Genomic DNA, 72,089 nt, shown 5'->3' with positions numbered 1-72,089 from the left:
CACATCAAAATACCTGTACTGGGAAAACCATAAAATACTGATGAAAGAGATTGAAGATGACACAAACAGATGAAAAGATAGACCATGTTCATGAATTTGAAGAATTAATATTATTTAAATGAACTTACTCCCCAAGGCAATCTACAGATTTTGTACAATGTCTATCAAAACACCAATGTCATTTTTCATAGAACTAGAACAAATAATCCTAAAATTTATATGGAACCACAAAAGACCCCAACTTGCCAAAGTAATCTTGAGAAAAAAGAACAAAGTTGGAGTATCATGTTCTCTGACTTCAGGCTACACTACAAAGCTATAGTAATCAAAACAGCATGGTACTGGCACAAAAAGAGATATATAGATCAATGAAGCAGAATAGAGAGCCCAGAAATAAACCCATGTACTTATGGTCAATTAATCCATGATAAAGGAGGAAAGAATATACAATGGAGAAAAGGCAGTCTTTTCAATAAGTGGTGCTGGGGAAATTGGACAGATAATGTAAAAGAATGAAATTAGTCACACCATATACAAAAATAAACTCAAAATGAATTAATGACCTATACATAAGACCTGAAACCATAAAACTCCTAGAGGGAAACAAAGGCAGAACGCTCTTTGACATAAACTGTAGCATTTTTGTTTTTGATTTGTCTCCTAAGGCAAAGGAAACAAAAGCAAAAATAAACAAATTGGACCTAATTAAACTTAAAAGTTATGCACAGCAAAGGAAACCATTGATAACATGAAAAGATAACCTACTGAATGAGGGAAAATATTTGCAAATGATATGACCAATAAGGGATTATTATCCAAAATATATTAACATACATAAATATATTAACAGCTCATACAACTCAATATCAAACAAGCAAACAACCTGATTAAAAAATGGGCAGAAGACCTGAATAACATTTATCCAAAGAAGACATACAGATGGCCAACAGGCACATGAAAAGGTGCCCGACATTGCAAATCATCAGAGCAATGCAAATCAAAACCACAATGAGATATCACCTCACACCTGTCAGAATGGTTGTCATCAAAAAACAAAACAAAACAAAACACAAATAACTAATGCTTGCAAGAATGTGGAGAAAAGGGAGTCCCTGTACACTGCTGATGGAAATGTAAATTTGTGCAGCCACTGTGGAAAACAATATAAAGTTCCCTCAAAGAAACTAAACATAGAACTATCATATGATTCAGCAATTCCACTCCTGGGTACATATTTGAAGAAAATGAACACACTATTTTGAAAAGATACATGAACCCCAATGTTCATAGCAGCATTATTTACAATAGCAAAGATATGGAAGCAACCCTAGTGTCCATCAACAGATGAATGGATAAAGAAGGTGTGGTATATATATACAATGGAAAACTACTCGGCCATAAAAATGAATGAAATTTTACCATTTGCAACAACATGGATGGACTTATTTTATGCTTCCTAAAATATGTCAGACAGAGAAAGACAAATACTGTATGTTATCACTTATATACGGTACCAAAAAAATTAAACAAAATAGGGAATATGACAAAAAAGAATCTAGCTTACACATATAGAGAACAAACTAGTGGTTACCAGTCATGAGAGGGAAGTGGGGAGGGACAAGGAAGGGATAGGAGCTCAAGAGCTACAAACTACTACATATAAAATAAATAAGCTACAAGGATATATAATACATTCACAGCACAGTGAATATAGTCAATATTTTACAATAACTATAAATGGAGTATAATCTATAAAATTTTGAATCACTATGTGGTACACCTGAAACTGATATAATATTATAAATCAATTATACTTCAATTTTAAAAAGATCTTAAAAATTACATCTAATGAGTATAAATATAATCATTGTTGATTTTAAAAATCAAAAGGATGACGTTTAAAAATCATATACAGATAGTGGAAGTGAAATAGCCAAGTTAAAGTGATTGGCACTATTATTTGAAGTTTATAAGAACCAATTCTTTTATAAAACAACAATGATTCTTTAATTTAGTTAAATATGTATGTTTATATTTTCATGCCTTAAAATATTTTTTGTAAACAATAATTTATCTAACCCATAAGACCAACAGAGGAAATTTAGAAAGTTTAAAATAATAAGATTAGAGATATGATATGCAGCAATTTTTGAACCCAAATTTGCCAAACTAATAAATTTGTCCAAGGTTTCATGTAAAATAGGAGTATTATTCATGCAATTTTCAGTACAATTTATAAACTTCTGCATTTACAGACCAAATTTTAGAGCCGATTTAACCTATGTTTAATAGTACTAACTTTTAAAAGTTTTTTCTCTGCTTTTTGATTTATCTAGTTATGGAATGAACTTGACATTGTTATGGGCTCTCTCTTGGCCACTTTTGTTAGAGAAAGGCTTATCTTGAAACACCAGCACTCTTCAAACCTTGGAAGCTTACTTTGTTACACACCTTACTTTTTATTTTTGTTTTTCATTTTTGTACTCTGACCTATTTTTAATTGGTGCTTCTTAAATCTCTATTGGCCCAAAATACAACAAACTAGTGAATATAAAAAAAAGTAAACAGGGCTTCCCTGGTGGCGCAGTGGTTGAGAGTCTGCCTGCCGATGCAGGGGACACGGGTTCGTGCCCCAGTCCGGGAAGGTCCCGCATGTCACGGAGCGGCTGCACCTGTGAGCCATGGCCACTGAGCCTGCATGTCCGGAGCCTGTGCTCCACAATGGGAGAGGCCACAACAGTGAGAGGCCTGTGTACCGCAAAAAAACAAAAAAACAAAAACAAAACAAAAAAAAGGAAACATACTCACAGACATGGAGAACAAATTAGAGGTTGGGTTCGGAAAGGGAAAGGGGGAGGGGCAACATAGGGGGCGGGGAATAAGAAGTACAAACTATTATGTATAAAATAAGCTACAAGATATATTGTACAACACAGGGGATATACCCAATATTTTATAACGATTAATGGAGTATAACCTTAAAAATTGTGAATCACTATATTATATACCTGTACCTTATATAATATTGTATATCAACTATACTTCAATTTAAAACCAGCAATTTCTAAGAAAAAGGAATCTCCATAGACAAATGAGTCAAAGGAACTTCATGTACCTCTTGCCTGGAAAGGAGGGGAGGGAGACGCCTCATCTGAGTGCATGAGCCAGGTTCTCTGTCCCTTCCTGCACTTGACAGCTTAACTGTCCAGTGTGTCTCTGTCATTTTCTGTGTGTCAGCGGGTCCCATTACCGGAGAGAGATGGCTGGACACCTGCAGAAGTGGCCTTGACATTGCAGACCTAGTGGGATAGTAATTGCTAACCCGGAGTTTAAAACCACCGTGGTGAGACAGTATTCCTTCACTCTGTATGGTATCTGTCTGTAATCTGTCTGCTTTCTCTGGCTCAGTTTACCTCCTCTGATAATTTCATTTCTCCCTTGATGGATGAAGGGCTTACTTCCTTAGAGAGCTGTTAATACAGCTTCCTTGTTTAGACAAGATCGGGTGTGTTCAGGATGGTGCAGCCCTAGACCAGCTTCTTTATTTAAAGGAATGTGTCTGTGTTCTGCTCTTGCTATCAAAGAATTTGTTCCTGAGTTTCCTAAGGCTTTGGGAATTCAATTTGTTATTTTCTTGGAGATAATGTGTTCTTATCTGATTAGTGTACTTACTTTCTGAGTTACTTTGACCATTACCTCCTGTTATATGGCTCCAGATATTTCCTTTAAGGTGTTAATTGGACTACTCTACCATTATTTGGAACTGTTGTGATTTTTAGTTATACTTCTCTACCCTATCGCCATCAACTTCTCAGTTTATAGTCTGCCAGTTGCAGACCAAATAGTGACAGAGCTTGGTATTGTTTAGGAATAAGTGTAAATATGTTGCCAATTACATCTTCAATTATAGCTTGTAATTGAGCAAACTTGATACATTTCCCCAACCTTTGGTTGACTGTGGTCTCAGTGGTGGGTGGAGAGCAGGCGCCTTCCAGGCAACCCCGTGGGGTATCAGCCCAGCACTTCCATCAATAAGCCAGGCCAGAGAGGGCCCAGGTGCCCAGTGGGCCCTCCCCTCTCCCTCTACGAGCTCTGTGAGACAGCAGCAAGGCCCCTTTCAGGGAGGACGTGGCTTCACACAGGAATGCAGTGGCCCAGGTTCTGGTTTGGCCTGCTCTATGATGTACCTCTTAATTTTGTATGAGTAAAGAGCCTGGCTCCCGCCAAGTCTGGACTGGGGTATATCTAGCCCATTGCACTAGCATTTGTCAGTGTTTTGGATAGTTTCAAGTTATCGTCTCAGGTTGTTCTAACACCCAATAATGTTGTCAGAGCAAATGTGCGCACATGTAAGAAATTGGTGTCTATTTAGATTCAGAGCGGGACAGATTCTTAGTCCTAAAGCCTATTTGCTGATGTGAAACCCAGACAAGAAAACATGGTTATCAAGCATAGTGTCTTCCAGCTCAAGGGAAGGGACTGGTGGGGGTGAAGGGCTTGCTTAGATCATTCAAAGGCCATCTTGCTGTTGTGAGGTTCAAGTTTCCTGGATCTTCCCATAACAGAGGGCTGGCCAGAGGTTAGATATATATCTCCAACATCTGAATGTACTGTTGGCTTTGTGTGGTCTTCTTGTCAGAGCGGAAGAGCCCTCATTTTTATTTTTATTGTATAACATCTGGTAACAAACCCCTTCTTCTGATGATGTCTGAAATTTTTATTTCTGTTTTGGTTGTTTGAATTTTGGGGGGTGGGGGGCCATGTCGGATCTTAGTTGCGGCACTCGGGATCTTCGTTGCAGCTTGCAGGATCTTTCGTTGCAGCGTAGGCTCTCTTTGTTCCAGCTCGAGGGCCTCTCTCTAGTTGAGGCCCACAGGCTCAGTAATTGCGGTGTGCAAACTTATTGCCCTGCAGCATGTGGGATCTTAGTTCCCTGATCAGAGATTGAACCTGTGTCCCCTGCATTGGAAAGCAGATTCTTTACCACTGGACCACCAGGTAAGTCCCACTTGTTTGGATTTTTTTCCTTCAGTCCCTTTCCATTCTTTTTCTTCCAGGTATGTAATAAGTGAAAGAGGTTTTTTTTTTTTTTTTTTTTTTGATGACCAGTGGATCTCCAGAGTTTCCCAAGAAAGAGAGAAAATGAATAAGAAGGAACTACTATATACCTATCTATATACCTATTAGAATGATTGAAATAAAAAATACTGGCACCACTAAGTGCTGGTGAGTATACAGAGCAACTGGAGCCCTCAGACATTGCTAGGGATGCAGAATGGTGCAGCTGCTATGGAAAAGGGTTTGACAGTTTCTGGTATAGTTAAACACATACTTCCCACTCCTGGCTGGCAACCTCAATCCTGGTTTTTTACCCTAGAAAAATAAACACTTCTTTTCACACCAGAACTTTCACAGAGCTTTACCTGTAATAGTCAAAAACTGGAAACAACCCAAGTGTCTTTCAGTAAGTGAATGGATAAACAGACTGTGGTACAAACATACCACGGAATTGTGCTCAGCGATGAGAAGAAACGCATGACTGATACACACAGGACTGGGATCAATCTCAAAGGCATTACGCTGAGTGAAGGTAGCCTGTCTCAAGAGGTTAACTATGGTGTGATTCCACTTGTAAGACATCCTTGAAAAGACAAAAACTATAGTGATGGCTTGACTTGGAGTAGAATTTGTTTCTTTCACTCTGCTAACTCAGTATGTTACTTAAGATTTGACTAAATTCTTTATTCATTTAATTCTGATCTGGTATAAGTTCCTCATTTTTCTGATGAGTGATGGGTCATGAGCAGTATTTTCAGGTTTTGCAGAAGCTATTTTGCTCGATCATAATGTTCCTCCTTGTGTGTTCTGGGGAGCTGGGAGGTCGTGTGTAAGAGTCCTCCAGGGTCGGCTCCCAGGGGTGGGCAGTTGCAGCCTCAGCTTGATTTCTGCCACGCACCTCTGCTTATCCATATTAGTCACAGCTCCCACTAACACCGAAACCATGTCCTTTGATTTGGGATTTGGGTTTTTTTGTTTTTTGTATTTTTCTTTACAGATTTGACCAGGCCTCCATTGAGTTTTGACCTGGATTTATTTCTAATCTCTTGTGTAATGCCTTTTCTACACTAGACCATGAGTCAGTTTTTCATAGTCCCCTTAGGTTGGAGGTTTTCCTCTTAAGTATTGCTTTAATTTCAGAGAACATTTCTCCAGTGTGAGCTGGTTAACTTCATGGAGAGTCATCCCATATTCATTGCCAACTGGATACTACCAGCCAAGTTGTCCCAGAGGTTCCAGCACAGGCGGTGCCAAATGTAACTACTCCAAGCACTTCGTTTATTGAGTCAGTTTAAAACACACAGGGAGAAGCAAGGGGGAAGATAGAGGGTTAGTTAACGGACTCGGGGTAAGGAGCAAACAAGTTGGGAAGGCCATACTCTGAATCCTGCTGACACAGTGTTCATGTTGCCTGTCTCTGTGGTGTCAGTGTCCCTGTTGTGATGCTAGAGGACTGGAATCGAGAGTTGAGCAAGGAGGTGCAATCAGAGAAGGTGGCTGTGGCCAGTGGGACAAGGATGTCTGGCCCCATTACTGTTTGCCAGTTAGTTTGCTGAGCAGCTACAGGTTTTAGCTGCATTTCTTAGACTGAGGACACAGAGCTATAAAGCTGTAAAACCTCATGAATCTTTCATGCCTCAGGGCCTCATGGATATTTATAGTCATGAATTTTAGGTTTCTCTGAGTTTTTCCATTCCTTCTCTATCTGTGTTTAGCACACACAGACTCTGCTTGGGAACTTCTTCTCGTTATCTACATATCCTAGGAAGTTTGCCAATATCTTCCACTCTACTTGCTTACTACCTACTTAACTATACTTACGTCTTACATCTATACTTACTTGTCTATCTTACAGCTTTCCTCCTCTCCATTTACTTTCTTGTCTTCTATAGCATCATTGAATATTAACAAACAATACAAAAGTGCACATTGCACTACATTACCCCCAGCCCCACCTGTTGAGACATGGGGCAGGGGTTAGGGAGTCAACGTCCATGTTCGTGTTATCTCGGGTTTTCCTCTGTTACAGTATTCTGATCACTGTTAGGGCTATTAGCAAATATGGCTTTCCATCTGCAGCCCAATAGGCTTGCCAGTGCTGGGCTCCAGAATGAGACCTACTTACCTGTCAGTACTGGACAACTGGTTGGCTGTTATAACTATTTGCCTCCCCATCTTTGGGGGGACCTGGTCCACTAACACTCAAGGAACTTAGAAGCAGAGAAAGCACACTTCTCAGATAGGTAGATCCTAAAGGGAGACAGAAAAGGAAGGGGCTAAGCCACAAACCCTTAGTTTCTTCTCCCCAAATGACCATTAGATGACTTTCCTCCTCTTCCCTGGGGCAAAGGAAAGAGTGGGGAGGTGAGAGAGGCCGGGTGTGTCATCCCAGTGAGCTCCCTCCACATAGAGACCAGAGGAGTGATGATGGGAAGTGTTTGCTTCCAACTTCTGGCCCTTAAGTCACCACAGAGTCTTATCAAATCATATTATTCCACTGAGGTATTTTATTGATTGCTATTTCTGTTCAAGTATTTCATTTATTGCCTTAAAATAGCATTCAAGTCCTATTTTGACATTTAAAATAGCTCCAGCTTTCTTCTTAAGAATAAGAGCTTTCAACATCACTAATCATTAGAGAAATGCAAATCAAAACTACAATGAGGTATCACCTCACACCAGTCAGAATGGCCATCATCAAAAAATCTACAAACAGAGCTTCCCTGGTGGCGCAGTGGTTGAGAGTCCGCCTGCCGATGCAGGGGACACGGTTTCATGCCCCGGTCCGGGAAGATCCCACATGCTGCAGAGCGGCTGGGCCCATGAGCCATGGCCGCTGAGCCTGCACGTCCGGAGCCTGTGCTCCACAACAGGAGAGGCCACAACAGTGAGAGCCCCGCGTACTGCAAAAAAAAAACAAACTACAAACAATAAATACTGGAGAGGGTGTGGAGAACAGGGAACCCTCTTGCACTGTTGGTGGGAATGTAAATTGATACAGCCACTATGCAGAACAGCATGGAGGTTCCTCAAAAAACTAAAAATAGAACTACCATATGACCCAGCAATCCCACTACTGGGCATATACCCTGAGAAAACCATAATTCAAAAAGAGTCATGTACCACAGTGTTCATTGCAGTTCTATTTACAATAGCCAGGACATGGAAGCAACCTAAGTGTCCATCGACAGATGAATGTATAAAGAAGGTATGTCACATATATACAAGGGAATATTACTCCACCATAAAAAGGAACAAAATTGAGTTATTTGTAGTGAGGTGGATGGACCTAGAGTCTGTCATACAGAGTGAAGTAAGTCAGAAAGAGAAAAACAAATACCGTATGCTAACACATATATATGGAATCTAAAAAAAAAAAAAGATTCTGAAGAACCTAGGGGCAGGACAGCAATAAAGATGCTGATGTAGAGAAAGGACTTGTGGACCCGGGGAGGGGGAAGGGTAAGCTGGGCCAAAGTGAGAGAGTGGCATGGACATATATACACTACCAAATGTAAAATAGATAGCTAGTGGGAAGCAGCTGCATAGCACAAGGAGATCAGCTCGGTGCTTTGTGACCACCTAGAGGGGTAGGATAGGGAAGGTGGGAGGGAGACGCAAGAGGGAGGACATATGGGGATGTGTATATATGTATAGCTGATTCACTGTGATATAAAGCAGAAACCAACACACCATTGTAAAGCAACTATACTCCAATAAAGATGTTTTAAAAAAAAAAAGAATAAGAGCTTTAAATAGCCTTATCTCTCTAAGTGTACCATGTACTGAGTTCTCCCCTCTGGCCCTGTGCCTCTTCGAGTGTTTGTAGGCACTGGTTCTTCATATGGCATATTATTTCTGGCCAATGTCTTGAGATGGTAAAACAGAATTTACTTGCTCTTCTCCCCCTAAGTTTCTTAAAAATTTGTTCCTTAAGCAGTGCATCTACACAAGAAATAAAGTTAATACGATCAAGAATGAAATTTAAGTTCAAGGAAAAGGAAATAGATTTAAAATCAACTGTGAATAATACATGTGTATATGTGTATATTCACTTAAAAATAATTGGTATTAAGTACATAAATTGTTTAGTCATACCATTTTGTAAATGGAAAGTACCTTAGGGGCTGTCTTGTCTAAGCTCTTCATTCTTTTTTTTTTTTTTTTTGCTGTACCTCGCTGCTTGCAGGATCTCAGTTCCCCCGACGAGGGATCGAACCTGTGCCACCTGAAGTGGAAGCACGGAGTCCCAACTGCTGGACCACCAAGGAATTGCCTAAGTCCTTCAGTTTATAAGGAAGGAAACTGAAATCTAAAGAATCTGATTCTTGTCAATCAGAATAAATTTGAGAAGCAGTATGTGGTTCTGACTCTTTCCAATTTACCAAAATATTTACTCTGACAATATGGAGTTGGCTCCAGCATCACAAAACAAGGCGTGAATAAGCAAAAATCTCAAAAGAATTAATGCTAGTGATATAGACACTTATTTTCAAAGAAAGTTATTATTTAGACTTTTTATTGTAAAAAATTTCAGAAAAGCAGAGAGAGTAATATAATACACCGATCACTTAGTTTTAATACTTGTTAACTGTAACAGTCAGAAAAGGTTACCTTATACTTTGGTAACAAACAACCACAGTGGGTTTACAGTGGCCTTTAAAGCACATTTTGCTATATGTTTAACATAGGTTGGTGGGAAGATCGGGGCTTTGTACTTCATTTAGGCATCACTTGGGGGCCCAGGTTGACAGAGGCTCCATAATGTTGTGATACCAGCATTAAAACAAGAGGTTTCTGGGTTTGCTCTGACACAGGCTAAGAGCAGTCTGGAGAGTCGATACAGGTGATTAAATGTTTGTCCCTGAAGTACCTCATTACTTCTGCACACTTTCCATCTGCCAGATCTAATAACTTGGCCACTAATATATTAGCTTCAAGAACGTGGGGGAGTGTAATTCTCCAGGCATTAGAAAGTAGGGGCAACCAGATATTGGTGAACATTAGTGCTGTCTGATTATGCTCTATTTGCTTTTCTAATTTGTTGGGAGCAGGTTGGAATATTTTAACGTAAGCTATAGACATAGCATTTACCCCTAAATATTCTACAGAATAAGGACATCTCCCCATTTTTTTTACAGTATTACAATGTGAATTATAGTCATTATGGCAAGTCACCTCTAAATACTTCAGTATGCATTTTTTTAAATTAAGCTTTCACTTTATAATCACATAATTATTATCATACCTAACAAAATTAATAACTCCCTAGTATCTCCAATATCAATTCATAGTTAAGTTTTCCAATTATCTCAAAACCTGCCTTTTTGGGTACACACTAGGATACAATTAAGGACTGTACGTTACATTATTATGTCTAGAATAATCTCTCTTAATAAGATATAGACCCCTCCTGTGCCCACCCCAACCCCTTTTCATACAACTTTAACTTTTTGAAGGGACAGTTATACTGTGTTCTGTGTACTGAATACAGTTGTACTGTAGAAGGTCCCACCTCCTGATTTCATCTGTTTGTTTCCTGTGGAGTCACTTCCCTTTCTCTTTTACCTGTATTTATCCATAAACCAGATGGTAAGTAGAAAGGCTTCATTAAACTCAGGTTAACCATTTTGGACAAGGACACCTCCCAAGTAATAGCATAAAGTTCATATTGTTCAACCAAAGGAGGAGCCACTCTCTGGCTGCCCACTCTCAGCGATGCTAACACAGATCACAGCCAGGTCCTTCCATTGAGTGTTGCATTGCGCCCTTTCCAAAAAGAAATCTGCACAGTGATGTTTTGGCACCATGTCAGTTCCCCACTAAGCCTCACAGGAAAACATTTTAAAATGCAATATTCATTTCCATTTCCAACTCTCCCAGGGAGTGACATTTCAAAGAAATACAGAGAAGCTGTATTTATTTATTTGCTGAAAATTAGGCAAGTCAAAGTAGAGAACTCGCTGTTTGAAAGTCTCAAGTCAGCAAGGGGAAAGATCTAAATTCTGTTTAAAATGCCTCTCTGTCCAGTGTTCTCATGTGGTTGTGCTCTGGCTTTTGTGACACCCAGGCCTCTTGGCTTTGCTCCTCCCTCTCTGGCCTCTCCTTCTAGTATTATTTACAGACTTCCTGCTGATGCTGAGTGGGCACCTCAGGGTGCTGCCCTAGGTGCTGTCTCTTTGTTCCTGACATACCCTCTTGGGAAGACATTATCCACATCCATGGCTTTAACTGCAGCCTTTGCACTGCTAAGTCACACATTTCAGTGTATTAGTCAGGATTCTCTGGAGAAACAGAAACAGAACCAATAGGAAGAATATGTATGTATATGTATACACACATATACACACACATATGGAGGGAGATAGAGATTTATTATAAGAATTGACCCACACAATTATGGAGGCTGAGAAGTCCCAAGATAGGCTGTCTGCAAGTTGGAGACCCAGGAAAGCCAGTGGTATAAATTCCAGTCCGAGTCCAAAGGCCTGAGAATCAGAGAAGCTGATGGTATAATTCCCATTCTGAAGACAGTAGAACAACCCCAGCTCAGGTAGTCAGGCAGAGAGCAGATTCTCCCTTCCTCCTCCTTTTTGTTCTATTCAGGCCCTCAATGGATTGGCTGAGGCCCACCTGCATTGGGGAGGGCAATCAGTAAAAAGATCAGTGGTTTTCAGGGGTTAGGGGATAGGGAGCAATGAATAGGTAGAGCACAGAGGAGTTTTAGGGCATTGAAACTATTTTGTACGGTACTATAATGGCGGATACATGTCATTAGACATTAGTTCAAACCCATAGAATGTACAAAACCAAGAATGAGCCCTAAGGTAAACTATGGACTTTGGGTGATTATGATGTGTTCATATAGGCTCACTCATTGTAACAAATGTACCACTCTGATTGGGAATGTTGATAGTATAGGAACCTGTGCTGTGTGTGGTCAGAGGGTATATGGGAAAACTCTCTGTACTTTCTGCTAAATTTTGCTGTGATGTAGCTGCTCTAAAAATCTGCTCTAAAAAATAGTCTATTTTTAAAAACTAGAAAAAAAGTTAGCTCAACCCAATAATTTGAACAGCCCTTCTTAGCTTCTTGGATTACCATCTCCTCCTTTCCGCCAACATGGCATCCAGTGTGGGGAGAGATCTCCAGAAGTCATGGCAGAGGAAAGCGCTGAGGTTGGCCGTGGTAGTCCTCAGTCCCTCCTGGTGTTTGGAGTGGTGTTCTCTTCCAGAAACTGGCTGACCTTCTCTACTGTGCTTTATGTGGGTGCCCTTGTTGACCTCCTAAGTTCCTTCTTGGAAAAAAAGAAGGTATCAGGCACAAGATAGAACATAATCATGCCATGGAGCAGCCATACCTGGATGACTATGTGTTACGTCACTTCATCTAAAATATAACAAACTGAAGAGAAGGCTAAAAAAAACCCCAAACTGAAGAGAAAGCTGATCAGCATGTCAAAGGGATGTGGTAACATGCAGATGCATTTTCTTATCTTCTCAGCATCTTTCCTATCTAAAATCTAATGGAGAGCTGGTCAGTTTTTGTTTTAAATAAAAAATTTTGAGACAGAGGTCATCTATCTTATCTATGTCTTTTCCCCCACAAATAAAACATCTTTGCTGTTTATATATGAAGGTAAAAATTCTTACTTAATTCAATCAATCTTTTTTAAAACAATATAACATCATGAAGAATGTTTTATACATATTTGTTCAGATTGCTACCATTTATTCAGGGCATTCATTATTTTAACTTCTTAGGCACCCCACAAGAAAACCGAGACTTGGAAAGATGAAATAAGTAACCCAAAGACACATAAGTAAAAAGTGATGGAGCTAGAATTGTATCCCGGACCTGTTTGATTACCAAGGTTGTACTTTCCTCGAATACCCACCTTTCGATTATGATTTCTCCAGGCTGTCTCTCCCACCAGGCAGGTTATTACCTTCATTTGATATAGCTTGCATGGAGCTGTAACTCCAGAGAACCCATTTCTGCCTAACTTTGTAAAATGTATCTGTGATCATAACAGCAGTGACTGTTACACACTTATGATTCAGGGTACTTTGTTAAGTGTTTGATGTACCTCTCTCAGCAACCTATGGATATTTGTATTTTAATCCTCTTTTTTTTTTTTTTTTTTTTTTTTTGTTTTGTTTTGCGGTACGCGGGCCTCTCACCGCTGTGGCCTCTCCCGTTGCGGAGCACAGGCTCCGGACGCACAGGCTCCGGACGCACAGGCCCAGCGGCCACGGCTCACGGGCCCAGCCGCTCCGCGGCATGTGGGATCTTCCCGGACCGGGACATGAACCCGCGTCCCCCGCATTGGCAGGCAGACTCCCAACCACTGCGCCACCAGGGAAGCCCTTAATCCTCTTTTTTGATAGAGAAAAGGAAACTGGAAAAATTAAAGGGAAGAAACGTGCCCACGGTTCTATGGCTGGTGAATCCCAGAGCTGGTGCCTGAGCTCCTGAACTGTGTTGCTTCTGATCACTAAACATTTTCAGTGGTAGTTTTCCAGAGTACGGTACTGTCTCCTTCTCGCTTAGCGTGAGAGCCCTGTGCTTCTGTGCATGCATTTGGGATCTGTTCTCACCTTCTCTCCTCCGCCTTTATCCATTTACTTGCCATCTTGTTCCTTCTCTGGTTTTATACCCCATTTCTCTACATTTTGCTTCATTTGATCAGAACATGGAACTCAGTCATATATTTGGCCCTGTGAAATATTTCTCAAATAGGGTGTTATGGCCCATATTGTTTCTAAACCATATTTATTTTTTAAACTAAGTTTTATTTTTAATCATATGGTGCTTTGAGATTCTTCTTTCTAATTCTCTTTTTTTTTTTTTTTTTTTTTTTGTGGTACGCGGGCCTCTCACTGTTGTGGCCTCTCCCGTTGCGGAGTGCAGGCTCAGCGGCCATGGCTCATGGGCCCAGCCGCTCTGCAGCATGTGGGATCTTCCCGGACCGGGGCACGAACCCGTGTCCCCTGCATCGGCAGGCGGACTCTCAACCACTGCGCCACCGGGGAAGCCCTCTAATTCTCTTTTGAAAAATTTAAAATCTACAGAAAAGTTGAAAGAAGAGTACAACAAACACCTGAATAAATTTGAAAGAAAAGTACAACAAACACCTGAATATACCTTTTACCAGTTTGTTAACTGGTAAAAGGTATATTCACTAGTTGTTCGAATTTGTTTTTCAAAGTAAATTATAGACATCATGACACTTCACTGCTAAATGTTTAAACATGCATTCCTTAAGAATGAGGAAATTCTTTTGTCTCCATATATGTATCCAATATCACATGTCAAACCCAATTCCAAAAGATCATATATACTTAGAATTTCTGAGCATGTCATCCATAGCTTTTTCCTATTTAAAATTCACACATTGCACTTGGTGACGCCTCTTTAGTCTCTTTTAATTTAGAACGTTGACTTTTTTTTAAGGAGTCCAGTAGGCCAGTTGTCCTGTAGAATGTCTGGATTTCAGTTTTCACTGGTTATTTCCTCAGGGTGAAGTTCAGGCTGCGTATTTAGGCAAGCATCCTACGGCAGTGCTGTCATCTGGGTACTTGCTTTCAGGTCGCATTAGGAGGCTCATAATTTCACCCTGCCTCACTCTGCTGCTGCTGTTTGATCACTTGACTATGGGAGGTTTATATTTGCTTTTTGTGTTGTTGTTGTATTGCTAGATTGGCATTCCTTTGATAGAAGCGTAAACATTTCTGGTTGTTAAAAAGCTGGGATGTAAAGAGAACAAGAGAGTGGTAACATCAAGAAGCAAAGACAGCAAATCCAGCTTCACCCAGGGGAGGCTGTGCTTGCCACCTCCTGCCAGGCACAGGATCCTTTTTCTCTTTCCTACAATAGTGCTTCTCACGGCTCTCCCTACCAATCTCTTCCCCTTCACCACCACTCTGGTTTATCCTATGGGCTCTTACGGCCTGATCACATCACTCTTCTGCTGAAAAATCTTTACCAGCTCCTCATTTCTTACAGGGCAAGTTCAAATATTTTCTTGGGGCACAAACTTTCCCTCCTCTGTTTTTCAGTGTAGTGTCTTTATCAATAAACTTTGTTAGTTGAAGTATAACAAGTGTATAGGAAAGTGCAGAGTAATAAGTGCACAGTCTATCAGTCTTCACAAAGTGAACCTACCCAGGTCAGGAAACAGAGCTTTGCCAACATCCCAGAAGCCCTCCTCATTTCTTCTCCCAGGTGCTACCTCTCCTTCCTCCCCAAAGTCCACCACCACTCTCCTGACTTCTAACACCATAGAGTAGTTTTGCCCCTTTCAAAAAAAACTTTATGTAAATGGAAATACACAGGATGTATTTTTTTAAGTCTGGCTTCTTTTGTGCAATAGTATGTTTGTAAGTTTCACCCAGGTCGTTCATATGTCTTCATTGTATGAATATATTGGGATTAATTGATCTGTTCCACTGCTGAGGGATATTTGGGTTATTTTCAGTTTTTAGGTGATGTGAGTTGTGTTGCTATCAACATTCATGTACAGGTTTTTTTCTGTGGGTGATGTCTTCATTTCTGTTGGGGATATATCTAGGAGCACAATTGCTGGTCATAAGGTGTGTATATGCCCATCTTCAGCAGCTACTGACAAGTCATTTTCAAAGTGATTGTACCAATGTACAGTCCTACCAACAATGTATGAACATTTTGCTCGCTCCATATCTTTGTCCATACTTGGTATTTTCAGCTTTAAAATTTTAGCCACTCTGGTGGGTGTATAGTGTGTCTCATTGTGGTTTTAATTTGCATTTCTCAGATAACTAAGAACTTGAGCCAATTGGATATCCTCTTTTGTGAAGCCTGTCCTTTTTCTTATAGATTCGTAGAAGTTTTTAATATATTCTATGACTGTCTTGTTGGTTGTATGTGCTGATAGAAATCTTCCCCCCCTGTGGATTGACAGTACATTCACCTGGTGTATTTTAATGAACAGACATTCCTAATTTCAACATAGTGCAATTGCTGGGGAACTCTTCTTTTGGATGTCAGAGCATGACTGTGGTTTTCCTGGCCCTCCCTCTGGGCCTGATAGCCTCACAAGACTTTATCTAATGACAGGGAAGAGCATTTGTGGGCACCTTCCCTTTTATCAGGAGGAGAAACAGATCACTCTCAGCAGTATAAGTGACTTCCCTTACATTTCACTGACAAATCAGGTCACATCTCCACCCCTAGCTGCAAGGGAGTCTAGAAAAGTGAGAATCTCTTATGTTATTGACTCTATATTCTGAGGATGGCAAGAGGGAAGGGACTGGAAATAGGCATTGGGAGGCCAATGGGCAAAGTCTACACAAGAAAGGAATTGAGTGTTGGGGCTTCCTGCTGTTACTGGCAAGTGGAAGGCACATTATTTGCCCCTCCCCCCACACTGAAAAATGTTGATTGTCTGTAATGTTGAGCCATTAAATGAATTCCACTGAAATTACATCATGAAACTGGGATACTATGATGGGTTACTGATGAAAGTGAAATGGGTATGAAAATACCTCCATATGTGCATCTCTTTTAGTGTACATTTTCATATAGAAGCATTTTTAATATGAAAAAATACAAACTTAACATTGGTCATCTTAGGAGGATCATATTAGTGGAGGGAAGCCTTAACATTTTCTTTCTATACTTCTATACTATATTTAATTTATATTTTTATAACTTTAAAAACATTGTGAAAACCCATACATTTGAGTCATGTTAAAATCAAATCCCATTTACCAAGGATGAACTGCCTTGGCTCACCATTGCTAATTTAACATTGCCTGCATTTCTGAAATGACCTACTGTTGGAAAAAAATTAGAAACTCCAACAATTGGCTGGATTTGTGGAGTGGATAAACCACATAGGAGATACCTTAGCTTTATTAAAACTCCACCAAGTTCTTACTATGCAAAGTTAAATACGTCATTTATGGGCTGAATGGTCTCAAAATGCATATGTTGAAGTTCTAACTCCCAGTACCTGAGAATGTGACTGTGCTTGGAGATAGGGCCTTTACAGAGGTAATAAAGTAAAAATGAGGTTATTAGGGTGGGTCCTAATACAATATGACTGGTTTCCTTACCTGAAAAGGAAATTAGGACACAGACATGTACAGAAAGGATCATGTAAAGACACAGGGAGAAGACGCCATCCACAAGCCCAGGAGAAGGGCCTCAGAAGAAACCAACCTTGTCTGCACCTTGACTCAGACTTCCAGCCCCCAAAACTGTGAGAGAATAAATTTCTGTTGTTTAGGCCACTCAGTCTGTGGTGTTTGTTGTGCAGCCTGCCCTAGCAAACTAGTACAGTTACTTAATATGCATATGTAGTATATTGCTATTCTTTTTTTCCCAGTTTTATTGAGGTATAATTGATAAATAAAATAGTAATATATTTAAAATATACAATATGATATTTGATATTCATATACATTGTGAAAGGACTCCCACCATTGAGTTAATTAACACATCCATCACCTTTCATATGTACCATTTTATTTTTTTCTTTTTGGTGAGAACACTTAAGTTCTACTCTCCTAGCAAATTAAAAAATTATACAATACAGTATTGTTAACTATAGTTGCCACATTACTCATTAGATCCTAAGAACTTATTCGTCTTATAACTGAAAGTATGTTCCCTTTTCCCAGCCTTTCTCTATTTCCCCCAAACCTCCAGCCCAGGCAACCACTTTTCTACTCTCTGTTTCTGTGAGTTCAACTTTGGTACGTCTTCATCCTAGTGGGATGATAAAAGAAAGAGTACTGCTTCATACTTACATCTAACTATGTGTTTAATGTTTTAGCTTTTAACTTAAAAAAAAAATTTATTGGTGTATAGTTGCTTTACAATATTGTGTTGGTTTCTACTGTATAGCAAAGGGAATCATCAATATGTATACATATATCCCCTCTTTTTTGGATTTCCTTCCCATTTAATGGTCACCACAGAGCAGTGAGTAGAGTTCCCTGTGCTATACAGTAGGTTCTCATTAGTTATCTATTTTATACATAGTATCAATAGTGTATATATGTCAATCCCAAGATGAATTGGGATGAATTAGCTTTTAACTTTTAAAAACTCTTTCATAATTATTTGCTTTTCCCTGTCAGAATAATTCAGTGAAGCGAGTTAAAGCAGGTATTCTTGCCTTACAAATAAGAAAACTGAGGCACCAAGGGATTAAATGATTCAACCAAAGTCACGTAAAAAGTGAGGGTCAAACAGAGACCAGATTTGGAGGCTTGTTCTCCTGGACCAGTAGCCTTTCCATTAACCATTTTCTTCTTATCGAATGGAATATTTAATGATAACTGTCTCAAACGGGGCTTATTTCCAAGTACGTCAAAGCCACCCAGCAAATGCATATTGAGCACGTGTGTGTGTCAGTCTTTCTTAGGAGCTGAGGGGACAGTGATGGAGAGAACATGGTGTCTGCTTTTGAGGAGCACGTAGTCTAGATGTGTTGACAGACCCCTAAATGAGCAATATTGTTTTTGTTTTTGTTTTTGCGGTACACGGGCCTCTCACTGTTGTGGCCTCTTCTGTTGCGGAGCACAGGCTCCGGACGCGCAGGCTCAGCGGCCATGGCTCACCGGCTCAGCCGCTCCGCGGCATGTGGGATCTTCCCGGACCGGGGCACGAACCCGTGTCCCCTACATCAGCAGGCAGACTCTCAACCACTGCGCCCCCAGGGAAGCCCTAAATGAGCAATATTTTACACAGTGTGAAAAGTACTACAATAACAGTGTGAGTAAAGCATTGTAGCAACACCATTGAGGAGGACTTCACAGGTGTGGTGGAATTTGTTCTGCGCTTAAAGAAAGTGAAGGAGCTTGTTAGATGGAGGTCAGGTTTCCAGCAGAAACTTCACTTGGGGAGTTGAGAGTTGTGTGATGTGGAGCCCAGAACATGGTGGCTGGAGAATAGACTGAAGGACAGTGGTGAGGGGTTGGGGGGTGGTCGGGGAGGGGTGACAATTCTAAGAGCCTTCTATGCATGTGAGGGAGTTTGGCCTTCAACCCATATAGCAGAGGTTCTCAAGATTGTTGCACGTCTCTTATGAGGTAAAGAATTAATGGAAATCTGTCATAAGATTGTTGAATTTTTATTTTACTAAGTAAAAACCAAGCTTCTGTCATCTGAAATTCAACATCATTTAATACAAGGAGCAACACCAAGAATGTAGGCGAGTCATATTTCTACTAAGAAAAATGTTGAATACATTTAGCTTTATGAAAAACTGTATTCTCCATTTTTCACTAATTTCACCAAGACAGAGTTTGGGGGGGGGCACCCTACAGCTCACACTTCTCAAACTTTAATGGGGATACATGAATCACCTGAGGATCTTGTTAGAATGCAGATTCTAATCCTGGGTGGGGCCTGAGAGTCTCTGGCTCTAGAAGCTTCTATATCAGGTCCTTGCTGCTGGAGCCTCGACCACATTTTGAGTAGCAAAGCTTAGTCTACACAGCAAGAAATCAGAATATTGGCTTGATCGCACTTGTATTTTAAGAAGTCAAACCAGAAGTTAAACCGTGTGTAAAACTGGTTGCAAATGAATTGCTACTTCAGTTAATCACACAACAAAAGTTCTGCAGGTATTTGTCCTGTATGTTATAAAAGATAACTTTAACTTAGAGTTCTGGTCCGCTGATTCATTGTGGGAATTCCTCAAGGAGGCAAGATTACCTCAAATAGTCACAAAAAATGCATCCTTTGAATTTACTATATATGTCTACCCTAATTTAATAGTTTAGCCTTACTATAGAAATGAAATTTTGTGGGATTCTTATAAGCTGTATGTTTCAAGAAGAGAATATCTGTAGCCAAAAATAAAGTGACTTAAAAATAGTATAAATTGAAGCAGCAGTAGTTGATTTGGTGCCATCTTTTCCCAGGGACTCAAGCAGTGATTGAGTCCCGTACATGAAGAACAGATTGTTACATGTGAGGCCTATTAGAAGTTAACTCCAAAGCAGATGTTCCTGAAGATTCTGTTACCATTATAGACAAGCTGCTCTCATTTTATAGAAAAACAAATATGTAATAATAAATTATCATACTTACCTTAATGGCTTAATAAGGGTTCCTTAGTAAACAGTCACAAATGGGGATAGGAAGTTTAAAAATGTACTATTTAAAGTAACTAGTATTTTTATGACATCAGAAGCCTAACGTATAGTGAACAGTAACAGATGGTGAATCTTACAAATATCTTATAATTATTGGGAAGGCTGCTGGAATCCAAGGCAGAAAATAGCAAAGGAGAATGACTTTGGGGTCAGTTGTCATTTTACAGAAGCTCTAAGTTCAGAGACCAGATGGTATTCTTTAAGAGATTAATTCAGAGATGCTCCCCACAAAAATCTTTAATAGGTGATTATTTTCCCAAAGCCTATTTGAGCACCAGCCCTCAGAGGACTTACAGCTTTTAAAGGGGTTCTTATATTCTTTGGCCTTTTATTCCATAATTGGGTGTCCAGTGCCTTGAATAAACACGACTCCTGATGAATTCAAAGCCCAACTTTATATAGTTCCCACTGCCTCATTAAATTTCTCTCAGTGATTCAGCCTTTCCCTGACCCCTGGAAGAGACTCAGGCAGGCCCATGACTCTCCTGCTCACTTTAGTAACAGAACAGTCTTAGGCACCTTATGAAACTCAGCCTCAATTCCAAAATATAGTATAGGCAACCAAAATAGTTCAAACTTTTAAAATATTTATAAGGCTATATTACCTCCTAAAATCCCAGCTAGTGAGAAGAAATAGAGGGAAGAATAAATAGGGATGTGTGTATATCTTTAAAATTCAGAACATCGAAGAGTTTGAACTGAGGTCCTAACATATACATTAAACAAAATTAAAAAGAAACTCCCAATTGGTTCATCAAGTAAATGAAGGGCTATTATTATCCCTCTACCTCTGTGCCCCCTCACGCAGAGCACTGGTCTTTAAGTGGGATCATAATGCTCAGGATGTTACAAGATTATCCTCTGTGATGCAGGGAAAATATTGGAATTTCTTTTTACTTTTATTTGTCCAAAATAAGTTACATTAAGCTTCACTATCATTTAATGTTTTAACTGACTCTAGTACATGCATTCTGAGTGTGTGTGTGTGCTTGTGTGTGTCTCGGAATTGGATTGATGGACGGATGGATAGACTGATAGATAAATGGATGGATGGATGTACATTTTTTTAAAGCTAGGACCGTGAGATAAACAGAAATCTCTGGTCTAAAATATTGGGTTGGCCAAAAAGTTCGTTCAGGGTTTTCCTTAGTCTGGAAAAACCTGAATGAACATTTTGGCCAGCCCAATACTAGAACAGTTTTGTTTTGCATTTTCGGAGCCTGATCGGTTTACTTAATTTACTCAAGTTTTCCTTAAGGGGTACAATATCAAATAATTAATTTTTATCTTTTTTAAAATAAAATTTATTTTTTATTGTGATATTGATATAATTGACATATTATATTAGTTTTAAGTGTACAATATGAGACCTAATTTTTAGATGGAAAAATCAGTAACAGCAGTAATAGTACATCATAGATATTATCTAATTTACAAAGTGATTGTCTTGAAAACTTAGTTCTAATTTTCTTGTATCAGAATTTATTTTGAATAATGCTGATCTATAATGAGATCTGTTTTGCAGCATGAATGGAAACATATAAGGATATCTGTTTCACAAAACCAGGGCTACTCTTATACATATGATGTATTGATGTTGTGTTGTCTATTCCTTCCTTTGAAACGTTGACTAGTTTCTATTAAATTAATGGTACAATCTATTATGGTTGCAACCCACAGTTTGAAATTCACAGGGCACCTGTGGGACTTCTCAGGCCCCATAATTTCATGAGCCAATTCCTCATAATAAATCTCAATCAATCTCTCTGGATAGATAGATAGATACATAATGCTAATGGCGTTGTGTGGAAGCCCAGAGCACCCATATCCTTACTCTGGCCAGCCACATTTCCTGAAGCAAAACAATTCCTGTCAATACAGGCAGAAAACGCCTCTGAATGGAGCTTTGGCATCTGCTGTCACTGAACCCTGGTTTCCTCATCACCTTGTTCTCCAGTCTTGGTGGGAGTGAGGAAGGATGAGGTGGGGATGAGAAAGGAGGGTGCAGAGGAAATTCTGCTTGTGCTCTTAGCTTGGCACACACCATAATTTTATATGTTTAAAGCACACCCTGAGTTCTTATAAAGGCATACTCAGGAAAATGGCCTATTATTATTTCTCTATTATGCTTTCATCATAAATACATATTACTGTATTTTTAAGGCAGAGTTCAATTTTGGCACCCTATTCATGTTACTTAGGCATCAGAAACTTGGCAAAAATGGTAGGCAGTGACAAACAAAAAGTAGTAGGCTCTAGTAATTGCTTGTATTTCCTTCTGCTTAGCCATTGTTTATTTCTTTCATCGGTTATTATATTACATTTTTCTCCATCACAGAACATTCTGGCCTGAGGTTAATTTACTTTCAAACTCAATGAACACAAGAGTGACACTGTCCTCATTTCTGCTTTATTGCATGACTCTAAGGAGGTGCTAAAATGATTCCTCCTCCCTGAGGAAAATGAGTTTTCTGTGTGTTTTGCAAGCTTTAGGCCTAATTTGCATATTCATGACAAGGCAATTATCTTGATGTTTGAAGAAGACATTCATTTACAATAACAAAAAATTCAGAATCCTTTCACTTGAATTATCTAAATAATTATCACAATTTCTCTCAGCAGTGATGTAGATGTGATCCCAGATGCCACTTGGCCTACAATGCAAAAGCAACTACAAATCAAAGAAGCAAAACATAATTTATTGTGACATTTATCCTGCTTTATAGAAGACCAAGACTAGATTCATTGCAATCCACCTTCTCAGTAACCCTGGTTGGGTCAATTCATTACTGGTGAGGCATCCAGAAAATGCTGATGATATATGTGGTCATGTCAGAGCTTTTCAGCTAAATTTCTGACTTGTATTTGTCATATCGTTTGGTGATGTGATTTTAAGATTGTAGGAGAAAAAAGAAGCGATTTTATGACTGCCTGCTGGAAGAGGCTGGTGGGGTCTTCTGGGTAAGTTCTTTTTTTAAAAAAAAAAAATTATTAGTTATCTATTTTATACATATTAGTGTATAAATGTCAATCCCAGTCTCCCAATTTATCCCACCCCCCCCCACTTTCTCCCCTTGGTGTCCATACGTTTGTTCTCTACATCTGTGTCTCTATCTCTGCCTTGCAAACTGGTTCATCTGAACCATTTTTCTAGATTCCACATATATGTGTTAATATACGATATTTGTTTTTCTCTTTCTGACTTACTTCAATCTGTATGACAGTCTCTAGGTCCATCCACATCTCTACAAATACCCAATTTCGTTCCTTTATATGGCTGAGTAATATTCCATTGTATATCTGTACCATATCTTCTTTATCCATTCGTCTGTCAGTGGGCGTTTAGGTTGCTTCCATGACCTGGCTATTGTAAATAACGCTGCAATGAACATTGGGGTGCATGTGATTTTTGAATTATGCTTTTCTCTGAGTGTATGCCCGATAGTGGGATTGCTGGGTCATATGATAATTCCATTTTTAGTTTTTTAAGGAACCTCCATATTGTTCTCCATAGTGGCTGTATCAATTTACATTCCCACCAACAGCGAAAGAGTGTTCCCCTTTCTCCAAACCCTCTCCAGTATTTATTGTTTGTAAATTTTTTGATGATGACCATTCTGATCAGTGTGAGGTGATACCTCATTGTAGTTTTGATTTGCATTTCTCTAATCATTAGCAATGTTGAGCATCCTTTCCTGTGTTTGTTGCCAATCTGTATGTCTTCTTTGGAGAAATGTCTGTTTAGGTTTTCTGCCCATTTTTTGATTGGGTTGTTCGTTTTTTTGATATTGAGCTGCGTGAGCTGCTTGTATATTTTGGAGATGAATCCTTTGTCAGTTGCTTCGTTTGCAAATATTTTCTCCCATTCTGAGGGTTGTCTTTTCGTCTTGTTTATGGTTTCCTTTGCTGTGCAAAAGCTTTTGAGTTTCATTAGGTCCAATTTGTTTGTTTTTATTTCCGTTTCTCTAGGAGATGGGTCAAAAAGGATCTTGCTGTGATTTATATCAAGGAGTGTCCTTTCTATGTTTTCCTCTAGGAGTTTTATAGTGTCCAGTCTTACATTTAGGTCTTTAATCCATTTTGAGTTTATTTTTGTGTATGGTGTTAGGGAGTGGTCTAACTTCATTCTTTTACATGTAGCTGTTCTGGATAAGTTCTGAGGAGGAAAACTGCTGTCACTGACCTCACCGACTCCATCCCTGTGGAGCTGCCTGGTGTCGCATGCAACTGCCACTACCTCCTGGAGTGCAGGACCATAGCCCCCTTCTCCTACCAGGAGCTGCCTGGTCCATTTCTTCTTGGCAGGTCCGGACCAATTGCCTCACAGAGAACCTCCTGCTTTTCTTGGGTCTCTGTCTGTCCTGCACTACTTTTCCTCCCTGCACTGTCAGGTTTTCTAAACTTTCTCCCATCCTTTTTCTCCAGAGAATTCAGTGCACACCTGGGCAGGACTAGGGGATCTGCGGGGAGAAGATATGAGTCCATACTTCAAGAGTGAGTGGAAGTTGGAGGCTCCGCAGCGCCCTTAGGACATTTCCAACCTGGCGACACAGATGCGTGAAAATGCTCTGTCACTTTCAATCCCTGCCCAGGCTGGGCACAAGGGCGGCTCAGAGCGGCAGGTGAGGTCAGTGACCTCGGCAACTGCTCAGGAGCAGGGAGGGCTCACACTGTCTACTCTCATCTGCCCAGTGGACCTCAGGGAGCCCACATCCCAGCTCTGCAGGACTTCAGCCCAGGCCCCAACCTGGGAGCTTCGGAGACCTCTGCTCGTGCCTATCCACAGCGTCCTTTCCTGCTCACCCTTTACACACCGACCGTGAATCCCTCTCCCGGATTCATCCTGGCCTTCCTCAAATCTTTCCCTTCACCCCCACCCACCTGCTCTCCTGACCTCACACTTGAATTTGTCTTTCAGTGGGCAGTTAGGAGATTACGTTTTCCTCCAGCCATTCCTAAGTGAATCAGGGATAATTCCAGGACTGGAACTCAAAGTCCTTAGGCAACTGGTTCTACACTTAACTTTTTTTTTTTTTTTTTTTTTCGGTACGCGGGCCTCTCACTGTTGTGGCCTCTCCCGCTGCGGAGCACAGGCTCCGGACGCGCAGGCTCAGCGGCCATGGCTCACGGGCCCAGCCGCTACATGGCATGTGGGATCTTCCCAGACAGGGGCACGAACCCGTGTCCCCTGCATCGGCAGGCGGGCTCTCAACCACTGCGCCACCAGGGAAGCCCTCTACACTTACTTTTGACTTTTATTTCTTACCAATCTTCTAAATGAATCCACTTCTCCAGGGATGCAGAATACCTGCACACACACACACACACACACCCCAATGGCGGTGATGATGATCCCTGCTCTCAGCTTTTCCTGGTGGTCCAAGTTCTAATTCCCCCTTCAGCCTGTTCTTTTCTTGCTGGGATGTCCCTCAGGCCCTCGTGGTGGCTGCAGTCCACCATCCACCTTCTCTCACAGGCATACTCTTTCCCACACATTCTACTTCTTGGTAATGTCTACTGGTTGTTTCCACTTTTAGTGTCTTGGTTTTTCTGTTACAAGCAAATTCAAAACTCTTCAAGAGGAGATACTATCTCTTTTTGCTATGTTTCCTCCATAGTATGCAGCAGAAAACTGGGTGTCTAGAGGCAAATCGTATTTATTGATAATTAGCAGGGCCTCCATAACCCCCGAGATCCCAGTAAGGTGGTCTCCCAGCCTCAGTTACGTGGGTGGTCAAGGTCCAAGTCCCCTTCTAGATTCTGCAGGTTCCTGGGGGCATCAACCTTCCCCATCCCCCTACTCCCAGGTGAGCTCCCTTGCTCTGCAGAATGCTGATCCAGATACAAAGTCCAGCAAACAAACAAAAATCCATTCACAAAAGCATCTGAGACCCTAGTAGGACTTACTGACAATTTGAGAAGGAAATGTTAGAAATGTTTTTTCTAACATTTTTTCTAACACACATATTCATCAGTGGCCTACCTGGGCCTCCTCTCTCCTCCCTCCCTCCTCTTTTCTCTCTACCCCCATCCTTTCAAAAGTAGCTCCCTGAGAAGCGCAAACCACTCCCCACCCCATCTCCTTTCACTTTCTCTGCAAAGCAACCTACCTCTTTCTCTTGGTGCCCAGTACCTACTGACACCATTGCTTTTAGGGCTTCCCTTGTGACCCCAGTAGTGCATCAAAGCTATTTTCTCAAGAAGAAAGTTCTATCTCTCCTGGGAAATCTGGTACAGCTGTTAGAATAACTTTTTTAAAAAACTTGTTACATTGAAATATCTGCTCACTTCATTCTGAGGCTTCTGCTGTTCCTCCTTTCCCGTTTGTTAAATTGCCGCGTATTGTTACTGAATGACCTCCTCTCCCCCCCTTTCCTATCTTCAGGATTTCGTTCCTGTGCACTTTCAAAAGGGACTTATTCTTGACCTCCAGAACCTTGGACTTCATTCAAGCACTTTCCCCAAAGTAACCTTTTCCTTCTCAAGTGGATAAGGCTGACAAAATGGAGATATCAAAAATGGCAGTGATACCTGTCTGGGTTACTTCGCTTATTTAGTTTACTTTATGAAGTACTTCTATTCGTCTGCCAGTAACATTATCAATACTCAACAACAGCAATGATGCCTTGGCAATCTCCAACATGATGACTCAGTGGAGATAGCTGCACACCCTCCTGACTTTTTAAGTTATGCTCTTTGTCACCTTCTAATGTCACCTGTTCTCCTTTGCCAAGACTGCTACCACTTATCTCCATTAGTTCTTGAATTTGTTTTTTCCTTACATCCATTAGAATCAGTGTAAGCTAGCTCTGCAGAAAATGCTACCAAAGACTTTAAACTATCTTACCTTCCCATAAGACATCCTAGTTCACGTTTCTAATTCAACTACAGCTCATAATTCTAAATTGTTTCTTATTTCTGTCTTCACTGGAATCTTGAGTATTGCATAATTTCACATCCTTGGTAAGTTTTTCTTAAATTTTTCTGGTGCGAGTAGTTCGTGGACACCGTACAATGTCACTCCAATGGTTGTACTACTTCTTAAACAAGCCCCAGTTCCTGCCCCTCAAAGCGTGCACACGCACACACACAAAATCAAATGGGTGCTGCCAATGATTCTCATTTTTGAGAGATTTCTAGTTTTCAAAAGTGAGTTCAATAGCTACCATTTTTTAAAAAAATCGAGCATAACTTTTTAGCCCTACCCAGATGTTAGCTGTTTTTATTTGGGAATATTTGCCCCTTGAAGATTTGCCCCTTGAAGATGGAAAAGAGTTATTACACAGCTATGATGCCAGACAAGAGTAGATGCTTACATAGCACTTTCACTAATTTACAGAGAAAAGGCACTTACAGCTTGGACACCTTAGATTGCCCCCTTCTTTCCAGCAGGCTAGAGAAACTCTCTAGTCTCATCTCCCTTGATTATATCAGGGGAAAAGCTAAAGTGTCAGACAATACTTGGCTGGCCTGCCTCGTGCTGGTCCCACGGGGCCTGGGTTCTGGCCACTGTGAGAGTTTTTGGCAAGTTAACCTCTCAGAGTCTCAGTATTCTCCTTTATAAAGTCGGCACAATAATAAAATAAGAAGAATAACGAGATACTGCTGGACACAGGAGGGATGTGCTGTCTGCATTCTACATGTTGGCCCTGGGACATAGCCTGACTCTCTGAATCTGCCCCACCACAGTCCCTGCTCTGGCTCACCTCGTCCTGGGCTGGCAGAGGGGAGATTCAGCTGTTTCTGCTGCAGCCTCCCCACCAGCCCCACTGCTAACCATTCAGGCTCCCCTCCCTCTGCTTGTGTCCAGTGACTCACGTGGGCCTCTGTGTTTTCCTGGCTGCAGCTTCCTCCCTATCCAAGCCTACCTGATAGCCATCTTTCTGGGAATTCCTACGAAATCATGGTGCTCCAAGGCTTCCACCTCTTACTTTTTTAGTACAGTCATAGATTTATTTGGCTTCAAACACATTTTCTATCATTCTGGGGAATGATGTGAGTGAGAGGGTGAGGCAATAGCATTTCCTCAGTTGACATCGTGAAACAGAAGTGTCACAGTATAGTTGGACTTTTTCTTTGGTTCCTAGTGAGTTTGGAATTGCTTATGTCATTCTTTATTTTTAAGGAGTAACATCTTAAACATCATCCAAGCTACATCTTAGATCCTTGAAATTATAAGACAAAATAACTAAGGAAGAGGGCATCCAAATGTAATATACTCACAATAGCTAATATTAGCAATTAATAGGGGAGGTACTATGGCCTCATAGGCAGGGTGCTTTGCTCCTGCACTGCTCTGACAGATGCATAATTCTTCCTGAAACAACTCAAGATTTACCTTTTTTGCTATTATCCACTTGGACCCTTACAGTAAGTACCACACAGGGTAAGGTTTGTCCATTTTCGGGGCAGTTTATCAACAGTTTTGTTCATATTTGCTCCTATTTCATTGCTGCAAAATCTTCCATCTCTGATGGGTTCCTTTGGAATGTTTACTACTGCATCTCTTGGCACACGTGTGCCCAGGAGAGCAGGACAGTTGTCCACGTGTTTGGACACTGTGTTGACACAATCCAGCATTCCACTGGGCACTGATTCACATTAAGCTGGAGGGAACTAAAGCTTTTTCCCCTCCATATGTAGTTATTGTTTTTTGCCAGTTGTGAACCTGGACAGCCCCTTGTTTTGCCACTTCGCATAGGAACCTGACTTTACCCTCTATCCCTATTATAATTCATTGTGTTAGATTCATTCCATCCATTCTAGGCTGTGAAATGCTTTTGGATCTCAACTGTCTCTCATATCTTAGCCCTCTTCTGCTTTATAACATTTGCAAATGAGATGGGTTTCCCTCGGGGCCTCGCCCAGTCATTAATAAAAAAGAAAAAAGGCTAAGGGCCAAGACTGGTAACACATTCCTCTGAGTCAGGAGACTTCAGAGAGAAAACTGGTCACTGTGTCCAAAAGGACAAAGTGGATGGCATGTGTGCATGTTCTAGCATTCCCTTTAACTCCAAGGATCGTTTTTGAAAATATAAAAGTGCAGGAAGTATAAGATATCAAAAATCAGGCTTTTATTCAAACCAGGCAGTCAAAAACGCTGGAGACCCCCAAACTGGGATGTTATAACTGGGCCCTTCTTAGGTGCCACCACGAGATACGGGTGACAGAGTGAGTGTTAAGTCATCCTGCACGTTTTAAATTTTATTTATTTATTTATTTTTGGCTGTGTTGGGTCTTTGCTGCTGCGCGCGGGCTTTCTCTAGTTGCGGCGCGCGGGCTTCTCATTGTGGTGGCTTCTCTTGTTGCGGAGCACGGGCTCTAGGTGTGCGCGCTTCAGTAGTTGTGGCACGTGGGCTAGAGTAGTTGTGGCATGCAGGCTCTAGAGCGCAGGCTCAGTAGTTGTGGTGCACGGGCTTAGTTGCCACGGCATGTGGGATCTTCCCAGACCAGGGCATGAACCCATGTCCCCTGCATTGGCAGGTGGATTCTTAACAAATGCGCCACCAGGGAAGCCCCTGCACATGTTTTATGAAGCCTCCAAGTCCTCCCCCTCACTTCTAGAATACAGAAGAGGTCAGTGTGAGAAGAAACAGTTCTGGAGAGGGCTTTGGTGAGGAGAAGAGCTATGGGGAAAGCTGTGCTTGATCAACATCCACCCATTCCTTCCACTCCACCCAGAAGCCAGTCCCGCCTTGCAACAGAAGACACACTTGGTCTGTATTTGAGGACACTTACTTCTATGGGGCAACTGAGGATCCTGGACAAATGATCAGTCATGATCATATCATCAGTTTACTTAGAATGATGCTTTCTTCTGGACTTCTATATTATAAAGAGTTTCCAAACTGGAGCTATTATTTATATTCATCTTTAACAAATAGTAAAAAAAACCAAGTCATTACATAGACTGAATGTGGTGGAATGTGATCATTGATGTGTTCCTTGAAATTTTGGAAACTAAATAAAACAATATTTCACTAGCTTAATTCCCTAGGCTTATGTTCGAGAACTGTTAAGATTTACAATAACATAAAAATGACTTCATCCTTAGTCTTTTATCCACTCTTTTAATGAACCTCTAAATAATAAACTGGGTCAGTGATTCAACTATCCACATCCATGTGTCATACTTAAAAGAGAGATGACTAAAGAGACAATGATGCTAAACAAGTTGGATTTTTCTACTTAAAAAAAAAAAGGATAGAGAAAACGTAACCTTAAAGAAAAATAGATAATGGGGAGTAATTTAGTAAATTACTAGTCTCAAATGCAAGAAAATGCATTCCCCACCCCCTCTTCCCTACTCTCCCTCTTTGGAAGGTTTTCAAACTTATCATAGCCTGGGCCAAATTAGAAAAAGAAATATTATGTGTTGAACTTATGTTTTGGTTTTCCCTTACAGATGGGAGAAAACTCCCCCAAATAAGTAAAATGCAGAATATCTTAATACAGTATCTACTTTTGTAACTTAAATTGCTCTTTCTTTCCCATAAAATTAAGTGCAATGGAGCAGAAGTTCTGTGTTTGTCACCAATCCTTTATTGAAACTGGTAACTTACACACTTTATAATAGAACAACAAAAATAATGTTCAATATATACAGCCTTTGCAATGGTCTATTTGACTATACACAAGGCAGAGTGATAACACAGTCTAATCTTCATAATAATTTGTGCACAGAAAGACACCCAACAGTCAACATGTGAACATTACAGTGAAATGACATCACAAGTCCAGTGAAAATTCAGCCTAATACAAAATGTACTATCTATTGCAAATGACATCTCTAAATGCCCAGAGCTTGTTCAGTAGTAATTTTACCCAGAGTCCGAAGCAGAGATTTGGTGTGTGGCTATAAGTCTTTTAAGTGAGACCACCTCGGCAGACAAGTTGGCTATCCCCTGCTTCAAAAACAAATTCTCTGGGTCAGAGACTTTGTAACCATTGTCTTTCACTTCGACCACTCCAGTTTTGTAACTACTCTGAGTTTTGCCATTAAGTTCTTTTTGATGCCAGTGTTCAGATTTGAGAGACCAATCTTGAATGTTAGTCACTTGCACTGAAAAGGGAGTGAGAGAAGAATGTACCAGATTGGGGGCATTATGCTTCTCAAGTTCGAAATGTCTCTTAGACGTCATGTCAACAGGCGAAGAAAGTTTTTGTGTGCCATCAAATTCGTGATCGAAGGCTTCCACTTTTATCTGCATGGCTTTGGCTTTAATCCGAAGCTTGTGCGGCAAGGCAGAGGAGTTCACTTCTGGAACTTTAACCACTGTGGCGTGGACACGCTGAAGTTCGACGGGAGAGTGGATTGGGCCCTTGGGAACCTGCTGCTCGTCTTCTCCATCGGATGACTTTCCTACTGCACCTTCATCGGTTTCTGATGTCCTTGGAGAGTTACTGGAGGATCGGTTGACCTGCAGCAGAGGGGGAGAGTGTGAGTAGCCAGGAAAAGAATTCCCCATATAGTTCTGGTACACGGCCGCTCGGTAGGTGCCCGGGTCATCTCTGGGCTCCCTGGCATAGCTCTCCAGTTCCATCGGCTCTTGCTTGATGACCTGGAACTTGCTTTCTGGGCTTCTGCAGCCACTCTGCCCAGGGCCCTCCTGCGAATGTTCTAGCGAAGACACTTCTGAAACATCAGACAGAGAGCTCTGTGGAGAGTGCTTGATGACAGAAATGCAACTGCTGGCCACCATCGAGGGCTCGTGCTCATCCACAAAGGCGCTCACGGTGGATTTGGAAGTCTGGTAGTCTTGAAAATACACAGCTGTAGAATTACTGAGTTTCTGAATCTCCTGGGCATAGGCTGTCGAGCTAATTAAACCAAACTTTAATTTTAGGGAAAGCAGTTCAGCTTTTAAAGTGGCGTTTTCTTCTCCCAGTGCAATGAGTTTGTTCTCCAAAACCAGGTCATTCAGTCGACGCTTCTCCCGAGACCTCTTGGCAGCTTCGTTATTTTTCCGCCTCTTTTCCCAATACATGGCATCTTTCTTCTCATCGGGAATGAATTCCCGTTTCCTCCGACATGCTGAAGATTTGTTTTTCCCCACACTTCCTTCATTGAGAAGGAGCTCTTCCCCTGTCGTCAAGTCTTCGGAGACTTCGGATAAGGCAGAATTAAGCACCATCATCTTGTCCACGCTGCTACCAGCATCAAGAGATGCCTGCTCCTTCTTGATGCTCTGCATTTTTCTCAGCTGCATCAGAAACAACCTTAACCTATATATGCGGTGCAGGAGAAGAAGTTATTTCCTCAGTAATCTCAAATGCTTTAAAAACTGCGGTTTAAAATCCATCAATATTCTTCTTTTTGTTCTACCGTCCAGGATAAATCTCTTCGGCTTCTCTCACCGAACGGAGTAGGGGTCTTCTAGGTCACCTGCAATACATGAAGAGAAACAGTTATCCATTTGGTAAATATTTATTACCAATTATGTACAAGAAAGTACACGAAGCATTGAGGGTCAATATTTCTGCCCTTCAAAGAGTTTACAATCTTGCAAGGAAAATAAGTACCCAAATACCTATACGGTAAAGTTGTAAAGGACAAGTCCACAGTGAGACCTGTGGTCCAGGACAGTGAGAGAAAAAAACACATCTGCCCCAGGGAAAAACAGAGGAAGACTGTGTTTCAGGAGAAAAAATGGTGGGGTGGGGCATGTGGGGATAGGACATTACAGGAAGGAAATGACAGATCGCCTCTGGTTGGTAAGTTTTTAAATAGTACTTGCATCTTGTGGGGCTTCTGAATACTTTTAGATAGCACTTATATCACTGCCAAGCAAACAAGCTCACCTCATAAAAGGAACTTTTCCAAGTAAACCCCTTTAATATCAGTAAACAAATTCTGTAATTACATGGAATCAAATATAAACGGAGCTAAATTTTTATTGCCACAAAAATAAAAGCCACACAAACAACTGAGTTGTAGTTGTTTAATCTCTTATGTGGCTGATGTCATGGTCATTCTGCCAAGTGACTCAGCATACCTGAAAAGGACTCTTTTCAATAAAGCCATCTCTTTTGACACATTTGTGCTATGAGGTTAGAAATGTTCTTTTTTTTTTTCCGGTTCCTTCAAATTGATTTATCAAACATTCACTTAAGATTGAAGCATCCACAGTGCTTTTTTTGGTCCTGACAATTCTGTCATAATAGATTTCATTGATAAAGTAGCTTCAGACTAAAATAAACGCTTATTATTCAAAGGGATATTTTTTTTTAAGTACAGTGCCTTCTTGAAACTTAAAATTATTTTAAACCAAGAGAATGTAATTATGGAAAGAATTTCTTTCCATTTTACTAATTAGTTTCAAACAAAATATAAGAACTCAAAAATAGAACCATCAACTAGCTTCCTTTTCCATTTATAATCTGAACTTGGCCTGACAGGAGATAATAAATCCATATTAAGTTCCAATAACAATCTTCTCGTGGTCATTTTGGATCTGTCTTCCTGGACAGGGCTTCTCTGTCTAATTTTCCAGTAGGTAATACTTTCATAAAGGAGATATGGTAAGACAACTGTTCATTTGGCACTATCTGTATATGGCACTCTTCCTGCCCTATTAAAAAGATTTAATGTTTTTCTTTTAGGTCTCTCTTTCTTTCTTGTGCATAGTTTTATAATGACTAATGACGTTTAATTTTATCAGCTGGAAAAGACTGCCAGCTTCCTGTGTCTTTTCCAGAAGGAACAGAAGGAATGATGTAATAATTTCAGGATCATCAAGAATAAGGTTTAATGCCATGTTTCTGTCCATCAAATTGAGCCAATGGAAACAGTGAGTTGCAACTTAGCAAAACCTGTGATTACAAATACCAAGCTTCCGTTTGTTTTTGAAAATATAGCTTTAATGGGAAATGAAGGCAATGAGTCTGCCACAGCAGGCCGTGATGGTGTAGAAAGGGGAGCTTCCTAGTTATCACTTAGTAAACAACCCTGCTTCCTATATTTCCAGTTAGGTTTCTTGTTCTGATATGAAAACCCCTTTTCCTTCAATATACTGAATGGGTTCTTCCCTCCTGTCAAGAATTTGTATTCCCTAATTCAGTTAAGTCTTCCCCCCTGAAATCAAATGAATGTTGAAGCAAAGAGTAAAAATTCCAGTTCCAGGAAGATAATTACATTGAACTTTTCCAAGATGCTTTTTAAATCTCCACTGTATCCCCAGATACTACTGTTTTTTAAAATATTATGCAGTTCCTTGCACACTATTATTCTGAGTATTTTCTCCACTTGAGACTCTTTCTCTTCCATGCATTTTTTAATTTGTCCCTTCCTTGGGGAAAAAAAATTACATTCCTTTTACATTTCACCTCACCTATGAGTTTTTACAGTTATGCTTTTGAAATGCCCCACCATTCTGTGTTAGTTACTCTTCCTGAACTTTTCATTCTTTCATCATTTCATATTGTTTCATCATTTCAAACCTACATTGAGTGAGTTGGGACTCTCTTCAATCTCCTGATCCAAAGAATCGCGCTGAGTCCAGTGTGAGTGAGGGCCGGCAGGCAGCCCTTGCCACACTGCATAGAGAAAATAACACTACTTCCATTTAACAAAAATATCCCACTTGTCCTAAAATCTCTTAACCCATTTCTTCTGGGTGTCTAAGTACTTTATGTCCACTTTGTCGTCTCAACAACTTTGTTGGTACATTCAAAACCTGCAGAAAAATCTCATTTCTTTTCAGTTAATCTTCTTCCTATTTGAATTTCACTATGTGTGCTAGAATCTGGTTCTTCCTTCATCTGCACATATTAACTGCCTCTATGATTCCACCAGCAAATCACGCCATAACGACATTAGGATATTTTCTGTAATATTATTTATCAAATAACCTTGCAGTGTTGAAAAGAGTTTATCAGCAGTGCGAGATACTGTAGAGAGAGGTGCTGATTCTGTACAATGTGTATCTTCCTACATGTTTGTTTTGTATGTCCAACTAGACTGCAAATTAGTTCAGGGCTCAAATTAATATATTTGTATCCTAGCAACAAACTGAACCTATTAGGTGCTCAACATCTGATTGACAGTCACTCATTTGCCTTATATAAGAGAGCTTTGTGCCAAAAACACTTTGTTGATACATTTTTTAAAATCTGATTATTACATAAATTCTAAAAAAGATATTTAACTTAGTAACAGAGAGCTTCTCTTATTCATTCCTTGACTTATTCAACACATATGGAGCACCTACTGTATACCTAGCACTGAGCCAGACTGGGGGCACATAAAGAGTGAAGGAAGAATCAAACTTCCAAGAGTCAAGGGACCCCTTAGTCTTTGGTGGGAGACAGGCTTGTGAATACAGCGCTCATCCAGGGGTGTGTTAGGAGCACCGCCAACAAGGGGTGTTGGTGCACATATCACATTGTTTCTTGCTGCACTGCCTTTTTCTTTGTATGGTGATAATAAAAACAATTATAACAGGTGCCATTTACTCAACACTGACTATGCAACAGACACTGAGCCTGGCCTGTTATTATTTCACTGCCCTCATAATAACCACTTTCAGATGAGAAAACTAAGGCTCAGAGAAGTTAAGCAACTTGCCCAGTGTCACACAGCTAGTTAAGGGGCACAGCTAAGATTCCAGGACAGCCCTGACCCCAATCCAATTCCTCTAACAGTACCCATTCCTGTACTCCCAGAGGGTTGTTCTGGTGTATATCCCTGCAATGCATCTCATTTACATACAGTTCCTTTCTGTGTTACTCTCATTTCTGGGTAATATATGCCCACTTACTAAGTGACTTTGGGGGCAGTAAAGCACTATTAGATGCTGCCAGAACTTCTTTAAGACAACAAAGGTACCATCTGGAACTTTTCTCCAGCTTCCACAGAGTTGTATAGCCTGCAAGTATTTAATGAATTGAGAAAACATTCTAAATTTTCATATCTCTGCTAAAATTTTAATCTCCGGGCAAACCTACATGCTAAAATAAATAGAAGGAAAAAAATTAAAGCTATTAGCATTGTCACCTGTGATTTTTTGGTACACAACCAAAATGTATCCATTTTCAACATGGTGGGAGAGGGAAGTTAAAACACAGAAAGACTGAGTGACTTTCCCAAGACCATGCAGCACTAGAGGGCAGAGATGTTGAGGGCAAAGAATCTATTTGTGCCCTTCAACAATAAATTTAAATTAAAGTGAATGGAAAGGTGGTTTACAATGCCTTCTAAAGACAGCAGTTTTTATGCTCAACTAATGACTTTATTTCAGATTCCAGTGTTTTCCCTTATGATTAACTGAACAGTCATTTCACCTCTGCCTCATGTTTTCAGATCACCACTAATGCTGTGTTACATCAGTCACCACTAGTTTCCTTTCTGGTGAATAACTGACACTAAATGACAATTCTATAATGCTGGGGTATTCAGCACGATCAGCTTCATTACACGCATTAGATAATACACAAATAAAAGGAGAAATTTAAGAGCAGGAGTCATCACATTCTAATGACATATTTTCCCACACCTAACTCGGATGTACCACTGCTACTTAATGCTTTTTTGTAGTACATCACATTATTTCTACAGGCAGGAGTTATGTTTCATAAACCCAGATTTTAAAGTCTATTTAAGTCAGATGACCTAAATATTGTTTTTAATTAAGATAAATTTGGTTTAGAAAATTCTCTAAAAGAATAAAGCTTTACAACACAAATTCTACCCCAAATTTCTTTTTGAGGAGGGACCTTATGACTTATGTTTACAATGACAGACCTGTATCTTCTCTGGCCGCCAACACATCTCTCAGAGAAATATTGGTGGACAATTCAAACTTGTTACAAAACAAGAAGAGAAGAAACGTTTTGTTTCAAGCATCTAAAATCTTACTAATAGCTTAGATGTTAAAATCTACTATGAGAAAAAATCATTATTATTTCTTTAGAGAGATTGCAAATTGCTATTTGATACTTTGATTTTAACATTCTGTCAATACAAGATGAAATACTATTTGATGTGCCCAATGATTTGGAAATATTTTGATAGAACTACCTCATTTTACCTCTACTCTCTGAATGTACTGTTTACACCCTCAGAGGTATAGTATAGATACCATTAAAGAAAAAAATTCTTTTATGTTAAACTACAAACCATCTCTCTACTAAGAGGCAGTTGCTTATTTTTGAGATAAGTGCCATTTTAGTGAAAAAATAAAGTTAATGAATCAATTCACAGCTCTTTAAACTAGTAATACTAGCAAATGTTAACCTACATTTTCTTCCTGTGGGTAAAATCCATGACATGATTGTTTCAATAAAATGCTTTACTTCTTTTCATGGATGAAAATAAAATCTAGGGGGGAGTGGGGGATGAAAAACCTAAGGAAACACTGAAGTTGCACGAGGATTTTCTAATCAAGCTGAAAACATGCTTTTTAAATTAAGAAAACTATGTTAAACCTCTTTAAGTACCAGTGAAGTGCCTCCCATTAATAATATAATTCTGTATCTAGTAACACAGACTCTGAAGTCAGAGAGAAATGTATACTTGATCAAACTATGAACACACACATAAACAGACTTTCACACTTTGCCAAAATCTATCCTATCATAGCAACAAACTGGCCTACTTTTTCTATTCGGGTACTTCTGTAAATGAATGTGTCAAAACCAGAGCAAGTTTATGATAAATGAAAATATTTCAAGTTTCTTGCCCTTTCATCCTCAACAAAGGACCACTTGAAAATTAGATTTAAACTTAATAAATATGATGACAACACTGCATTTTATTATAGCATTGATATAATTTAAGGGATTGAAATATGAAATAGTATGACCTGACGTTCTTTTATAAAAAGAGGCTACTGTTTGTAATCTAACTCTCAATGAAAATATTCTGAAGACTGCTCAGGGCAAATGCATAGATGCTAACACATCCAAACAACTTCAAGGCTTGAGGGAGGGGAACTGGGAGGATGGGGGTGATGAAATACTAATGCCTTATGAAAAATTCTGCATTCACTTCAAAATGGGGACCATTTGTTTTCTTGAAAGTTTCAAAAAGATAATTTATCAGTCTAGCAACTAATTTGAAATCTTAAGGGACATGGGTAATTATGAAGTTACCCAGTTATAAGAAATTCTGCAACAGGTAAGTAATACCAGACTACATGCAACATGGGATAATGATGGGAAAAATGGGGTGCATGCAGAGTTGGCTGAGGAAATGGTATGGTAGGGCAAGGTTTTGAATGTCCCTAATTATACTGAAGGATCATTCCAATTTTCCTCAGCTTGACTTTTTAATTTCTTGTTCACTTTCCTTCCCAGTGAGCAGACGATTACAAATGTCATTTATTATGTGCCTCATGAATAGAAGAAATTATTTTAAATGTTTATTTTTAGTGTTTATTTGAAGGCTACTTAACTCCAGCTTTAGATCCCTAGAAAGTTAATTAATAAAAGACACCATGTTCTGATAACTAAAAGGCTTATAAACATCATTCTGCTTCCAATGAAAATGAGTCCTCAAAGCACAGATTATTACGAAAGGCATCTAGTAAATCCCTACTAAACTTTCTTACCATAAAAACAAGCTAGCATACTCTAATTAAAACCATATGAGAAACAGTAATTTTTTAACTACAAGAAAGGTATTTGTAATGAAATTTGAGAGATAATTGGGGGTGGTGGCAATACAAGCTCATTTTGAAACTGGAAAACTCTTATGTAATGTCTGTGATCAAAGGTCAATGTCTTTCGACATTCTTATACAAGTCCAATCTGGATAAAAATCAACTCAAATATAATTTAGAAAAATAACAGGATATCAAACAATGTGTTAACTCTGTGAAATACAGGCATACCTTACAAAAACAAGAAATGAATATTAAAGGAAACTTCAATTACATTGTTTCTGTCATATTTTGAACTGAATCCCAAGTGTGCTCTCATTCCTTAATACAAATTAAAAATAAACAACTTTGAACAGCATCAATGCCATCTGGATTACAATGGAAATAATGAAGTATGTGTGATTTTACTAGGGTAAAAATAAAGCCTCGGCAATATGACTGCACCTTTTCCATTCCATGCTGCAATCACATTCACGTCTCAGAACTGACTCTATGGACCAAAGCAAGGTCAACTAGAAATATCCACTCAGCTGGTGAGTCAGGCACATTGCTCAACGTGGGAAAGGGCCTGAACAAAGGGTTTTAATTTTCAGCTTGTTGCATCATAGTGATGTTATAATTGCACTGCGCAAAGATAAGTCTTTAACACAGAAGAGGAAATTGTTTCAAAAACTCCAGTGAGCTTGCACTCACACTCAGGGAAGGGACAGAGACAGAGGGTCACCCCACCCCCCCCAATCCCCTTTTCAGGCTCCTGGCCTGGGCTGCTAATCAATTTCTCTTAGCCTCCACTTCCTCATGTCTAAAACGGGGACGATAATAGAACAGTCAACACAGTGCCTGGCACAGGAAGGGTACATGTTTAGCAAATATTAGCTCTTCACCTCATTTCTGAAGAATGAGCAGCATCAAGGAAACGACGATGATTAGTTCTAGGCCTAACTTTTGCCTCTCGTAATTCGTAGTGAAGCACTGCCCTATGTTGCAAGTGTAAGGGTAAACCAAACGAAATTTACTTCTGTGTTAGTCAAAAGGGCCAACCATCAGCAGTTGGGGCATGTCCTACCGTTTTAACCATACAGGCTGCACACACTCCCTCCCAACACAGCTCATCTGTGAGGTCTAACCAGCCTCTGATCTCAGACTAGAATTTTAGATAGAGAGATTATCCAGGACCAGGAAAACCATCACAGAGAGGTAAAGGGAACTGAAAAAAGGCAGCTGTTTGGCACTTTTTACACCATTCCTGCAACCATCAACTCACCTCTCCCTGTTCCTTTAAACATTTCCCCCAAACATTAACCCAATGACTTGGGTAGTCTGAGGTTCTGCAATCCTGTCAAGAATTCCCTTCAAACTAAAATTACCATCAAACGTAATAGCAAATAGTTTTGAGAAAGAAATTAATCATTATTAGAACAAAAAAGTACAGTATTTCAAGAAGAATCTTTTTTTTTTAAGATTTTTTTGATATGGACCATTTTTAAAGTCTTTATTGAATTTGTTACAATATTACTTGTGTTTTATGTTTTGGTTTTTTGGCCCCAGGCACGTGGGATCTTAGCTCCCTGGCCAGGGATGGAACCTGCACCCCCTGCATTGGAAGGTGAAGTGAAGTCTTAACCACTGGACTACCACGGAAGTCCCAAGAAGAATCATTAACTATAGGCTTAGTGCAAACTTTATTCCTTATTGCACAGAGACTTAGGCAGTGAAAAATGAAGGTGAATACCTTTATTAAAATACATATATATATATATATATATATATATATATATATATATATATAGTCCTGGTCACTTTTACAGGAAACATTTACTGAGCTCCCCACAACCGCCCAGCTAAACAGGTTTTATTCCCTCAGTTTACCCTGGAGGCCTATGGAAATCAGGGCAGTGCCCAAGATCACAGGCTGGGGCCTGGGACCCAGCTCTTGTGAGCCCACAGCCTGTGTTCTTTTTTAGCACTTCACTGTTTCCTAACTACTGACTGGCCTGAAACTCAAGAGAGAAACCATTAGGGATGGGGTGTAGGATTTGATCTCACAGAAGCCAACTTTTCAACAAAGCACTGCGCTGATGCCCTTTCAGAGAACATCTGTGACGCTGCCCTGAATTCACTGCGATTTATTGCAGGAGCACAGCCTCAGAAGACTTATTGCCAGGATGAAAGTACTATATACTCTTATATAGCAGGACAACGGCATCCACACAAGTGTTTTGATTTTTTAAAATTCTGAACTCGGGGGATTTGAGTTCTCTCTACTCTTGCCTTTGACCACATAGACTAAAGGTTCAAAAAAAAAAAATACATCGACTCGACTGGCTACAGTCAAGATGGGGTTCTCCTCGTCACCACCACCAATAGTGGACCTCCCCTCCCCCCAATTTTTGTGGTCTATTCACATTTGGAGGTTTCCTTAGGTCTTTTTCACTTCACGAAAATCAGAAGCCCTCGGCTCCGACATACAATGAAGCCTCCCCGAACAAAGGTTCCTGCGGTGCTCAGAAGCTCAGCGCGCAAAAAGCAATACGGCAGGCCCCTGGAACTGCGGAGCGGCCTCGCCCTGGGTCCCTCCTGTCCCTCCCGCTCTCCTGGCTCCCCTCCCGCCGCTTCGGCTGCCCTTGCGTCCTCCCCCTCCCTCCTCCTGCCCAAGCAAACCCAGAGCGCATCGCACTCTCGGGTCCCGGGCGGTCCCTCGGCGCCCCTCCACGCGCCTCCCCAGGACCCGCCCCCGCCGGGTGGGCGGCGCAGAGGGGCCTTGGCGCCGCCAGGACCCCCGCGCCAGAACAAAGGAATGTGAGGAGGGGGCGAGGAGGAGCAGCACAGGCCGCCCTGCAGCCCCCGTCTAAGCGCCGCCCAAGGGCGCTCCCTGCTGCTAACCGAGGTCCGCGCCCGCCACCCCCACATCGCCCCCAGACCCCAAGGGCCCGCAGGAGGGAGGGGTGGGCCGGGAGGCAAGGGAGCACCCTTGAGGTCGCGATCGGAAGGTGGCGCTACGCGGCCCCCTGCAGGCCCGGGGCTCCCGGCCTGCGCTCCAAAGTAGGTCGGGGTCTGACATTCGGGGCCTGGAGCAATATTAGCTTCTTGGAAAGCGACTTCAATTACTTGGGGTAATAAATTTGTTCCAGAGGTGAATCTCTGTAATACGTCCCCTCCTCCGCCCCCCTCCCACCTAAAAACCGTCCACAACCCTGTTTTTTAGTTATTTTAATAGTACATTAGGGGAAAACAAATCTGACATACACACACCACCATATACATATATTCACATACACACTACGTAAGAGTCCAGGGACAAATTTAAAATCTGGGTATATTATATATTCATATAATCCTCACACGAATAAAACTACGACATCCACCAAAAAAATACAATCTACTAACCTATATGTGTTTCCCATAAATCATATCTGGTCTGGAGAAAATAAAAATACGATGTGAAACAAATACTGTGACCCCATTCGCTGTTGTTATTTACAAAAGCCAAGACCAGAAGATGACACTCGGCCATCCCCTGCTGTTCTCAGGGAACAGCACTTTCCTAAAGTGTCCTTTAAAAAGATAAATGGGAGTCAGCATTCAGCAAGTCACCGGGCTCTGCGAAATGCCTTCCTAAAAATACAATCTTATCAAAGGTCTCCGAAGGCGTGGAGTTAAAACTACAGCAAATGGCCTTGAACTTGTATTTGCACACAGCCCTGGAGAAAACGCCAGAAATAGCGCTGTGAGGCCACAATTGTTAAAATGTGATAGGGCTAAATTTAGAAGAACGCACATTTCATTTAGGGCAAAAGACACACATGCGGCTGCATGAGCAAACTCAATGCTTACCCAGTTGTCTACTTTCCTGTTTAAAATATCCTTAAAAAAAAAAAACTGTTACAGTGACATTTTAAAGGCTGAGATCGTCCTACTTTCTTTGTAGCAAGATTATAAAATCACGTAATTAGCTCCCTCTTCCTGTGCTCACTGCCAGCAAATTCGTCCGTTACATAATACAACATTTCCAGGAAACTATTATGTGATCTGTCTTGTGTCTGAAAAAGCAATGACAATAAGGTGAGAAAAAGGGCTGATCGAATGGAATGCATTAAAATTAGGAAGGTGGGGAGGTGAACGTCACAATGGTTCGTCCCAGGTTTAAAAATAATAGCTCAGAACACCTAAGGGACGAGCTCGGGTAGTATCCAAGATCAGAATACAAACCGAGGAATTCTTCCTTTCATGTTTTGTAGGAGTGTTTAAAAATACATCTTTTTTATTTGGGACGTAGTATACAGGTAATGATCCAGTATCCAACGCGGCGCTAAAATTACCAAATCATTGCACACGTACGCGCACATTCCCACATCAGCCCGTAATCCTTGCCAATATTTCACTGTGGGCAGATTATGCAATGTATGCAAGTACAAATCCCACAACCTCCCCGAGCGCTGGTAAAACACGCTGACGACAAACAGGGTGGAAAACGTCTGTGCAGACTCAGCCCCGGACACAAACAAACGCAGCGCAGGCATTCTCCGAATGCCGTCACCATTCACGCTACCAACGCTCTTTCTCAACGAGAAAATCAAGACTCTTCCCCATTACTCAGCTCCCCTCCTCTCCGCCGCCGCCAGCCCCGCAGAAGGGACGAGAAAGGAAAGAGCGCTGCCCTTCCCCACGAGAAGGCTCAGCCTCGGCTCAGCCTCCCCGGCGCTCTTCTCTATCAAAACATCAATTTTCCTGAAATCAGGAGACATTATGCAACAGCAGCGGGGGGAGCGCAAGCCAGCCCGGACTACGTGCCGGAGCGACGGCGCTGCAATCAAAGCAGCCACCTTAAGGTGGCGAGTCCCCCTCCTGACAAGGCAGCAAAAGTTTATGTAATGAATGCCCCGCGCACACTCGCAGCCGCCGGCCAGCTCCGCGCACAGCCGAACCCCGCGCACAGCCTGGCCCGCGCCCCGCGCCAGCCGGCCGCGCGCCCCAGGAGCGGGCGGGGAGCGGGGCACCGGGCCCGGGCCGGCGGTGGGCGGAGCGCTTACCGTGTTCCTGCTCTCAGGGCGGCGAGCTGGGGTGGCGGGGAGAAAGAACGGGGGCCGTGAGCGAAGCCGGTGGCGTTCGGGGATCGGGGTCCGGCTGGGCCTCCGGGGCGGCAGGCGGAGGCGAGGGCGCGTCGCGGGAGACGGGCGGCGCGCCGGGTCCGCGAGCGCCGTGGCCGCGCCGGGAGATGTGTGTTAGTAGGTCAGTTCCGAGCGCGGCGCTACGTCGCCGACCGCCAGCCCGCCGTGACGGGCGGCCCCGGCCCCAATCGCCGAGTCCGCACCCGCCCCCAGCCCGCCTCCAATGGCCGCGGCCAGCGGAGGCAGGCTCTCCGGTGCCCCGCCCTCGCCCCGCCCCCGCCCACTCCCCCTCCCGGCAGCGCCACCGGCAGCCCGCGTCCCTTCCCGGCCGGGGCCACCGCCGCCGCCCGAGTGCCGGGACGCCCAGCGCCTGGGGCCCCGCGCCCCGCTCCAGGGTTGCGCAACGGCCGGCGCGACCGTCTCGACCGGAGCGAGCATGGGGAGGGGCCCGAGACCCCTGCCTCACCGTCCCGCTCCCCTCACCGCCTCCTTCGCCCTCTCGGTCACCGAGGTGCCTCTTTGAGCCCAGCGACCCTCGCTCACTCGCAGAGGCGCGCGTTTCGTCTCCCCGAGCGCGCAGCCGGCCAAGCTACCTGTTGCCGACCGAGTGCCGGGCCGAGGGCCGCAGGCTGCCGCGGCCCGGGCGTGGCAGGGACCTCCGCCTTCCCCCTCCCCTCACACTCCGGGAGGACCCCTCCTCCTTGGGGTGGGCGAGAGGGGAGGCGGGGGGCTGGCGAACGGCCAGAAGCCGGGGCGAGCAGCAGAGGAGAGGGGGCCGGGCGGCCGTTCCGAGCCCCGCGGTGCTGCGTAAGCAGAGATTACAAAGCCCGGCGCGTCTCCCCTGAGAGCGCGACTGCCCGGAGAGAGGGGGCGGATGGAGGGGAGAAAGCGCAACGCATGAACACCGCCCCCTCTACTATTAGGACGAAGATGATGGCTGCAAAGTTGTTGCGTAAGACGACTGGCAAACCAAGTTGGCCGAGGTCCATCAGCACCCACCCGCCTCGTCCCTCGGCCATGCCGAGTGTGGCTGCCCGGGGTGCGGGTCCGCGGGGTTCAACCAGCTGGTACGCCCGCTGGCGTTTGCTGCTGGGGTTTGAGACGGCCGCTCAGGATCTCTTTTCTTAATCTCGAAGCTAGGAGCAAGTCTGTCATTTCTGCCTCTAACTGGATGTGGTTGTCTTCTCCCCCAAATTCCCGGGCTACGTAAGAGACCTAAAGAAATGGGAGAAAGGGCACCTCGCGGCGACTTATGTCATAGAGCTAAAAACTGTAAAGGCACGTGGCACACACATGGCACATTTACAGATAAAGCGGCAGTGCCTGCCTTTGCTAAGGGAGCCATATTCCTGACAGTGACGCACCGACTTGCCCAAACAGAGAATGTGGCAGGTGCAGAAGGACCTCCTGTCTGCTTGGACTATGCGGGAGCTGGTCTGAATGCCTTCCATGACTTTCCACTTCTTTTTCCTATGATAAAAATACACTTTTTTAAAAAAGAAAAATTTGAACTAAACACCAAAGTAGAGTGAACACCCCCCTCCCCCAGTTACCATCACCGACGTCCATCATCAATAGTAAATATGCTTGCTAATTTGTCTCTTTTCTATCTTCCCCATTCTCATATTACAGAATTATAAGTATCCAAAGACTGATGCTTAAACATGCTTATCACGTATCAGGTTTCTGGAAGGCTTCACATTTCAAACTGTTCTCCAAGGACAATGTTGTGGTTCAGAACACACCCATGTTCACAATTCATCTGATAAAGTGTAGGTTTATCAACAGGGCTCTGAAAACGTAGACATGCAATATGAGTTTTAGCGTCTTTCCCAAATCCACCTTTCCAGATGCCAATTCAAGAAGCACATCTCTGTATGGCTTTTGAGTCAGTCACCTCTATTAGACATTTATTCCAAAGAGTTGACTCCTTTGATGAAAATGAATCCTGATTTTGGTTTATATTTTCCACTTTTCTCACTTTTACTAGTACATTTCCTTTTTTCCAAATCCTCACAATGCCCATTATAACTTTGAAAATCTCTCTTAGATGAAATTAAAACCATATGCATGTCAGTTACCTTTTCAGGGTTAGAAATGCAGCTAGTTCCTGGAAATCCAGAGCCACCCAGAGCATACCCCCCCGAAAGATATTGTCCACATTGTTCTGCTTTTTAAATAATTTCATAGAATTCCAGAGCTGTTGCAGAATGAGTAGTAAATGGCTTTATAGAAAACAACTTAGAAATTCAAGAAGGTAGGTAACATGCTTGGAGTCACCCCGGTTGGTGATAGTGGAGGAATTCTCTGAAGCTGGAAACTGGTTCTTTATGCTGAATTTTGAAACCTGGTGCTCCTCTAATTACTTGAGGGTATTCTAGATTGTGCCTCTATCATATTTGTGCATCATTTTAAACTGCCATCTTACTTGGAAATCAGGTGAGGTGTAAAAGACATCTGTGATACCAACTTAGAAAATAACTCTTTAGCTCCTCCTGGTGATTAGGAAACCACCAAACAATAGGACGATGGATCTGTCTGCATGACTCAAGAGGTGATGTGTCTAATGTTATATCCTAGAACATTCACAGACTAGGCAAGCACTTGCAGATTAATACGAGTAAATGGAGCATAAAACCTGAAACATAGGAAACAAATTATTCAGGTTGGGGAGGCTTCCAGTAAGACATCAGCATGGGCCTGAGTGTAGAGCAGGGTTGCCACCACGTCCCTGGGAGGAGGAAGAAGAGGGTTCTGGTTGAAGTGATGAAGTCAAAACTTCCTTACCCTCAGCTCCTTTCAGTGCTGCGGGGGAGGGATGAGGGAAGAGAAGGTCAGGACCGTAATGAGAACTTCTGGCAGAAGACAATCAACCACATTCAGCCTTATCTGACTACACTACCAACACACTTTCTGATTAAGCAAATATAACACCAATAACTTGAGAGAGGAATGACTAAGAATGTGGCCTCTCCTTCTTGAGATGGGAAGCACCCTACGACTGCAGATGTTTCAAGGGAGAAAATACCTAAGAGGACATATGTATTCAGAAGTTTTTACCCTGGGCCTCTTCAGGCAGGGGTAGCTGCAAACTGGGATATCTAATGAGAATTCAGGTTCGCTGAATGTGAACTGTGGCAGAGAGAGAGAAAATGCCCCATCTAAGGGAAATGGAGTCTGCCCTCAGTCTGCCCTCTGATGGAGGAGTTCAGCAGCAATGCCCCTGGGAAGAGAGGCATTGGAGGCTGAAAGCCAGGCTCCCTACCTAGTGATCCAAATTGGACAACTCCACCTCATAGGTTCTAGATAGTGGCTTCTGGATTTCTTTGCAGAAAACTTTCCACAACTGAAAGTCCTTTGGTGACCACTGGGGCACCAGGGGCAGCATCGGGGCCCCTATGTCTATGACCTTTGTCTTTCCACTGCACTGTGGTTTTTGAGGCTCTTCTGTCCTTTTACTAAATTTCATGGACAGAAGGTGAAAAAATTCTAGGAACCCCTAGGTTTCATTTATTTATTTATTTATTTATTTTTACATCTTTATTGGAGTATAATTGCTTCACAATGGTGTGTTAGTTTCTGCTTTATAACAAAGTGAATCAGTTATACATTAAACATATATCCTCATATCTCCTCCCTCTTGCGTCTCCCTCCCAGCCTCCCTATCCCACCCCTCTAGGTGGTCACAAAGCACGGAGCTGACCTCCCTGTGCTATGCGGCTGCATCCCACTAGCTATCTATTTTACATTTGGTAGTGTATATATGTCCATGCCACTCTCTCACTTCGTCCCAGCTTACCCTTCCCCAACCGCATGGCCTCCAATCCATGCTCTACATCTATGTCTTTATTCCTGTCCTGCCCCTAGGTTCTTCAGAACCATTTTTTTAGATTCCATATATGTCTCAGCATACGGTATTTGTTTTTCTCTTTCTGACTTACTTCACTCTGTATGAGTCTGTAGGTCCATCCACCTCACTACACGTAACTCAATTTGGTTTCTTTTTATGGCTGAGTAATATTCCATTGTATATATGTACCACATCTTCTTTATCCATTCATCTGTTGATGGACACATAGGTTGCTTCCATGTCTTGGCTATTGTAAACAGAGCTGCAATGAACATTGTGGTACATGACTCTTTTTGAATTATGGTTTTCTCAGGGTATATGCCCAGCAGTGGGATTGCTGGGTCGTATGGTAATTCTATTTTTAGTTTTTTAAGGAACCTCCATTCTGTTCTCCATAGTGGCTGTATCAATTTACTTTCCCACCAACAGTGCAAGAGGGCCCCCTTTTCTCCACACCCTCTCCAGCGTTTATTGTTTATAGATTTTTTGATGATGGCTGTTCTGACTGGTGTGAGGTGATTCCTCATTGTATTTTTGATTTGCATTTCTCTAATGATTAGTGCTGTTGAACATCCATTCATGTATGTGTTGGCAATCTGTATATCTTCTTTGGAGAAATGTCTATTTAGGTCTTCTGCCCATTTTTGGATGGGGTTGTTTGTTTTTTTTGGATATTGAGCTGCATGAGATGCTTATGAATTTTGGAGATTAATCCTTTGTCAGTTGATTCATTTGCAAATATTTTCTCCCATTCTGAGGGCTGTCTTTTTGTCTTGTTTGTGTTTTCCTTTGCTGTGCAAAACCTTTTAAGTTTCATTAGGTTCCATTTGTTTATTTTTGTTTTTATTTCCACTTCTCTAGGAGGTGGGTCAAAAATGATATTGCTGTGATTTATGTCATAGAGTGTTCTGCCTATGTGTTCCTCTAAGAGCTATATAGTGCCTGGCCTTACATTTAGGTCTTTAATCCATTTTGAGTCTATATTTTGTGTGTGGTGTTAGGGAGTGTTCTAATTTCATTATTTTATATGTAGCTGTCCAGTTTTCCCAGCACCACTTATTGAAGAGGCTGTCTTTTCTCCATTGTATATTCTTGCCTCCTTTATAAAAGATAAGGTGACCATATATGTGTGGGTTTATCTCTGGGCTTTCTATCCAGTTCCATTGATCTATATTTCTGTTTTTGTGCCAGTACCATCCTGTCTTGATTACTGTAGCTTTGTAGTATAGTCTGAAGTCAGGGAGCCTGAATCCTCCAGCTCCGTTTTTTGTTCTCAAGATTGCTTTGGCTATTCGGGGTCGTTTGTGTTTCCATACAAATTGTGAAATTTTTTGTTCTGCTTTTGTGAAAATTGCCATTGGTAGTTTGAAAGGGATTGCACTGAATCTATAGATTGCTTTGGGTAGTATAGACCTTTTCACAATGATGATTCTTCCAATCCAAAAACATGGCATATCTCTCCAACTGTTTGTATCATCTTTAGTTTCTGTCGTAAGTGTCTTATAGTTTTCTTCATACAGGTCTTTTGTTTCCTTAGGTAGGTTTATTCCTAGGTATTTTATTCTTTCTGTTGCAATGGTAAATGGGAGTGTTTCCTTAATTTCTCTTTCAAATTTTTCATCATCAGTGTATAGGTATGCAAGAGATTTCTGTGCATTAATATTGTATCCTGCTACTTTACCAAATTCATTGATTCGCTCTAGTAGTTTTCTGGTAGTGTCTTTAGGATTCTGTATGTATAGTACCATATCATCTGCAAAGAGTGACTGTTTTACTTCTTCTTTTCCAATTTGGATTCATTTTATTTCTTTTTCTTCTCTGATTGCTGTGGCTAAAACTTCCAAAACTATGTTGAATAATAGTGGTGAGAGTGGAAAACTTTGTCTTGTTCCTGATCTTAAAGGAATGGTTTCAGTTTTCCACCACTGAGAATGATGTTGGCTGTGGGTTTGTCATATATGGCCTTTATTATGTTGAGGAAAGTTCCCTCTATGCCTACTTTCTGGAGGGTTTTTTTTAATCAAAAATGGGTGTTGAATTTTGTCAAAACCTTTTTCTGCATCTATTGAGGTGCTCATATGGTTTTTCTCCTTCAGTTTGTTAATATGGGTTATCACATTGATTGATTTATGTATATGGAAGAATCCTTGCATTCCTGGGATAAATCCCACTTGGTCATGGTGTATGATCCTTTTAATGTGCTGTTGGATTCTGTTTGCTAGTATTTTATTGAGGATTTTGGCATCTATGTTCATCAGTGATATTGGCCTGTAGTTTTCTTCTTTGGTGACATCTTTGTCTGATTTTGGTATCAGGGTGATGGTGGCCTCATAGAATGAGTTTGGGAGTGTTCCTCCCTCTGCTATATTTTGGAACAGTTTGAGAAGGATAGGTATTAGCTCTTCTCTGTTTGAAAGAATTCACCTGTGAACCCATCTGGTCTTAGGTTTTGGTTTGTTGAAAAATTTTTAATCACAGTCTCATTTACAGTGCTTTTGGGTTTTGCTTTGTTTTGTTTTGTTTGTTTGTTTTTGCGGTATGCGGGCCTCTCACTGTTGTGGCCTCTCCCATTGCAGAGCACAGGCTCCGGACAGCAGGCTCAGCGGCCATGGCTCACGGGCCCAGCCGCTCCACGGCATGTGGGATCTTCCTGGACCGGGGCACGAATCCGTGTCCCCTGCATCGGCAGGTGGACTCTCAACCACTGCGCCACCAGGGAAGTCCTACAGTGATTTTGATTGGCCTGTTTATATTTTCTATTTCTTCCTGGTTCAGTGTCAGAAGGTTGTGCTTTTCTAAGAATTTGTCCATTTCTTCCAGGTTGTCCATTTTATTGGCATAGAGTTCCTTGTAGTAATCTCTCATAATCCTTTGTATTTCTGTAGTGTCAGTTGTTTCTCCTCCTTTTGAAATTTCTGAGTCTATTGATCTGAGTCTTCTCCCTTTTTTTCTTGATGAGTGGCTAATGGTTTATTAATTTTGTTTGTCTTCTCAAAGATCCAGTTTTTAGTCTTATCAATCTTTGTTATTGTTTCCAACATTTCTTTTCCATTTATTTCTGCTCTGATCTTTATGATTTCTTTCCTTCTGCTAACTTTGGTTTTTTTTTGTTCTTTCTCTAATTGCTTTAGGTTTAAGGTTAGTTTGTTTATTTCAAATGTTTCTTGTTTCTTGAGGTATGATTGTATTGCTATAAACTTCCCTCTTTGAACTGCCTTTGCTGCATCCCATAGGTTTTGGCTTGTCGTGTTTTCACTGTCATTTGTTTCAACGTATTTTTTACTTCATCTTTGATTTATTCAGTGATCTCTTGGTTATTTGGTAGTGTATTGTTTAGCCTCCATGTGTTTTGTATTTTTTACAGGTCTTTTCCTGTAATTGATATCTAGTCTTATGGCGTTGTGGTCAGAAAAGATACTTGATACAATTTCAATTTTCTTAAATTTGCCAAGGCTTGATTTGTGACCCAAGATATGATCTATTCTGGAGAATGTTCCATGAGCACTTGAGAAAAATGTGTATTCTGTTATTTTTGGATGAAGTGTCCTATAAATATCAATTAAGTCCATCTTGTTTAATGTATCATTTAAAGCTTGTATTTCCTTATTTATTTTCAGTTTGGATGACCTGTCCATTGGTGAAAGTGTGATGTTAAAGTCCCCTACTATGAATGTGTTACTGTCGATTTCCCCTTTTATGGCTGTTAGTATTTGCCTCATGTATTGAGGTGCTCCTATGTTGGGTGCATAAGTATTTACAATTGTTATATCTTCTTCTTGGATTGATCCCTTGATCATTATGTAGTGTCCTTCTTTGTCTCTTGTAAGAGTCTTTATTTTAAAGTCTATTTTGTCTGATATGAGAATTTCTACTCCAGCTTTCTTTTGGTTTCCATTTGCATGGAGTATCTTTTTCCATCCCTTCACTTTCAGTCTGTATGTGTCCCTAGGTCAGAAGTGGGTCTCTTGTAGACAGCATATGTACGGGTCTTTTTTTGTTTCCATTCAGCCAGTCTATGTCTTTTGGTTAGAGCATTTAATCCATTTACATTTAAGGTAGTTATCAATATGTATGTTCCTATTACCATTTTCTTAATTGTTTCAGGTTTGTTATTGTAGGTGTTTTCCTTCTCTTGTGTTTCCTGCCTAGAGAAGTTCCTTTAGCATTTGTTGTAAAACTGGTTTGGTGGTGCTGAATTCTCTTAGCTTTTGCTTGTCTATAAAGGTTGTAATTTCTCCATCAAATCTGAATCAGATCCTTGCTGGGTAGAGTAATATTCGTTGTTGGTTTTTACCCTTTCATCACTTTAAATATGTCCTGCCACTCCCTTCTCTCTTTCAGAGTTTCTGCTGAAAGATCAGCTGTAACCTTATGTATGTTATTTGTTGTTTTTCCCTTGCTGCTTTTAATATATTTTCCTTGTATTTATTTTTTGATAGTTTGATTAATATGTGTCATTGTGTGTTTCTCCTTGGATTTATCCTGTATGGGATTCTCTGTGCTTCCTGGACTTGACTATTTCCTTTCCCATATTAGGGACACTTTCAACTATAATCTTTTCAAATATTTTCTCAGTCTCTCTTTTTTTCTCTTCTTCTTCTGGGACTCCTGTAATTTGAATGTTGGTGCATTTAATGTTGTCCCAGAGGTCTCTGAGACTGTCCTCAATTCTTTTCATTCTTTTTCCTTTATTCTGCTCTATGGTAGTTATTTCCACTATTTTATCTTCAAGGTCACTTATCCATTCTTCTGCCTCAGTTATTCTGCTATTGATTCCTTCTACAGAATTTTTAATTTCATTTATTGTGTTGTTCATCACTGTTTGTTTGCTCTTTAGTTCTTCTAGGTCCTTGTTAAACGTTTTTTTCCATTTTCTTCATTCTATTTCCAAGATTTTGGATCATCTTTACTATCATTACTCTGAATTATTTTTCAGGTAGACTGCCTATTTCCTTTTTATTTGTTTGGTCTGGTGGGTTTTTACCTTGCTCCTTCATCTGCTGTGTGTTTCTCTGTCTTTTCATTTTGTTTACCTTACTCTGTGTGGGGTCTCCTTGTCGCAGACTGCAGGTTTGTAGTTCCCGTTGTTTTTGGTGTCTTCCCCCAGTGGCTAGGGTTGGTTCAGTGGGTTTTGTAGGCTTCCTGGTGGAGGGGACTAATGCCTGTGTTGTGGTAGATGAGTCTGGATCTTGTCTTTCTGGTCAGCAGGACTGCATCCGGTGGTGTGTTTTGGAGTGTCCTTGACCTTATTATGATTTTAGGCAGCCTCTCTGCTAATGGGTGGGGTTGTGTTCCTGTCTTGCTAATTGTTTGGCGTAGGGTGTCCAGCACTGTAGCTTGCTGGTCATGGAGTGGAGCTGGGTCTTAGTGTTGAGATGGAGCTCTCTGGGAAAGTGTTCGCCATTTGATATTATGTGGAGCTGGGAGGTCACTGGACCTATGTCCTGAACTCAGCTCTCCCACCTCAGAGGCAGAGGCTTGACACCCAGCCGGAGCACCAAGACCCAGTCAGCCATATGGCTGAAGAAAAGGGAGAGAAAAAGAAAGAAAAAGAAAAAGAAAGAAAGAAAGAAAGGAAGGAAGAAGGAAAGAAAAACATAAAGTAAAATAAAATGAAATTTAAAAGTTATTAAAATAAAAAAAATTTAAATTATTAAAAATAAGAAAATTTTAAAGTAATAAAAAAGAATGAATGAAAGAAAGAGATGAGAGCAACCAAACCAAAAATCAAATCCACCAGTGATAACAAGAGCTAAAAACTATACAAAGAAAATAAATAGACAGACAGAACTCTAGGACAAATGGTAAAAGCAAAGCTATATAGACAAAATCACACAAAGAAGCATACACATCACACTCAGAAAAAGAGAAAAAGGAAAAAAATATATATCTATATATAAGAAAAAAAAGGAAAAGAGAAACCAAATCAAGAAGCAAGTCTACCAGTGATAATAAACTCTAAGTACTAAACTAAGATAAACATAAAACCAGAAACAAATTAGATGCAGAAATCAAACTCCAAGTCTACAACTGTTCCCAAAGTCCACTGCCTCAATTTTGGGATGATTCATTTTCTATTCAGGTATTCCAGATATGCAGGGTACATCAAGTTGATTGTGTAGATTTCATCCGCTGCTCCTGAGGCTGCTGGAAGAAATTTCCCTTTCTCTTTGTTCGCACAGCTCCTGGGGTTCAGCTTTGGATTTGGCCCCGCCTCTGCGTGTAGGTCACCTGAGGGCGTCTGTTTTTCTCTCAGACAGGACGGGGTTAAAGTAGCAGCTGATTAGGGGGCTCTGGTTCACTCAGGCTGGGGGTAGGAAGGGGTACGGAATGCAGGGCGAGCCTGGGGAGGCAGAGGCCGGTGTGACATTGCAACAGCCTGAGGCGCCCCATGTGTTCACCCGGGGAAGATGTCCCTGGATCATGGGACCCTGGCAGTGGTGGGCTGCACAGGCTCCCGGGAGGGGAGGTGTGGATAGTGACCTGTTCTTGCACCCAGGCTTCTTGGTGGCTGCATTAGCAGCCTTAGCATTTCATGCCCATCTCTGGTGTCTGTGCTGATAGCCGCAGCTCACGCCCCTCTTGAAGCTTGTTTAGGTGGTGCCCTGAATCCCCTCTCCTCGCACACCTGAAAACAATGGTCTCTTACCTCTTCAGCAGTTCCAGACTTTTTCCCGGAGTCCCTCCCGGCTAGTCGTGGCACACTAGCTCCCTGCAGGCTGTGTTCATGCAGCCAAACCCTGTCCTCTCCCTGCGATCTAAGCTCTGAAGCCCGAGCCTCAGCTCCCAGCTCCCGCCCACCTCGGCAGATGAGCAGACAAGCATCTCAGGCTGGTGACTGCTGGTCGGCACTGATCCTCTGTGCGGGAATTTCTCTGCTTTGCCCTCCGCACCCCTGTTGCTGCGCTCTCCTCTGCGGCTCCGAAGCTTCCCCCCACCCCCACCCGCAGTCTCCGCCTGAGAAGGGGCTTCCTAGTGTGTGGAAACCTTTCCTCCTTCACAGCTCACTCCCATAAGTGCAGGCCCCATCCCTATTCTTTTGTCTCTGTTTTTTCTTTTCTCTTTTGGGCTACCCAGGTACATGGGGAGTTTCTTGCCTTTTGGGAGGTCTGAGGTCTTCTGCCAGCGTTCAGTAGGTGTTCTGTAGGAGTTGTTCCACATGTAGATGCATTTCTGATGTATTTGTGGGGAGGAGGGTGATCTCCACATCTTACTTCTCCACAATCTTGAAGGTCTCTCTGTTTTCTTTTTGCACTGAAGCTTTAAAATGTGAGTGTGGCAGCAATTGTCAGGGCTGGTCACCCATGGGAGGCCTGCCCCCACCCATCAGTATGTGATTTATGCTGGTGTTTTGGCTTTGACCTAATGAGTCATTGAGTGTTTGGGCAGAAACTTCCTGGAATGGTATTTCTTTCTTTCCCTCATGTAGTTTGTTTTATTTCTACACTTCATGTTATTTCTAGTCCTTAGCCTTGTCTACTCCTTCCCTTTTAATCTGCCCACTGTTGTTGAACTTTATTCTTTCTGCATTTTTTTCTTTTTGCATTTTCTCTTTTGATTTATTTGATTCATTCTTATTTTTTCCCTTTGACCTTTCCTCAATCATCAAATCCTCATTACTCCTTTGGATTCTTTCCTCTACCAAATTTCCACCCCCTGTTTTCTCTCGCCCCCTACCTGGCCCAGCCACAACCCAGATATTGTGAGTGATCAAAATTTCCACTCTGTCTTCCAGTCTCAGCAAGAGTCCCCCAGCTTCTGCCACATGGTTCCATTAGTATGCTTGGCCTTATTTTTCAAAAACTAGTTTTTGTGGGAAATTGGGTAATAGAAAATGGTCAAATAACACTCCCCAAAAAGTACAGACTTTATAGTATGGCAAGTTGAAATGTGTCCTATTAAATGGAGCTTGCTCAAGCTAAGAAAGAAATTAGATCTCTACACCGACTATATGATTTCCCCAGACAAAAGCAGTGGATGGTCTGAATACATTTCAAAGCATTTCCAAAAAGACTCAGGAAAAGACCAGAAAGAAGTGATTTTGCAAATGAAGAGAGAATGTTGCAAGTACACCATTACAAAAATTGAAACATGTCTTTAAATTCAGCCACCACAGATGGCACACATTTCAATTAACATTTTTGTTCATTCAGATTAAATGGTATATGTGAGTAAAGGTGTCAAAATAAAGGAAACTAACAAAAAAGTGGATGATAGGCAGGGGAATATACTAAAAGTGGTCAAGACTTGGGAAGCAGCTAATTGTGTTCATTGCAAAACCTCCAGTGATGGAGCAAGCATGTGGCAGCAGTTAGCTGGCGACTGGGACACAGTTAGCAGAGCTACAAGAGTGTGAAATATAAAATTGTGAAATGTGTTCTAACAAAAGTCATTTTACTAAGAATAAGAGATGACACGTCCACATTGCAATGCAGCTTCAGCTACGGAGGCAAACCTTATCTAAACATTTCTGCAAAGTCATGCACAGGGTAGTTCACTGGGAAGAACCAAGGCTGCAATTCAGGAGGATGGCGTTCTAGTGAATTCCTTACCCCAGACTCACTAAGGGAATCATTCCATCTCTATGAACCTTGTTCCTTCATCTGAGACCCAAGGGAGTTGAAACAGATTCTCTATAGCATTCCTTCTGGCATTGCAATGGGGTGATTCTTCAGCACAGGCCACAGACATGTAGTGCAGAAAGGGAAACCTGCAAATTTGGCATTTACAGAGAAGCAGTCCCAGGTTAATGCTGGCTCAACCATAACCTTCACTTTGCCTAACTGTAACATGCACCAGAGGAAATTACACTGTGAAATGTACACAGTGATGGATTTTGAGGCAAAAATTGTCTTCTGCAGGTGAGGTTTCTTTCAGCAAGAGGTTAAAATGAATGTTATCAGTGTGGTAAATGCACTAGAAGCCTGGAAATTGGGTGCTTGACCACATTTCTGGTCTTCTGAGAAAGTTCCAGTTTAATAGACTCCGAGAAGAAGTGCTTCAGATGATAGCTCAGCGCCTGGAGTGTGATAATCTTCTCAAGCAGTGCACACACATTTGTGGAGGGTTTTGCTGTGTCAGCGACATGTCAGGACGACAGGAAAGCAGGCTCTCAGCCAGTCACACAGTCACCCAGACGAGCCAGCCCAGTGGTAAGGAGCAGACAGGGGTGTGTCTGAGTCCCAGCTCCACCACTCACAAGCTGTATGGCTGGGGCAAGATACTTTCCTTAACTGCATTCTGCCTCAGTTTCTCCTTCTGGTAACCATTGATAATAATAGTATCGATCTCAACAAGTTGTTCTGAGGATAAACTGAGCTAAGATCTGCTAACTGCTTAGGAAAGTGTCCAATATGAGGTAGTGATACATATTAGGTATGATTATTATTAACCCAATCAAAATGAGCCTGCATCAGGGAAACGGTATCATCAACCAAAGATGTGTATGTACATGTGGGACTCCGTGACTGTTGAGTGTGTGTGTGCAGAGTGTGGGTTCCTATTAATTGAATGTGGACAATGAATTCTGAGGGACAGTCAGTCCTTCATTCCATTCAGTTGAACAAGTGATTGCCTACCTCTTGAAGAGAGCACACCAGAGGTGGATAGGGACAGAAGTTCATTAGTTCTTCCATTAATTAAACATCATTTATTGAGGCATTCCTGGAAAAGGTGAGTGAGGTCCCGTGCCTGTCTCAGACTATGAGCTCATTCACTCATTCCTCCACTTATTTTATTTTTTGGCGGAGGGGTTGTAACACAACTTTACTGTAGCAGTAGTTAATAACACAGTGCCCTCAAATCTTTAGGTTTTATCTCGACTAATTATACACTTCTCAAGAACGATAAATTCTCACTACTATCAACATGCACTCCTCCACTTAATGCATATTACCTGACCAGGGGCCAGGAACTGAGGCTTAGAGGTCAGTGGGAACGTTAGAAGCATCATAGCAAAAGCATCACAACATATAACTGTCATTCGAAAGTCCAGACCACGTGCCAAGGCAGTTGCAAGGACAGAAGCCCACATCCCACTGAAGGGAGATGGTAATGCTTCCTGAGAGAGGAGGAATATGACCAAAGTTTGTAAAGATGGGTGGGCATTTGACAGAAAGGTCAGATTACTGAATGGAAGGACCTGTCTATCAAAGGACCAGAGGTTGGTGATCCAGGGAGGCCAGGGGAGCTGCGAGGCCAGGGAAGAACGTGATGGGAGCCTGGGTTGTGTGAAGTCTGGCAGCAGGAGAGCAGGAGAGGAAGGCAGACCAGTCCCAGGCCCAGGGAACCCCAAGTGGTCACACCAACAAGGTTTCTGCATTATTCAGGCAGGCAGGAGCATAGATGGCTCGGGAAACAAGGTCTATACAAAAGTGGCACAATGTTTTACACACATTTTTGTGCAAAATGTCACACATGAAGAATCAGTGTGGGGAAGTGGTCGAAAGCCTGGTTTCCAGAGCTCGACAGCCCTGGATTCCACAAGGCTCTGCCTCATGCTGAGCAATCCTGAATAAGTCATGTGAAAACCCAGTGCCTCAGTTTTCTCATCTAGAAAGTAGTACGATAGTGACATTGTACTTGATCGTAATGTTGTTGACAGGAGGAAGTGAGGGGATTGATGGAAAACCCTGAGTGCAGGGCCTGGCATACAGGCCACTAGCGCTGGTCAGGATAGAAGTAACTTCAGACACGCGCACACATGTAAAGATGTGTCTTAGGATGCCAAGCCACAGGGCTCTGGTTTACACCCTGGCTTTCTTACCCAAATGTGGCAGAGAACGCTCAAGCCTCACTGCTCCCTGGATAGCCCCTCTCGGCTCTCAGACATCCAGACCTGCAGTTCTGAAGGAAACAAAGTGATGGGTGTTTGCTTAGAGCTGGAGCTGTGCACTAGGCAGGGCCAGCTGGGAGTGGCAAGCAGGGTCAACTCGGATGGGAGAAATCTAGAAACGGGTTCTTCATTCAGGTACAGAGAGCTGAGGTGGCAAGGCACGGAAAAATGGGGACAAGGAAGATGACATAGTGGACCTGGTGAAGACAGGCCTCCCCAAGTCATTGCCTGCATCAGGAAGGGGGCAGGGGAGCAGAGACCCATGGATTGGGGCCAGGTGAGCGTGGTCATCCCCGACGACCAGGGAGTGCCAGATGTCAGACACCCTGGGGTTTTGAGCTGTGGGCCTCCCTCCTACGTGGGGTCTCCCCTGAGATGCTCCTGTTTTGCTCCAGGGAAGGAAGCTGTGTGGTTTCTGGAGGGCAAGTGCAGGCACCACCATTCGGGCAGGGAGGAGGTCCCCCTGGGGATTTACGCCTCCCCAGAGCTTCCTGAATTCATCAAGAGGTTTGTCCTTGTGAGGGTGAAATCTTGGTGCATGAGTTGGTTTACTGTCCCAGAGCTGAAAATTCTTCGGAGAGGTCCCAAACCTAGGCAGGAATTAACGTGTATGGTGCATTACAAGATGCCAGCCACCCAGTGCCATGCTTTGTGGATGTCATACAAGTTCTTCTGTCCCTCTCAAGGCCACAATAATAACAGATTCCCCTAAGGCAACACAGTGTGCCCACACTGCTTGGCAGGTGTCACCCGTTTTAAGGTATTTCACCTGTGCAGAGGTGAGAGGTGTTGGGACCAGGAGTCAGACTCAGGCTGCCCCTGCTGGACTGCCCAAGAGCTCAGTGTCATGTGGGAAACCTGCCATCCTGTGCAGTTACACAATATATGCCTTCACCCCACGTGGGGACACAGCCGAGCCTGAGACTGTACGGTGCGGAACTGGACTTGAAAGTGCTAACCAAAGCCGAGGCCCACCTGGCTTCTGCCTCCAGGCAGTGTTCTTACTTGGGATGTGCTGTACCTTGACCTGTTTGCTTCTGGCTATCTGTGGGTGGTTCCCAAAGGACTCATGCTGCCCCATGACTTGAGCCACATAGGACTTTTCACCTAAAGCGCAAGAAGATATTCACTCCCCTTAGAAAAACAGCCGCCGTACAAGTCCCCGTGTGGGCTCCTTCTGGATTACCTCCGCCCCAGCTACCCCAGCCTTGGCTGCTTGCCACGTGGAGAAGCCCTGTCTGGGGGACCTTCCCCTCTCCCACCCACTAGCTGCCTCCGCCCCCCGTGGGGGCGTGGCTGGCTTCATCCTGGCTTCTTCCATGCACCAGGTCTGCAGATCCTAAAGGCGCTTGGGCTCCATCACTTAGGAACTCAGACAAACATAGAAGCCGAAACCTGCTCTTCCCAGAGGCTGCCTGTGGGGCAGATAACACAGCCTCAAAGTGCAGGGGAGTGGGTGCACCGTATGGTGAATTCTGAGCGGTGAGAGGCAGGAGATGGCATGGAACCCACAACGCTTAGCGGCACGCTGCCCCGCATCACTGAGCGAGGGCGGGGTTTCCTTGGGGAGACTCTAGCCAGCTTGGTAACACATCACCGCCTATTACTTTCCCTGCTTCTCTGCGTCCCTTTCCTCCCCTTCTCCCAGTCTTGCAGTACTAGGGTTGTACCTCCCAAGAAAGTCTTCAGGCTCCAATTTCTCAGAAACCCAGACCCAGACAGCCCGTTTTTTCTCTCTTCCAGAGACTGTAGAAGATATAAAATGCAGTAATATTCTCAAAGATAGGTTTTCTGATAATATATACCTCACTGAAAGTAACAGAGAAAAACAATGATTTAAGTCTTGCAGAGAAATTGGTAACCAGTTTTCCTACCTCTTACAGGACTAGAAGTGTCCTCTCCTATATACCCCAGCAATGTTGTTTCGTTTCTTGTCAGGAGGTAATGCTGCTGTAAGTAAGCAGAGCTGAAAAAAAAAAAAAAAAAAAAAAGCATGAGATTTGCCTGGAAAGTGTCCGACAAGTCCTCTCCAGCACTCTTTGTGGGTATGATATGCATTTGTTTACTGGAGACTAGTCAGAAATATGGATGCTTGTGATAAAAGGAAAACATTTTAAAGCATCGACTAGAAAAGATTTCTTGTCACTGAAAAATATCTATTTTTACTATTGATTATTTGAAGAGTATTCTTTTTCAGGACAACTTTAATCACTTACTTAACAGTGAAACAATAAAACCTTCCCTTTAAATAGAATAATAAACAAGAATAACCATTTTTATTTGACAACAACAATGAGCAATGAAACAGGAAGAAAAAGTATTCTCACAATTACAAGAAAGCTATGATTCAATATGTCCGTTTACCTAAAGTAGGTAAGAAAACTAAACTTTGGAGAAATAAAAGGAGAGTTCAGCAAGGTAGCTGGACAAAATATTAGTATTTAAAAACAATGGTTTTCCTATATTAGGGGACATTTATAATAGAGTGGTTAAAAGCATGCACTCTGCCACTCACTGCTGCATGATTCCGGGCAAATTGCTAAGACTCTTTTTGCTTTGGTTTCCTCAGTGGTAAACATGGGATAATGATCCTGCTGCCCTCAGAGGTTTTGGTGAGGATATCCTGAGTGGGAGTTTTTTTCCTCACTCAACACGCAATTCCAAGCTCATCCACCTAGTCCTTGTCTACCTTGGGATTTGCAAGTGTCACATACTTTCACAGACTTCCTTGGAGGTAGGGTGGCTATTTGACACCATTCTGGTCAAAGAGACGGAAGAAGCCACAGGTGCCTCCTATTTTCCTTCCCTCCTGCCTTTTTAAAAATGGATGAAACGCTGGAACTGTGGCACTCATTTGACCACGAGGGAAAAGGTCAATGTCAGCAACTGTTTACCCACATCTGGGCTTCCTGAGCATGAGAAAAACAAATCTGGATTTGTTTAAGCTAATGGGTGACTATTTTGTGAACTACAGAGTTTTTCCTTTGTATCTGAATGACATGTAAAGCGTAACAAATAACATTTCTGGTGCCTAGAAAGTATTTAATAAATGTTACTCTTTTTATTATATTTTAAAATATTATATTTAAATATATTCAAAATATAATTGGGAAAAGTGTCTTATTCATAATAAAAAGCAATTAAATAATTAATACTACATCTAACAGAAAGGTACAAAGTATCTACTCATAATGGGAAAGTGCATCATATTGGGATCATTGATAAAGAAAACTAAATACTGAATAATGGTGTGATAGAAGACATATAAGTGAAGAGACTGAACACATTTCTGGATTAAAAGAGTCAGTATTATAATGATTACAATTATCTCCAAATTAGCCAGTAAATCTAACCCCACTTAATCAAAATTCCAGTGGATATTTTGAGAAACTTGAAAAGTTTATTCTCATTTTCCATTGGATGGATAAATATTCCAAAATAACTGAATAGACTTGGAAAAAGAAGAAGAAGTGTGGTGAACTTACTTGATTTATTAAACCAGATATTAGAGCTGTACTAATTAAAACAATGTGGCATAATTGGAAGACAAATTGATCAATGAAATGCAACTGAAATTTAAGAAATAGATTCACATCTAAATGTAAAACCATATATGATAAATAAGATCATTTAAATCAAAGACCATACCAGTCAGGGTTGAGTTCAGGAAATAGAAGTTGCTCTTGGTATTTTGGACAGAAGGTGACTTAATATAGGACATTAGATATTTACAACACTGTTGGGAGGGCTACAGGAGCATTTTTAAGGCTGGAATGACTCAGCAGAAACAGGACTGATTCAATGGGAGCCACTGGAGCTAACTTAGACATTGCCACTGAAGCTGTGCCAGAGACAGGAAGCCTTACCTTTGCAACTGCCTCTCACATTCAGGAAACTGGACCATGGTGTCCAAAGCTTGGTTTGGGAATAAGAAGTCACATTAAGAAGCTGTCCTTATCACATTGCTTTTTGATTCCCAGCAAGCTGGTAGATAGACCCTGGAACACTGATGCAAGAAAGCCTCACATTTCCTGAGCTCCCTTGATAATGGAAACATTCAAGAGCCGTAGGAAGATGACTCTCTTCTGGCTTCCAAAATCTCTTATGAGTGCATCTAAATGATGGAAAAGAGTTTGCTTCCAGAACCTCAGTTTCAAGGGAGTCTAGGAACTGTTTTGTTTAGCATTCCAACCTCCCCAAATAGAAGCCAGATAAATGGTGGTTGAGAGAATTGATTCAAAGTATCTACTCATAATGGGAAAATGCATCATATTAGGATCAATTGGTCATTCCCTCACCTTGTTCCAACATAAAAATATTGTCATGTGATTGAAGATTTAAGTGTTAAAATTACACATAAGATTACTAAAACAAAGTATGGGAGAAAAGGTTTATAATCTTATGGTAGGACACACATGAAACCCAAAAGATACACATATTTAATTAAGTGAAAATCAAGCAGTTTTGTTTGATAAAGGACACCCTAAACAAAGTTAAAAGTAAAAAATTGGGGAAATATTCATAACTCTTATTCTAGTTAAAGGGTTAATATTTTTAATATGTTGAATTCTTATACAGCCAAAGATAAGATCAACATCCAACAGTAAAACAGGCAAAAGATATGAATAACTCATTTTTGAAAAAATCAAATGCAAATAACTTTGAAGCATGTGGAAACATGAGTAACTTCATTAATAATGAAGAAAATAACATTAAAATGAAAATTTTATACTTATCTACTGGCAACGATGGAGTGCAATAATATCCATTGTTGGGAGGAGTGTTAGGGGAATCTAGCATAAATGGATATAAACTGTAAAAGTGAATTTTGGCAGTATGTATCAGCTATTAGAAGGTCCCCACCTTTTAACCTACAATACACTTCCTAGAGTTTCTTTCACAGAACTAGCAACACACTTCTCAGAATCTGTCCCACAGAAATAATCACATAATCACATCGTGAGCAAAGACACACGATGCAAGGATATTGACTGTAGCAATTTTCATACAAGGAAAAATTGGAAACAATTTTTAATGCCCAAAAGCAGGTCATTAGTTAAACAAATGATGATACATTCATACAACGGGCTACTTAGCAGCTATTAAAAAGAAGTAGCTCTATTTATATTGATATTGAAAGATGACAATACTGTAGTAAGTCAAATAGATCTGTATAGGTAACATGATCCCACTTGTTTCTAAAGATAAAACACGTGTATTATGTATGCAGAAACCTTGAGGGAGGCACTTCCAGTTGTTCATGGTGGTCATTTCTGGGCTACAAATGTGGGCAAAACTTTCACTTTTTATTATATGTACTTCAAGATTTAACATCATTTGACAAAAGATATATATCACAAAAAGACCTGTGTTTTTTAAAAATGAAGATCTGTAAACAAGCAAACTCCCAATTCAGTCATTTGACATATAAGCAGGGCAGCAAGGTGGCTGATCCCCATTAAAGCCAAAAGGAGCTTAGAGCCCACTTGTTGACAGATGTGGAAACTGGGGCTCATGCCTCATTGGTCCTGAGTCTGAATGGAAGGAATGGCATTATTTCCTGAGGCCATATTTCTGAATTCTAAAACTAGAATCAAAGACTGCTTTGGCATTTTAAAGTTGCATTACACCTTTGCACCTTCCCCCAGAGAAGCTGCTGCTCCTGGCTTAGGGTGATTAACTTTCCTTGCCAAGGTTGTCTTGTCTGTAAGACCAGCATCTGCCAGGCAACCTTGAGGCAGGCTGTGTGCAGGACTTCTCTCCTGATTAACACCTGTAGTTACCACCTCTGGCACTTACTGTCTGCCTCTTGCTTGCCATATATATATATATATAAAATTTATTTTTTTTTTTGGCTTAAACTTAGTCGCCTTATCTTGGCTTGTTGCTTGCCCCTGCAAGCTGTTGCAATTGGCCTATTGCTGTAATTTCCTGAATATAATCATAGATGTTACATTGCTTAAAAGTTTCCTTTGACAGAGATACTGAGAAGATGACGGAAGAGTAAGAGCGGAGATCACCTTCCTCCCCACAGATACACCAGAAATACATCTACACGTGGAACTGCTCCTATAGAACATCCACTGAACGCTGGCAGAAGACCTCAGACCTCCCAAAAGGCAATAAGCTCCCCACGTACCAGGGTAGGGCAAAAGAAAAAACAAAAACAGAGACAAAAGAATAGGGACGGGACCTGCACCAGTGGGAGGGAGCTGTGAAGGAGGAAAGGTTTCCACACACTAGGAAGGCCTTTCGTGGGCGGAGACTGTGGGTGGCGGAGGGGGTAAGCTTCGGGGCCGCGGAGGAGAGCACAGCAACAGGGGTGCGGAGAGCAAAGCGGGGAGATTCCGCACAGAGGATCAGGGCCGACCGGCACTCACCAGCAAGAGAGGCTTCTATGCTCACCCGCCGGGGCGGGCGGGGTCTGGGAGCTGAGGCTTGGGCTTCAGTCGGAGCGCAGGGAGAGGACTGGGGTTGGCTGCGTGAACACAGCCTGCAGGGGGTTAGTGCACCACGGCTAGCCGAGAGGGAGTCTGGGGAAACGTCTGAACCTGCTGAAGAGGCAAGAGGCTTTTTCTTCCCTCTTTGTGTCCTGGTGCGCGAGGAGAGGGGATTAAGAGTGCTGCTTAAAGGAGCTCCAGAGACGGGCGCGAGCCGTGGCTAAAAGCGCGGACCCCAGAAATAGGCATGAGATGCTAAGGCTGCTGCTGCCACCACCAAGAAGCCTGTGTGCAAGCACAGGTCACTATCCCCACCTCCCCTCCCAGGAGCCTGTGCAGCCCGCCACTGCCAGGGTCCCGTGATCCAGGGACAACTTCCCCGGGAGAACGCACAGCATGCCTCAGGTTGGTGCAACGTCACACCAGCCTCTGCCGCCGCAGGCTCATCCCGCACTCTATGCCCCTCCCTCCCCCCGGCCTGAGTGAGCCAGAGCCCCCGAATCAGCGGCTCCTTTAACCCCGTCCTGTCTGAGCGAAGAACAGACGCCCTCCGGCGACCTACACACAGAGGCAGGTCCAAATCCAAAGCTGAACCCTGGAAGCTGTGCAAACAAAGAAGAGAAAGACAAATTTCTTCCAGCAGCCTCAGGAGCAGTGGATTAAAGCTCCAAAATCAGCTTGATGTACCCTGCATCTGTGGAATATATGAATAGACAATGAATCATCCCAAATTGAGGAGGTGGACTTTGGGAGCAAGATATATTATTTTTCCCCTTTTCCTCTTTTTGTGAGTGTGTATGTGTATGCTTCTGTGTGAGATTTTGTCTGTAGAGCTTTGCTTTCACCATCTGTCCAAGGATTCTGTCCATCTGTTCTTTTTTTTTACTTAAAAATTTTTTTCTTAATAATTATTTTTTATTTTAATAACTTTATTTTATTTTATCTTTATTTTATCTTCTCTTTCTTTCTTTCTTTCTTTCTTTCTTTATTTTTTCTCCCTTTTATTCTGAGCCATGTGGATGAAAGGCTGTTGGTGCTCCAGCCAGGTATCAGGGCTGAGCCTCTGAGGTGGGAGAGCCAAATTCAGGACACTGGTCCACAAGAGACCTCCCAGCTCCACATATCAAATGGCGAAAATCTCCCAGAGATCTCCATCTCAATGCCAAGACCCAGCTTCACTCAACAACCAGCAAGCTACAGTGCTGGACACCCTATGCCAAACAACTGCCAAGACAGGAGCACAGCCCCATCCATTAGCAGAGAGGCTGCCTAAAATCATAATAAGGCCACAGACACCCCAAAACACACCACCAGACGTGGACCTGCCCACCAGAAAGACAAGATCCAGCCTCATCCACCAGAACACAGGTACTAGTCCCCTCCACCAGGAAGCCTACACAACCCACTGAACCAACCTTAGCCACTGGGGACACACACCAAAAACAACGGGAACTACGAACCTACAGCCTATGAAAAGGAGACCCCAAACACAGTAAGATAAGCAAAATGAGAAGAGAGAAAACACACAGCAGATGAAGGAGCAAGGCAAAAACCCACCAAACCTAACAAATGACGAGGAAATAGGCAGTCTACCTGAAAAAGAATTCAGAATAATGATAGTAAAGATGATCCAAAATCTTGGAAATAGAACAGAGAAAATGCAAGAAACATTTAACAAGGACCTAGAAGAACTAAAGAGGAAACAAGCAATGATGAACAACAGAATAAATGAAGTTAAAAATACTCTAGAAGAGATCAATAGCAGAATAACTGAGGCAGAAGAACGGATAAGTGACCTGGAAGATAAAATAGTGGAAATAATTACTACAGAGCAGAATAAAGAAAAAAGAATGAAAAGAACTGAGGACAGTCTCAGAGACCTCTGGGACAACATTAAATGCACCAACATTCGAATTATAGGTGTCCCAGAAGAAGAAGAAAAAAAGAAAGGGACTGAGAAAATATTTGAAGACATTATAGTTTAAAACTTCCATAATATGGGAAAGAAAATAGTTAATCAAGTCCTGGAAGGACAGAGGGTCCCATACAGGATAAATCCAAGGAGAAACACACCAAGATACATTAATCAAACTATCAAAAATTAAATATAAAGAAAACATATTAAAAGCAGCAAAGGAAAAACAACAAATAACACACAAGGTAATCCCCATAAGGTTAACCACTGATCTTTCAGCAGAAACTCTGCAAGCCAGAAGGGAGTGGCAGGACATATTTAAACTGATGAAGGAGAAAAACTTACAACTCAGATTACTCTACCCAGGAAGGATCTCATTCAGATATGATGGAGAAATTAAAACCTTTACAGACAAGCAAAAGCTAAGAGAATTCAGCACCACCAAACCAGCTTTACAACAAATGCTAAAGGAACTTCTCTAGGCAAGAAACACAAGAGAAGGAAAACACCTAAAATAACAAACCCAAAACAATTAAGAAAATGGGAATGGGAACATACATATCGATAATTACCTTAAATGTAAATGGATTAAATGCTCCCACCAAAAGATACAGACTGGCTGAATGGATACGAAAACAAGACCTATATATATGCTGTCTACAAGAGACCCACTTCAGACCTAGGGACACATCCAGACTGAAAGTGAGGGGATGGAAAAAGATATTCCATGCAAAAGGAAATCAAAAGAAAGCTGGAGTACAATTCTCATATCTGACAAAATAGACTTTAAAATAAAGACTATTAAAGAGACAAAGAAGGACACTACATAATGATCAAGGGATCGATCCAAGAAGAAGATATAACAATTGTAAATATTTATGCACCCAACATAGGAGCACCTCAATACATAAGGCAAATACTAACAGCCATAAAAGAGGAAATCAACAGTAACACAATCACAGTAGAGGACTTTATCTCCCCACTTTCACCAATGGACAGATCATCCAAAATGAAAATAAATAAGGAAACACAAACTTTAAATGATACATTAAACAAGATGGACTTAACTGATTTTTATAGGACATTCCACCCAAAAACAACAAAATACACATTTTTCTCAAGTGCTTATGGAATATTCTCCAGGATAGATCATACCTTGGGTCACAAATCAAGCCTTGGCAAATTTAAGAAAATTGAAATCCTATCAAGTATCCTTTCTGACCACAATGCTATGAGACTAGATATCAATTATAGGAAAAGATCTGTAAAAAATATAAACACATGGAAGCTAAACAATACAGTACTTAATAACCAAGTTATCACTAAAGTAATCAAAGGGGAAATCAAAAAAAATACCTAGAAACAAATGGCAATGGAGACACGATGATGCAAAACCTATGGGATGCAGGAAAAGCAGTTCTAAGAGGGAAGTTTATAGCAATAGAATCCTACCTTAAGAAAGAGGAAACATCTCAAGTAAACAATGTAACCTTGCAGCTAAAGCAATTAGAGAAAGAAGAACAAAAAAACCCCAAAGTTAGCAGAAGGAAAGAAATCATGAAGATCAAATCAGAAATAAATGAAAAAGAAATGAAGGAAATGATACCAAACATCAATAAAACTAAAAGCTGTTTCTTTGAGAAGATAAAAAAATTGATAAACCATTAGCCAGACTCATCAAGAAAAAAGGGAGAAGACTCAAATCAATAGAAGTAGAAATGAAAAAGGAGAAGTAACAACTGACACTTCAGAAATACAAAAGATCATGAGAGATTACTACAAGCAACTCTATGCTAATAAAATGGACAACCTGGAAGAAATGAACAAATTCGTAGAAATGAACACCCTTGTGAGACTGAACCAGGAAGAAATAGAAAATATGAAGAGACCAGTCACAAGCACTGAAATTGAAACTGTGATTAAAAATTTTCCAACAAACAAAAGCCCAGGACCAGATGGCTTCACAGGCGAGTTATATCAAACAGTTAGAGAAGATCTAACACCTATCCTTCTCAAACTCTTCCAAAATATAACAGAGGGAATAACACTCCCAAACTCATTCTACGAGGCCACCATCACCTGATACCAAAACCAGACAAGGATGTCACAAAGAAAGAAAACTACAGGCCAATATAACTGATGAACATAGATGCAAAAATCCTCAACAAAATACTAGCAAACAGAATCTAACAGCATATTAAAAGGATCATACACCATGATCAAGTGGGGTTTATTCCAGGAATGCAAGGATTCTTCAATATATACAAATCGATCAACATCATACACCATATTAACAAATTGAAGGAGAAAAACCATATGGTCATCTCAATAGATGCAGAGAAAGCTTTTGACAAAATTCAACACCCATTTATGATAAAAACCCTGCAGAAAGTAGGCATAGAGAGCACTTTCCTCAACATAATAAAGGCCATATATGACAAACCCACAGCCAGCATTGTCCTCAATGGTGAAAAACTGAAAGCATTTCCACTAAGATCAGGAACAAGACAAGGTTGCCCACTCTCACCACTATTATTCAACATAGTTTTGGAAGTTTTAACCACAGCAATCAGAGAAGAAAAGGAAATAAAAGGAATCCAAATCAGAAAAGAAGAAGTAAAGCTGTTACTGTTTGTAGATGACATGATGGTATACATAGAGAATCCTAAAGATGCTACCAGAAAACTACTAGAGCTAATCAATGAATTTGGTAAAGTAGCAGGATACAAAATTAATGCCCAGAAATCTCTTGCATTCCTATACACTAATGATGAAAAATCTTAAAGAGAAATTAAGAAAACACTCCCATTTACCACTGCAACAAAAAGAATAAAATATCTAGGAATAAACCTACCCAAAGAGACAAATGACCTGTATGCAGAAAAGTATAAGACACTGATGAAAGAAATTAAAGATGATACAAATAGATGGGGAGATATGCCATGTTCTTGGATTGGAAGAATCAACATTGTGAAAATGACTCTACTACCCAAAGCAATCCTCAGATTCAATGCAATCCCTATCAAACTACCACTGGCATTTTTCACAGAACTAGAACAAAAAATTTCACAATTTGTATGGAAACACAAAAGACCCCGAATAGCCAAAGCAATCTTGAGAACGAAAAACGGAGCTGGAGGAATCAGGCTTCCTGACTTCAGGCTATACTACAAAGCTACAGTAATCAAGATAGTATGGTACTGGCACAAAAAACAAAATATAGATCAATGGAACAGGATAGAAAGCCCAGAGATAAACCCATGCACATATGGTCACCTTATCTTTGATAAAGGAGGCAAGAATATACAGTGGAGAAAAGACAGCCTCTTCAATAAGTGGTGCTGGGGAAACTGGACAGGTACATGTAAAAGTATGAAATTAGAACAGTCCCTAACACCATACAGAAAAATAACCCCAAAATGGATTAAAGACCTATATGTAAGGCCAGACACTATCAAGCTCTTAGAGGAAAACATAGGCAGAACACTCTATGACATAAATCACAGCAAGATCCTTTTTGACCCACCTACTAAAGAAATGGAAGTAAAAACGAAAAGTAGAACCTAGTGAAACTTAAAATCTTTTGCACAAGAAAGGAAGCCATAAACAAGACAAAAGGACCACCCTCAGAATGGGAGAAAATATTTGCAAATGAAGCAACTGACAAAGGATTAATCCCCCAAATTACAAGCATCTCATGCAGCTCAATAACAAAAATACAAAGAACCCAATCCAAAAATGGGCAGAAGACTTAAGTAGACATTTCTCCAAAGAAGATACACAGATTGCCAACAAACTCATGAAAGAATGCTCAACATCATTAATCATTAGAGAAATGCAAATCAAAACTACAATGAGATATCATCTCACACCAGTCAGAATGGCCATCATCAAAAAATCTAGAAACAATAAATGCTGGAGAGGGTGTGGAGAAACGGGAACCCTCTTGCACTGTTGGTGGGAATGTAGGTTGATACAGCCACTATGGAGAATAGTATGGGAGTTCCTTAAAAAATTAAAAATAGAACTACCATATGACCCAGCAATCCCACTACTGGGCATATACCCAGAGAAAACCATAATTCAAAAAGTGTCATGTACCAAAATGTTCATTGCAGCTCTATTTACAATAGCCAGGAGATGGAAAAAACCTAAGTGCCCATCATTGGATGAATGGATAAAGAAGATGTGGCACATATATACAATGGAATATTACTCAGCCATAAAAGGAAAAGAAATTGAGTTATTTGTAGTGAGGTGGATGGAACTAGAGTCTGTCATACAGAGTGAAGTAAGTCAGAAAGAGAAAGACAAATACTGTATGCTAACACATATATATGGAATCTAAGAAAAAAAAAAGTTCATGAAGAACCTAGGGGTAAGACAGGAATAAAGACACAGACCTAGTAGAGAATGGACTTGAGGATATGGGAGGGGGAAGGGTAAGCTGTGACAAAGTGAGAGAGTGGCATGGACATATATACACTACCAAACGTAAAATAGATAGCTAGTGGGAAGCAGCCGCATAGCACAGGGAGATCAGCTCGGTGGTTTGTGACCACCTAGAGGCGTGGGATAGGGAGGGTGGGAGGGAGGGAGATGCAAGAAGGAAGAGATATGGGAACATATGTATATGTACAACTGATTCACTTTGTTATAAAGCAGAAACTAACACACCATTGTTAAGCAATTATACTCCAATAAAGATGTTAAAAAAAAAAAAAAAGCAGCCACAGCCGTGGGCCTAGCAATTATGTTGCTTGGAACTCACCCTCAGAAAATAGCAGGCAAATATACAGATATGCACAGACAAGGACATTATAACATCATTATTAGTATGTACAGAAACCTGGAAACAACCTACATGTTCAAAAATTATAGTACTATATCAATATCATAATAGAACATTGTACAGTCAATAAAATGCTGGTATATAGAGTTACATCTGTCGTTATGGGAGGATAATTACATTATATGGTAAAATGAGAAAGTGTGTTAGAGAATACTTAGTCAGGTTTGTTTGGTTTTTTTTAAAGAACAAAATGGAGATATTTTAAGAGTTTATATTCTAATTTAAAAATTTTCTGTATTTTCTAACTTTTCTATAATGAACATGGATTATTTGTGTTAAAA

General features: G+C 41.4%; 1 protein-coding gene across 2 annotated transcripts; it reads right to left on the bottom strand.

Moving 5' to 3' along the window:
- Positions 1-30,729: 30,729 nt before the first annotated feature.
- Positions 30,730-44,015, bottom strand: NFIL3 (nuclear factor, interleukin 3 regulated). Of its 2 annotated transcripts, none has more exons than XM_029201448.1 (2): positions 43,840-44,015; positions 30,730-32,595 (listed from the first exon to the last, which is right to left on the bottom strand). In XM_029201448.1, exon 2 carries the CDS (start codon positions 32,417-32,419, stop codon positions 31,031-31,033), a length of 1,389 nt encoding a protein of 462 aa, XP_029057281.1. In that variant the 5' UTR covers positions 32,420-32,595; positions 43,840-44,015; the 3' UTR covers positions 30,730-31,030. The 2 variants fall into 2 exon arrangements, with proteins under 2 accessions (XP_029057281.1, XP_029057282.1); XM_029201449.1 differs by lacking the exon at positions 43,840-44,015 and adding an exon at positions 34,654-34,678.
- Positions 44,016-72,089: the final 28,074 nt, after the last annotated feature.

Source organism: Monodon monoceros, unplaced genomic scaffold, assembly GCF_005190385.1.
Source record: "Monodon monoceros isolate NGI ecotype Baffin Bay Population unplaced genomic scaffold, NGI_Narwhal_1 Super_Scaffold_5, whole genome shotgun sequence".
NCBI lineage: Eukaryota > Metazoa > Chordata > Mammalia > Artiodactyla > Monodontidae > Monodon > Monodon monoceros.
This window is presented reverse-complemented; position numbering and strand designations above follow the sequence as displayed.

Coding starts and splice junctions, on each gene's coding strand:
- NFIL3 (XM_029201448.1), bottom strand. CDS start 32,419: ATGCAGCTGAGAAAAATGCAGAGCATCAAGAAGGAGCAGGCATCTCTT.